Source organism: Glycine soja, chromosome 14, assembly GCF_004193775.1.
Source record: "Glycine soja cultivar W05 chromosome 14, ASM419377v2, whole genome shotgun sequence".
Classification (NCBI taxonomy): domain Eukaryota; kingdom Viridiplantae; phylum Streptophyta; class Magnoliopsida; order Fabales; family Fabaceae; genus Glycine; species Glycine soja.
In genome coordinates, this window is record NC_041015.1 from 45,026,895 (window position 1) to 45,098,983 (window position 72,089).

Sequence of the window (72,089 nt, forward strand, 5' to 3'; positions counted from 1 at the left end):
AGCCAGCCAACTTAATTTGACCACACTGCCTTGAAGTTCACCTTCCTGTGGTCTGACTCCCAATAATTCTTCACACAATTCAGCCCAATCAAGATTAGTCTGGCCAATTAATGGTGTCCCCTCAGTATGAAGACCTAACAAGACTGACACATCTTGAAGAGTAATCATAGCCTCTCCGCATCTCAAGTGAAACGTGTGTGTCTCGGGCCTCCATCTTTCAATCAAGGCTGTAATTAATGAAGAATTAATTTTTAGGTACCCCATTTTCATTATCCAATAAAATCCAGATTGGCGAAGCAGAGGAATAATTTCCTCTGGTATTTCTTCTTGTCCTTGATAGATGGGTACATCTCGTCTGATATGTAACTTCCTGTCTGGTTCCCCATTCCAAACATGTTCGGAAACATGTTTAGGTTGCAGCCATAAAACGTCTCCATCTATTGGACCAGACTTAATGTGTATACTAGATGAAAATGACGACGAAGATGCCATTGATACTGTAAAGTAAAATACAATACAAAAAATTCACAACAAAAATTGTACATTAAAAAAATTAACTACATTTACAAAAAATCAATTAAATATACATACCACATAATTAAAATCTGAATAAATAAAAAAATACATCAATTTTAACAAATAACAAAATTAAAAATAACAATACGTACACAAATTTAAATAAATGTTCTAAAATACTCTACAAATAACAAAATTATAAATTTAATAGTTACACAAATTTAAATAAATGACTAAATTAAAATACATAAATTTGTTACACGTACAAAAATTTAACACAAAAAAACTTAAAATACTACCTAAAATACTCTACAAATAACAAAATTAAAAATTACATACCTACACAAATTTAAATAAATTACCAAATTAAAATACATAACAAAATTAAAAATTTAAACACGTACATAAATTTTACACAAATAAACTTAAAATACTACCTAAAATAGTCTACAAATAACAAAATTAAAAATTAAATAACTACAAAAATTTAAATAAATGACCAAATTAAAATACATAACAAAATTAAAAATTTAAACATGTACATAAATTGTACACAAATAAACTTAAAATAATGCCTAAAATAGTGTACAAATAACAAAATTAAAAATTAAATAGCTACAAAAATTTAAATAAATAACCAAATTAAAATACATAATAAAATTAAAAATTGTTAGACGTACATAAATTTTACACAAAAAACTTAAAATACTACTTAAAATACTCTACAAATAACATAATTAAAAATTAACATAGCAACATAAATTGAAATAAATGACCAAATTAAAATATGTACTTAATAAAATTATAAAATAAAACACGTACATAAATTTAACACAACAAAACTTAATTTACTAACTAAAATACTCTATACATAACAAAATTAAATATTAAAATACCTACATTAATTTAATTAAATGACCATATTTTTTTTCCAATTATTAAAATTTAAATTATATAACAAATATTATACACAAAAAAATGGTATTAAATCAAAAAAATTTCATGGAATAAAAAATTTAAAGAACGTATATATAAAATTAATAAAGTATCATATATTTCAATAAAAACTATAATTCAATAAACTAAATAATATTCACATTCTAACTAAACCTAAAATACCATATATATAATACAAATAATATCATACAAACCTAATAAATCTAAACCAAATAATAATAATATAACAACTAAAATTAACGTACAAATAATTTTATCACAAATAATAACATACAAATTTTAAAAATCTTAACAAAATTATATTAATAAATCAACTATAACTAATGTACAAATAATAATATACCAACTAAATCATATTTAAACATACTACTTAAAATTTAAAAGTTTCACCTAACATCAACAAACTTAGCATATCTATATATAAAACAATTAATACTATACTAATTTACAAAATTTTAAAAAAATAATATTATCAAATTAACTAAAACTAACCTAACAATATATATATATATATATATATATATATATATATATATATATATATATATATATATAACTATATATAACAAACTAATAATATATAATTTAAAAAATCTAACTTAAATAATATTGACATATTAACTAAAATTACCAAGCCAAGTTAACAAACACTTACCAAATAGAAAAACCACGTAATAGCTTGCAGGAGAAGAAACCACGTAATAGTAACAGGAACAAGCACAGTCCTACAACAAGAACAACCACGTAAATAATTTTCACTAAAATTATGTTTCAAAATATATATATATAATACAACATATATTTACCAGTATAAAATACTTACCAGAAACAAAACAAGAAGAACAACAATGTAGTGCAGTAATATGAAGAACTGGAGTAATATGAAGAAGAAGAAGAAAACGTAGCAAGCGTAGCTGAGTTCTTGCTTTTATAATGGACAAGTTTGAAACAAAGAAAATCGCCAGCCAGCTTGGCGATTCCGGTGAAGCGCATCCCGCCATCCTCATTGGCGAATCCACCCTGCTGCAGCTGCAACCCTGCATGGCCTGTTGCATGGCCTATGCCACTGACGCCTAGCCCTGAGGCCTACATGCTGGGAACTCGCCAGTCAAACTGGTGGTTTCCCTTGTTGTCGCATGTCGCCACTTCGAATGGCGAGTTCCAGTCAAACATGTGCATATCGCCACTGTCATTGGCGAGTCCAGTCACCAGCAGCAAACCCGCCAGTCCCACTGGCGGTTTGCTTGCACCATGCATGCATTTACGTCGAAAACAGCCCCCTTGGGTAAATTGTTTCAAAACCACCCCATCTGGGGAAAAAGTTTTTAAAACAACCCCAAATGGGAAAATTTGCCGAATTATTTGTTGCTGACAATCCAAACACTTTCTCTCTCATTATCTTTGTTTGCCCTTCGTTGTCTCTTTCCTGCCTCCGACCTTGAATGTGCCTTTTTCTCTCTCTTGTCTCCTTCTCTCTCTCTTTTGGTATTCTCAGGTAAATTTTCATCCCCTTTGACGACTTCTTTGAGTTATTTTTTTTTATGCAGCCTCTACTTATCTCACCTTCTTTCCTGTCTATTCTATTGCTTCTAAGAATATTATCTGAATAACATTATTAAAATATTAATAGAAAATTAAAATTCAATAACATTATTAAAATATTATCTGAATTATATATATCTTTCAGGAAAGGCAACACTAAAGTTTGGCTCAAAAAATAAAAAACAAGTCTCTGATGATTTTCAGTGAGTTAGTTCATCTTGAAACAACTGTTGCTCAACATTATATTGTAATATGATTTTGCATTACTTGCTCCTATGCGATGAAAGTTTAGCAATTGGATGACATTGAAGTCTTAAGTTCGTATGTTTTTGTTAGGCTAAATTGCTCAGAATGTCCCTCAATTATTCTGGAGTTTTTTATTAGATCCCTCAACATTTTTTGTTTTCCAATTGGATTGTTGATCTTGTATTTGTTTTTTAATTGGTTTCCTGTGGTGTAGTTCCGTCTCACTACCATTTGTTTTGCTGTGGAATAATTAAGGTTAAATTTGTTTTTGTGTCCTCTAATTTATTTTTTAGATTCAGTTTGACCCTTTAGTTTTTTTTTGGGTTCAATTTGTCCTCTAATTTTCTAAGACAATTCAATTTGGTCCTTTGATCTAAATTGTAAGAAATCGCACTTGTGGTGGTTAAAAATCGTCACTAAGTAGTTTTAAACCGTCACAAAATACAATATTTCCCAAAAAAATGAATCGATTTTAAAAATTGGAGGATCAAATTGAACAAAAAAAATGAGGACCTAATTGGATAAAAAAAATTAGAGAACCAAATTGAACCTAAATATATTAGAGGACCAAAATAAAATGAGCAAATATAGAGCCTAACATGATCTTGTGATATGAGAAAAGTTGTACAAGTGTGAATACCATTTATTTTCTTCAACTCTCACCTCTTGCGTATTTTATTGAATGATACTCTCGCTCTCTAATAACATCCGTTACCATATTGATTACACATGACAACATACTTGTCACTCTTGTTCTCTGTCACATCAAAATTAAATGAATGCACAAAATGAAATTGTTTAATGGCATTCATAATTGCTTCTGTTGATTCAAATATCAAACTTCACAAAGGTCATTTGTACTCACACTCCCTTTGTTCTGATAAGGATTTGAGTACTCTTAATTTTCTGAAAATTGACTACTAATAGTTTCAAAATATGAAGATGACTCATTTTGATTTCTTGGTTCTTCATGTTTATGAACATCGTGTTGTTGCTCGTCATCAAAAGTCGCTAGCATTATCTCTTATTATGGGTTCTTCACTAGTCATCTTAAAAAATACAAAAATAACTTATTAGTAAAAATGTAAATAATTTAGTGCATCCAACGTTAAATATAAAAACCCCATACTAGGAAAAATTGAAAGAAAAAAAATCTTCTAGTAAAACTCCCCAATTTAGTGTATTTAACATTAAAGAAACAATATACCACAAAGACTATAAGAAAAATATGAAAATAAAAGACCTTTTTGTATTCTGAAAAATATATAAGATTGTTACTTTGTAAAATGCAGTGTGAACCATACCTTCCTTTTATAATAAACATAAATAATGAATAATGAATAGTGTAGCATAAGTCTGTATCAATGAAAATAATAGTATTTTTATACTAAGACTAAACCCTAAAATAATAATAACTTAAATATTATAATACTATAATATTATAACATATAATAACGTATAATATTTGTTAGTGCTTAGCTCTACTGAGTGTTTAAAAGATTGGCTAAGATTTTGTTAAAACATAAGCACTTAGACAATGAAGGAAAGCTGGAGTTGCTGCACATGATGTCCAACGTTATGTCAAGGAATCAGATCGGGCTGCACAATGCACAAGGCAAGATAAAATGTCAAATGAAGAATTGAAGCTGCAGGATCCACGATGTCGGATACAATGTCCAGGACATCCTGCCCGAAAATACTGGACACACAAATCTGTTATATCTTTAACAGAGTGTGCAGGATCCACGATGTCGGACACGATGTCCTGACATCCGGCCCGAAAATACTGGACACATAAATCTGTTATCTCTTTAACAGATTATTGTGCAGTTAGCAACATATTAGACGATCTATCTCTTGGAACGAATTAAAAGATAATTAAAGTTCGAATTACAAACTTGAATAGTTCGTTCAGGGATTAAAGATTAAAGATAAAAACTAAAAGATCAAACTTGATCTTTTAGATCTTTAAGTGCAGATTTTCAGGAAAATGATAGATCTCATCCAGCGCAAGATTGTTGCAGCCCAGATACGCACACTGCTATATAAACATGGAGGCTGCACGAGTTCTGTACCAAGTCCGGGATTGAAGAGTTATTTTGTGAGTTTTGGGACTTGAGTGTTTTGTGAGCCACCTTGATGTTATCCTAACATCAAGTGTTGGACCTGAGTGTGTAGAGTTGATCTCTATAGTGTGTAGAGTTGATCTCTATAGTTTGTGTGGAGTTGATCTCTATTGTTCAGAGAGCAATCTCTGGTGTGTATTTGATTTAATTGTAAACACGGGAGTGTGATTGAGAGGGAGTGAGAGGGGTTCTCATATCTAAGAGTGGCTCTTAGGTAGAGGTTGCACGGGTAGTGGTTAGGTGAGAAGGTTGTAAACAGTGGCTGTTAGATCTTCGAACTAACACTATTTTAGTGGATTTCCTCCCTGGCTTGGTAGCCCCCAGATGTAGGTGAGGTTGCACCGAACTGGGTTAACAATTCTCTTGTGTTATTTACTTGTTTAAACTGTTCACACTGTCAAATATAATCTGCATGTTCTGAAGCGTGATGTCGTGACATCCTGTACGACATCTGTCCCCAGTATCAGAATTTCAATATTTTAAAATTACAATACAACATTTGAAAAGCAAATAATGATGTCGTGACATTTCACAACTTTGAAGCCCTCCATCCACCATCCATCATCCATTTTGCATGAAATTGAATCCAAGTCGTAAGAATGTGTTTTCATGTGCTGCATTAAGGAATGTATTTATTTTCAAAGGTCAGGATACAGAGAACGTTTTTTTAAAAGGCTTCAATAAGCAGGGAGAGCATTTTTTATGTTATGGAGTACATATAGCAGTATTGTTATGCTGGGATTTATTGTTATATGAGGATTTTGAATTTCTGTATTTCACTTTTTTGGCTTGGCCTTTAGCATTACTTGTGCTGAATTGAGCATCATTAATAATACTATCTTAGCTTCTAAAAAAAAACTTTTGAATTAAAATGAGTGATAAATTATAATTTTTGAATTATTGACCATTACTTAGGTGGACCATCATCATTATCTATTTTGTACCACTATTGACAGTCAGTCATTAGATTAGTGTGTATATTTTTATTATGTACCATCTTCATCAAAATATTTTTATCTACAAATGGATTGCGAAGTCGTGTGAGCGACAACAAACCTATTGCAGAATGGAATAGAAAAAAAAGGATTGGAGAAAGAAGAAAAATCTAGTGCAGAGGGTGCAACAAAACAGTGTGTGGATGAGATGAATCCAACAGTGTTCAGAAAGGGTCCATATTAGACCATATGGGAGACTTGTCTATGCTAGAATTGGCCTTTATTACTTTCAACTTTCAAGTATTAAAGTTACACTTTGACCAAATTGTCTGTTTACCCAAATTAATAACCACTCATAACTTCAGCAAACGTGTCCTAGTGATTGTTTGGATAAATTATTTTAAAAGCACTTTTAAGATAATAAAATAATGAGATATGTTTTTTTATAAGTTAAAATATCTCTTCATCACTTAATCCTTAATTAATTTGTAATTTTTTTTCCATTTAATTTCTCTAAGAGATGGGCGAACATCTACAATTAACTAATGATTAATTAATGAAGAGTCCACCATTTTACTCATCTCATTATTTTTGTCTCCTAGAAGTATTCATAGAGAATCTTAACCAAACAAATTCTTACTTTTATTTTTTGTCCAGTGTAGTGTGTATTACTCATTCTTAACTCCTCACATCTCATAAGGGCCGTGGCTTACTCTGGTTTTTCTATGCCACTGCAGCTTATACTTCCTGCACCTCCCTTTTCGACCACCCAACATCACCGTTGACAACTCTAACCTAGGGAAGAAGGCGCGGACGGAGTTGAAGACAAAAGAGAAGTTAAGAATGCGATCATATTCCAGAAAAGCTTGTTCGGAAGTCACTAATCTAGTATTTGGATGTAAGTTTTTTTAGAAGTATTTAAAAAAAAAAAGAGCTTCTCTACTAATTTAAATGAGTTTTTCATTAATTAATTTATAGATGGCATCTCATCTTTTAAAAAAATTATATTAATAAACTTTTAAAAATTAATTCATAAAAAATTTATTTTTATTTATAAAAAATCTCATCTTATTTTTTTTTTTCATATTTTCTTTTTTATGAGTGATTCTAAAAAAACTTATCCACCTAATTCTTTTATACAAATAAAAAGTAAAAGTAAAATAAAATGGGTAAGTAAGGAGTGACCGACCGACTGACTAGTCATTCTGTGCATCTCACACGTGCCCACAAGAACGCCTCGCTGGCGCCTCCGAAACGCCGCCAGCTGGCACTGAACTTGAACGAAAGTTGGAATAAACAACTGACATCATCACCAATTCACAAATCGTGGATTCAGAGCTAGAAATGAAGCAGCACGGTGTTGTTCGATTTCATTTCGAAGATCCACTCAAGAGAACAAGAGAAAAAAAAAAAAAAGAGAGAGATAATTAATAATTAACAAATATTTAGTGTTGGTGTTAGTGAGAGTGGAGATGAAGGCGGAGACGGTGACGCTGTTGCTGGTGAACCTGGCGGGGATAATGGAGAGGGCCGACGAGTCGCTGCTTCCGGGAGTGTACAAGGAAGTTGGCACGGCGCTCCACACCGACCCCACCGGTTTGGGTTACCTCACTCTCTTCCGATCCATCGTACAGTCCTCCTGCTACCCCGTCGCCGCCTACCTCGCCGTGCGCCACAACCGCGCCCACGTCATCGCCGTCGGGGCCTTCCTCTGGGCCGCCGCCACCTTCCTCGTCGCGTTCTCCTCCACTTTCTTCCAGGTCACCGCCGTTTCTTACCGTATTATTCATTACTCTTTAATTGTGAGTGAATGTCTTTGTTTGCTTAACTATATAGCTATAGGATTGAGGAGAGTGTTTCTAAATTTCAAAACCTTATAGCTTTGCAATTTCTCTCGCATAGTGTGGTTTTTAATTAGGGATGGTGAGGGTAAAATTGGGTAATATAAGTCGTTGCACGTGTATAGCACATCATGAATGGATATGTTGAAATATCAACTGTTGCTTTTCTTATCACCAATTGTTATTACTTATTTCATAGGAGCCTAGTTTAGGTATGTGATTCTTGCGAATCGCGAAGTAGATTAATCCTGTTTGGATAAACTTGTGCATGAGGACTTATAGGAAAAGTGTGCAGGTAAGATGAATTGAGTTTCTTGTATAAGCTAGAATCAACTTATGCCATGACCATATATAAGAAAAGTAAATAGGAAGGTAAAATGAATTGAATTGAGTTATCGCATAAACTAAAATCAACTTATGCCATTAGCTAAGCACTTGTAGGAAAAGGAAGAGAAAATATGAAAGTAAATTGAACAGTTTCTTGAATAAGCAAAAATCAAATTATGTTGATAACTTTTTATTAGAAACTCTCTCATTTAACTTCTCCAAAAGATAGGTGATTCTGTGATTGTTTTATTCCACTAAAGTGTGCTTAAAAATGTATAAGAAATTAATGAAACTGTATTGGTTCATGATGAAGAAAGAAGAAGAAAGCTTTGCAGAGAAGAAAGTATACACATAGTTCAGAGAAGTGCTTGATCTTAGATTGATAAAATGCTTTCTAACAAAAAGGTGTTATTCCTTGCATGTATTTATAAAGCTAAAATAACTAACTAATTATAACTAAATGCAACTAACTAAACAATTAATGACAGCTCAGCTATAACTAACAAAACTAACACTCTAACTTATTCTGTCAACATCCCCCTGCAAGCTGAGGAATGGATATCAAACATTTCCAGCTTGGAATGAAAAGTCTGAAAAACACCAGGAGGGAGGGCTTTAGTGTAGATATCAGCAAGTTGATGAGTAGAGGAAATAGGTAGTAACTTCGAGAGGCCAGAATTAAGTTTCTCCCAAACAATGTGGCAATCAATCTCGATATGTTTCGTATGTTCTTGAAAAAATATTCATGTAATTAAGACCATCCATTTGCCCTTGTAATGTTCAATAGAACCACCAGCTTTGTGCTTAATTTTATACACCCAATGACAGCCAATAGCATTTTTATGCGAAGACTAGATCAGTTAAAACCCATGTATGATTCAGCTCTAAAGCAGTGAGCTCTTGTTGCATAGCTTTTACCCAACAATCATATTTGACAACCTTAGTATAAGATTTGGGTTCAACATTAGAGAAAATGGACACGACAAAACTATGATGTGATGAAGAAAGTCTATCATAAAAAATGACTGAAGAGAGAGGATAGCGAATACTTGAAGTATGAGTGGTAACAACAGATGTGAAAGTTGTATGAAAGTTATTGTACTTTGCTGGCCTTTGTTTCTGTTGATCAGAACAACAAGGAAGAGGTTCAGGGGATTGGGAAGGTGAACTTGAGGGAGAAATGGAAGTAGGTGAGTAATTGGTTTCTGATTCAGAAGTTGGGTCTGGTTGATGAATGCCATTTTGGCAAATATCTTCAGTAGATAAATCATCATATGTGGTTTTGGAAGATGGCAATATGGAGGAAGAAAAGGGTGAGGAATTAGCAGATTGTGTTTTTGAATAAGGAAAGCAATCCTCATAGAAGATCAAATTGCAAGAAACTTCTATGGCTTGAGTTTGAAGATTAGAATTAACATATCCTTTGGTATGAGGTTTAAACCCAAGAAAATGACAAGGAACAATTCTAGAATCAAGTTTCCTCTATGAGCAGTTAAAGTGCCTACATAACACAGACAACCATAAATTCTAAGATGAGAAATATCATAAGGTATATCATAGAGTTTTTGATATGGTAAAATGTTATTTAGAAAAGGAGTTGGCAAACAATTTATTAAATGTGAAGCATGCATTGCTGCAAAAGACTAGAATATGGGAGGCAAATGTGATTGAAATAACAAAGCATGAGTAACATTTAAAAGATGTTGATGCTTTCTTTCAGCAATCGCATTTTGTTGAGGTGTCTCAACACAAGATGGTTGGTGAATAATACCTATTTGAAGCATAAAATTCATGCATGAGAAACTCTGCACCATTGTCAGAACGAATGGTTTTTACTTTGGTATCAACTGTTTTTCAACTTGAGTAATACAACTTTTCAAAAGAGATTGCATTTCAGCTTTTGTTTTCCTGAGAAAGACCCAAACATATCTGGTGTGATCATCAACAACAGTTAAGAAATATCGATGACCACATTCATGGAAGGATTGGCACATGGTCCCCAAATATCAACATGTATCAAATCAAAAGAATGAACGGCATACTATTGGGAAAAGGTAACATTATATGCTTAGCACGAAGACATGTATCACATACAAATGATTTATCATTGAAGATAATGGGATAAGATTGTTTCATAACATGTAATCTATCATGAGATGCATGTCCTAAATGAAAATGCCATAAATCCATTGGCACTTTATTACAGAAAAATGTCATAGCAACATCATTGGTGGTTCTGGTTGTTATCATATCGAAGGCTGAAGGCATGACTAGCTTGTACAATCCATCATTCGCATCAACTGTACCAATCATCTTCAGGCTGCTGGCGTCCTTTATGTGAAATTTATTTGAGAGGAAAGTCAGTTTGTAATTCAGAGATGAAACCAACTTGGAAATAAAAATAAGATTAAAATAGAAACATGGTAGATAAAGAACATCAACAAGGGATAAGGACTCAGACAATTTTACTGTTCCTGAGTGTGTGGATAACACTTGTTGTCCTGTAGGTAATCTGACTATAATGGGTTTAATTTGTTTATATGTATTGTATGAAGACAAGGATGAAGAAACGTGATCTCGCTCCTGAATCCGATATCCAGGTTGCAAAATTTTCATTGTGTGTAGTGCAAATGAAAGGAAGAACATTCCCTACAGCAGATACATTGTGCTGTGGAAAAGTACCAATTTGGTTAACATGAGGTGTAGAGGATGAATCCCCAAGGTTAGATTGCTGAATTAGAGCCACCAAGGCCTTATAATGTTGCTGTGTAATTGTAAAACGAATATCACCATTTTCTTGTTTTAGCTGATCACTGTCATTATCGTTTTCTGCTTCTCCTGTTACAGTATTGTTCACTACAGCTTTGTTATTTTAAAACTTATGTCCTGGAGGTAACCATGCTTTTTGTAGCATTCCTCAACAGTGTGTCCACTTTTACCACAATGACTGCACATTTTGGTTCCTCTACCATATGAACCTCTACCTCTTTTACCTCCTCTGGAAAAAGGAAAGTCATGCTTTAGATAGCATACATGTACAATGTGCCCAACTCTGCCACAATAACTACATGTTGGTGCTGATCCTGAACTAGCAGCATTAATTGTGCTTCCTTTAACCTCAATTTCAGATTTCCAATTAAGATAGAATTAAGCACTTGTCGTTCTTGTTGAACAGCATATGAGAAAACTTTAGCTATTGGAGGTAGAGAATCCATCATCAAAATATTTGATCTAACATTACCATATTGATCATTCAGACCACTCAAAAGTTGCTTAACTTGATCCTGTGTTTTTCTTTCCATTACCACTAGCAAGTGCATCACATGAACATTTTATTGCACACGTGGAGATTGAATCTGGTCTATAACTTTCTAATTCATCCCAAATCATGCGTAATTTTGTAAAGTAATCAGTAATTGAAGAATCACCTTGTTTGATAGCTGGAACTTCTTGCTGCAGATCCGAAATGCACAATAAATCTCCTTGTGAATATCATGACTTCAAGTCTTTCCAAATGTCTATTGCTTTGTCCATCCATAAGATACTTTGTCTGATTGAAGCTGAAACTGAATGAACAAGCCATGAAATTACCATATTGTTGCATCTCTTCCATGCAAGATGTAGGGGATTGGTAATCAAAGGTTGCGGAAGGGTTCCATCACGAACTCAAGTGCAAATATAGGGGATCTACTCCATGAATTGTAATTTGTTGGATCGAGAACAGGTGAAACAAGTGCAATTGTTGGATTCTCACTTGGATGTAGATAATAGGAACTATGAACATTTAGGGATTGATCAATTTCAGAGATGGTGAATCAAGGTTTAGGAATATCAAAATCGAAGAGCAAAGAACAATGGATAAAGGAATCAGAGTAAAGCAGCAGAGCTCTTCTAATACCATAATGAAACTGTATTGATTCATGATGAAGAAAGAAGAAGAAAGCTTTGCAGAGAAGAAAGTATACACAGAGTTCAGAGAGGTGTTTGATCTTAGATTGATAAAATGCTTTCTTACAAAAGGTGTTATTCTTTACATGTATTTATAAAGCTAAAATATAACTAACTAATTATAATTAACTGTAACTAACTAAACAATTAATGACAGCTCAGCTATAACTAACAAAACTAACACTCTAACTGAAAACTATAACTGAAAAATGATTATTCTGTCAACAGAAATTAGTACTCAAGAGTTAAGACTACTCTAATTTCCAAAAGCATGTTTTTGTACGTTGGCTTTTTTCTTTTTGCACTAGGCAATAAGCACATATATGGGGTTCTTAAAGCCATGTCAGTATAACTGTTATACTATTGTAGATATTTGGCTGATTGTATTCACTTTGAACTTTGAAGTCATTGTATTATAGGTAGCTTTATCGCGAGCATTTAATGGGATTGGCCTTGCACTTGTAACACCTGCAATTCAGTCCCTTGTTGCCGACTCAACTGATGATAGCAATCGTGGCATGGCTTTTGGATGGCTTCAACTAACAGGAAATGTTGGATCAATTATTGGAGGCCTCTTCTCAGTGTTGATAGCTCCAATAACAGTCTTTGGTATCCCTGGTTGGAGAATTTCCTTTCATATTGTGGGATTAATAAGCATTATAGTAGGTGCTTTAGTATACCTCTTTGCCAATGATCCACACTTCTCAGATAATGGTACAAACAGTAGAAGGCAAGCTCCAAATAAAACATTTTGGTCTGAAGTGAAAGATCTGGTTCAGGAATCCAAGTCAGTTTTGAAGATTTCATCTTTTCAGATTATTGTTGCCCAGGGTGTCACTGGCTCCTTTCCCTGGTCTGCTTTATCATTTGCACCAATGTGGTTAGAGCTGACTGGCTTCTCCCATGAGAAAACTGCTTTCCTCATGGGTTTGTTTGTGGTTGCCAGTTCTATTGGGGGATTGTTTGGAGGAAAGATGGGAGATATCCTATCCAAGCGCTATCCAAATTCTGGGAGGATAATTCTGGCACAGATAAGCTCTGGATCAGCAATCCCCCTAGCAGCACTTCTTTTGATCGGTTTGCCAGATGATCCATCCACGATAATATCTCATGGTTTGGTTCTAATCATTATGGGGCTCTTGATATCTTGGAATGGTCCAGCTACGAATAAGTACATATCTCAAACTAACCATTTTTCCCTCGGTTTGCTTAATCATTTTTCCAATCAATTATCCTTATTTGGTACAGCATTTGCTACAAACATCCTAGTATTATCTTTCACACCATCCAACTTTGTTAAGATGATTAGTTAAGCTTATATGTTGTTCTATTATGTTACAATACATTGGTGATTGGTTAAACACATGTAGGTACCAATATAAAGTCCTCTCTGCTTTCTAGACCAGTGGCACTTCACTTGAACTTGAAATGTCTTCCATCTTAAACTTGCTTACAAAATGCAAAAGAGTTTAAGTTAGAGCAAACCAATTTGTAGTGTTTTAATAGGTACCTTAAATAAATTCATCTTTTTCGAATTTTCTTTTCAATTCACTTTCTAAATTATTATTAAATTCTTTTGGATTATGGATAAAAAAATTAAATTCTTTTGGTATTGTACATCTTTATTAGTAGTTTTTGTTTACTTTAGTGCAAACAATTCTGCATGTGCCCATGGCAGAGAAATAGAATGGTAAACATAGCATAATTTATTGCTTTTGTTGTGATCTAGATTCTAGAACTGAAAGACAGCTCTGTGTGATTGTAGAAAAGCTTGTTAAAGTTATATGTTTATTCATAGGTTAACTTGTCTGCTGCATGGACATTAGTCCAATTTTTGCAGAGATAGTTCCAGAGAGATCCCGCACAAGTGTATATGCCATGGACCGATCTTTTGAATCTATACTATCATCTTTTGCTCCCCCTGCAGTGGGGATTTTGGCCCAGCATGTTTATGGGTATAAGCCCATTCCTGAAGGGTCTAGTGAATCTCAAGAGATTTTAACAGACAGAGAGAATGCTGCATCATTGGCGAAGTCTCTTTACACTGCAATAGGAATTCCAATGGCTCTATGCTGTATAATCTACACATTTCTTTATAGGACCTATCCGAGAGACAGGGAACGTGCTAAGATGGAGGCTTTAATAGAATCAGAGATGCAGCTAATCGAATCAGGTGGTTTAGCTATGGATAGAGAGTTTGAGTCAGAGGAATTGTCTATTGTGGATTATGATGATGGTGATATTGATGATGATGAGAACACATTACTCTACAGGCAGTTGACACTTTCCAAAGAATAGTTAAAAAGACATCATAAAAATTTAGCAGGTCTGCATTGCGGCCAAATGAGTTTGTGTGTCCCAAGAGAGAGTTTTCAGGTATACTAAATGGTGGACGATTTTTCAGAACTATATTTTGATCAATTTTTGTGCATGAATCATACACGGACAGTTATAGATGAAATGAAACTGTATACGCCTTCATAGTTTTATTTTCCACTATTTTTAGGGAAGATTTTCCTTTTGTTGTATGCAATTTAACCGTGTACAAACTGCAATAGGTTGGAAAACTATGGATATAGAATTGTTTGCTTTGGCTAATGTAATTGACAGACACTCTAATTTCTTAAATGTCAAGTGTGGTGTGAATTCCCTTGGCAAGTCAAATACTGAGGCAAATGTTCTATATATCAACTTTAAATGTTTGGGCTTGTGTATATTGGCCTAATAATGGAAATTTATATGAGTTTAAATATGTTTTTAATCCTTTAAATTAGAGTTATTTTTTTAGTTCACCAAATTTATAATTTTTCTTTTTAGTTCTTAAAATTTGTAAAATGTAATTTTTAGTTATTATGCTAAATGTGAGTCAAACAAAGAATAAGATATTTGTAATTTGTGGTAATATTTTATCGTCAGAAATTTTTTATTTTATAGTTCTTCTAGCTATTTAACATTGTGAGAATCAAGATAATAAAAAAATCAAAATGGATTTTAAACCTATTAAATCAGTTTTTTAATTTGTTTACTAACTTGAATTTAAACAATTTTAACAGTCAAAAAATTATATTTTAAAATATGAAATAGAAAATTAATCTTTTGATTGTCAAAAGTTATAAATTATAAATTTTTTATTTCTTGTTTCACTTTAAAACAAATATTTTATGGATTTTAGGAATTAAAAAATTCTCTATGCCAGGCAAAAAAAAAATGTTTAGAGGATAAGAAATATAAAAATAAAAAAAGGACATGTATAGAGGACAGGGCAAACCGGCAGGGAGAACCAGAAATTAGGCTATTGTTTCCTGTGGTCCTTTTTTAGCTTTCGGATTAATCTGGAATGCAAAACTCTATTTTAGATTGATTGCAAATTTGACTTTCGGAATGATCAATTCGAAAGGTAAAAAAACATTTCGAAAAGGATGCAGGAAACATTTTGGAGGTGTAGAAAGCAACAGCCTAAAAATTTAACTCGGGGTTATAACAATGGTTATGGAAAAATCCAACAACCGACATTCCCACCATAGATATCTTAAAATTCCCATAATTCTTTAATTCAGATAGAATTATTAATATTGACTATCCCTGGCTAATTTTATGTTCAATTCCCTGACGCATGCTAATGAGACCTAAGTCTGTCAGATTTTTGTTCATTTTTTTCAATTTGTTTCGCCTCTTTCTCGGAGAAAGACGATCAAAAAATTCTCAATCATGGTCCTTACGGATCGGATCATTCATATAATATACAAAAAGAAACTTGAGATATTTGATATCTTTCTCTTTGAATGAGATCTCAATTCCAGCAATGGTTTCATTAGATATCTTACAACTAGAATCGCTCTTAATTTTGAAATCAATTCAATTTAGTCATATTATCTAAATTGAATCAACACTATTAAAAAGTTGTACTTTGTGGTGATTAAAAATTGTCGTTAAATAGTTTTAAATCACAATAAAATATATTCTTTAGCATCGTCAATTTAAGTTAAATAACATACTAAATTAAATTGATTCTAAAAATTAGAAAATTAAATTAAATAAAAGAATTAGAGAATGAAATTAAATCTAAATAATAAACTAAAGAGAAAATTGATTTAGCATATAAACAATTAACTTACATTATATTTTTTCATTTATTTTAAAAAAAGTTGTTTTAAAATTAAAGTTTAAAATGAGAATTTTGAATCTTACAATCCTTTTACCATATTGAAGTAGCTCTCAAGAACTTGCTTAGTCAACCCAGGGTATAAGTATCATCATGAGGGTGTGATTCACTTACTCAGAATTGCTGGTCAATATCGTGAACTATGGATTGGGGACCACGATAATCGAAGACGATGAGTTCTTATATGCACAGGTAATAAAATATCTAATTTGTCTTATAGATGATGAACAACAATATGTATCAGCTTCTTATTTGTCTTATAGATGATGAGCAACAATATGTATTAGGTTGTGTTTGGTTTGATAGATGAAAATAATATTGGAAGGATAAAAATAATATTTGGGAGTTTTGTGGACCTGATTGTATTATTTTTCTTCTTCTTATTTTTATTTTTTTATCATCTCTTTTCTATTTTTTTAAACCAAACAATTCAACTTGTTATTTTATTTTTTTTTTACCTATTTTAATTCTCTTTTTCTTATTTTCATCTATATTTTTTTTCTTTATTCCAAACACATTTTTAGTAAAAATAATTTCAGAGAAAAAAGTTAGAATATCTTTAATGAGAGATCTTGAGTTGAATTTTTGAGTTCAAAATTTTTTCTTTATTATATCTAGAGTAAATTTTTTCTCAAGAACTATCTCATTTCAATTTTTTATTTTGAATGTTTCTTTCATTAATAGATTGATAAAATATATTATGAAATCCACAAAAATAATTCAAGAACCCAAATGAAATCTTCCACTAAAATAAAACAAAAGAAAAAGTTTTTACATTTCATATGATATCATAAGAGAAAAAAAATGATTCAAGAATTTAAAATTGATTCTACTACTAAAAAATACTCTTAAAAATCACCTATGAATGTTTACTCTTTTACCAATCAAAAGTATTATATTTTTTCATTTATTTATTACAAATTATTAAAACGTATACAAAAAATTCAAATAAAAAAGAAAATATAAATACGTCAAATCAAGGTCATTTGAGATCAATGCCCTCTATCCATACGGATTAATAATTTAGCTAAGTGTGAACCTACGTTAAACTAATGAAATAGGGTATTTAAAATATACCTATAAGTGCCCGTCTAGCTCAGTTGGTAGAGCGCAAGGCCAATTTTAGATATTTTTTCTTTATAATACTTTAATACCAATGAAGAAAACAAAAGGAAAACTGAAGTTGTGTATTCGGAAAAATAATGCGAAATTAACACAGAAATTATATATCAGGCATGGACTGAATTTTAAAATGTTTGGTATACCTTAAAAAATATTTTAATAATTATAATAATTTATAAAATAAATTATTTTACGTAAAAAGAAGTTGTGAGTAATTGGTTTCTTTCAAATAATTTTTTTTAGCTTATAAAAAAATTATACAATTGATGTGATAGACTATGCACAAATTAATTAGTTTTTTTTAAGGCTATGCATAAATTAATTGGTTAACTACACAAGTTCATTGTGAAAGTTTTAAGTTGTTATGTATTCAGTTCGAGTTGTATTGCAAGCTTGTCTTGTGTATAAATAGAAATATGGTAATATCTCAGTGAATCAGAATCACATTTCAGTTTTAATAAACACTCTTGTTAATTTTCATTCCAATACTCCGTTTCCTATATCAAATTATCCCAGATGTTTTGATTTTAAATAGAGTTAGCTGAGTTAAGTTCAAAGATTCAATTATACCATGATAACCTATAACAATTATTTAATTACAATAAATATATCCATTATTTATATTATTATTTTAATTTTTTTTTATCTTTTTATACATTTAATTTTTTTTTATGAATATTTGGACAGAAAATGATTAAATAATAATATGTAAGAAAAATAATTAATCCGTCTAAAAGAAATTCTTATAAAAAAGAACAAGTAAATGTCTGAAAATGATCTTATTAACTATTAAATATTTACATAAACTGAATCTAACTTTTAAAAGAAAATTTGAAAACCCAAAATCTAACATGTTTCGTATCAACAAATCATTAGCATCATTTTCTTATTCATAAACATCTACCATTATTTGCTTGTAATTGACTTTTTGTTCAGACTAATTACAATTATTTCTCTTTCTGTAGTTTCTAACATACACCCCAACCCCATTAGTAGTATTCACTGTTCCATTGATTCCATATGATTGAACCATTTTTAAGTCAGAAAACAACAATAGCAGAACGTAACAAACAAAGAAAGAAACAAGCACAATATCTCTCGAATTGCACAAAAGAGAAGAAAGAAATTAAGAAAGAAGCAGCACCTGTTATGCTCCCTGCTACACCCACCCTGGTTTCAGAAAGTGGCCTTTTTTGCTGAAAAAAACGGTAACCCAAACCTCTTCTCTGTATTATCCCACAATTTCTCCCAAAATGTGGGAGAAATCCTCTCCCAACTGATTCAAACAGTTACCCTATCCAACCAACATTGCCATCTGTTCACAAAAACACTATCATTTCATTTCCCATTCTTTTCTATTCATATTCCTATGTTTCCACTTCTATCTATTCCCCTGTTTCTTCTCATTCAAAACCGTGTGGCTCAAATTTGAATCCTCTTTCTCTTCCTTCCTCTTTGTCTTTTTACTTCGTCCTTCTTTCTTCTTCTTCTTTTTTTTTTTTTTTTTGGGTTTGATCAAAATATATCCGAGAAAAACGCCATGAGAAATGAAGAACTAGGAACTTGGTTGAACGGGTTTTCTAACAACAACAGCATCCTTCACCGTGGCCACGTCACCTCACCACCACAACCTCAACCTTCTTCGAGTGTTTTCTCCATGATCCATGATGATGGTGTTGATATTGATGCGATGCTGTGTAGTGATTTTGCTAGAATGAGTGTTTTTCACGAACTAGGGAATGTTGGTGCCAAAACCAGAGGATATGGTGCTAATGTTATGGATTCATCATACCCACATGCATTCTTAAACTCACACTCACCTTGTTCTTTTGATGCACATGCACATGTTCATGAAGAAATGGGTACCCCATTACCTACTTGGGGTGTTTCAGTTCCTTCTGATGTGAAGGGACACACTTTTGGACCCCCAATGGAGTCTTCTTCTCATACCCAAAGGAGCAACACTTGCTATGGGCACGTTCCACTGCAAAACCCATTTCATGCTACAAGGCCTTTTGTAGTGGATTGTGATGTGAAAAAACCCATTGTGTTCTCTCAAAGTCAAACCATGATGCAACCAAAGATTGCTATGAATGTAAACACGCCATCATCACATTGTTTCCCTGCAGCAAAAGAAAGAGGAACAACAAGTGTAGCTGTAACCACCAATGGTGATTTTTCTCACTCTAGAGGGAACCCTTTGGGGTTTCAATTTGACGGTGGTTTTGTCCTACAAGAGAAGAATGTAAAATGCTATGCTGGTAGAGGGTGTCATTCTTTGTGGGGTTGCAAAGAGAGTTTACCTTTACTAGTTCAACAAGCAGTGGGAGAGGAACTTCCTCAACTCATTCCTCCTCGTGTTGCTCCCACTAGACATGAAAAGAATGGCATTCTCGCCAGCGATGTTTCGCTTTCTCTGCGGCCATTGTTGTACAATTTTAGTCCTTTGTCTAAGTTCCATGGCTACATTTACTACCTGGCTAAGCACCAGAACGGTTGCCGCTTCCTGCAGAGGATGATTGATGAGGGCACCTCTGAACATGTGCTAATAGTGTTCAATGGAGTCATAGATGATGTTGTTGAGCTTATGGTGGACCCTTTTGGCAACTACCTTGTGCAGAAGTTGCTTGATGTGGGCGGAGATGATGAAAGGTTGCAGGTTGTGTCAATGTTGACTAAAGAACCAGGGCAGCTAATCAAAACCTCTTTGAATATACACGGGTATATGCATCCTTCTGTTGAACTGAAAGATTGTTCTTTTTTTCTTTTTCTATATCATAATGAACATGTTTTCTTTTTCTTTTTGACATGCTGAATTTGATAGTGTTGCTGTATCAGGACTCGGGTGGTTCAGAAGCTGATCACGACTGTCGACTCTAGAAAACAAATTGCAATGCTTATGTCTGCTATTCAATCTGGTTTTCTTGCTCTTATTAAGGATCTAAATGGGAATCATGTCATACAGCGTTGCTTGCAATACTTTAGCTGTAAAGATAATGAGGTATAACACTTATCTCTTTTGCTTGCAATTTTATTGTAGGTTTATTTTCCCATTATTCACTAACTTCAACAGTACATAGCCATATAGTTATTCCATACTATTCAGTTAAATTTATAAGAGAACAAGAACAACCATTAGCTGTCCACTTTACAATTTTGTTCTAAGCTGTATGAAGGTATCATTACACATGATGACACAAAATGGTCTTTAGTCAACACTGCTTAGAGCAGAGGGCATTCCTGTTTTATTAATGTTTCATAAATTGGTTTATTCATGGTTTTGTGAAGCGTTGGCTTCTTATAGTGTGAGCTCTCCTGCCTCTTTTGGTCATTTGGTGTCAACCAGATGAAATATATTTCACAAAAGGGTCTTAAATCTTACACCTTGTTGAAACTTTTTTAATTGCATGGTAATCTCCCAGTCTATTTTATGCACACTACTTCAGAATATCCTGACTTTTCAAACTAATTTCATTATTCAGCAGTTTCTAAATTTGCTGGATACTTCATCTCTGGGATTTTCATATTTTCAAGCCTATGTTTATCTCTGGTCACTTCAGAAATTTCTAAAAGGTAAGCCAACTGTGGAAGGAACAAAATTCACCATCTATTGAGGGATACTATCTTATGACCATAATGGTGAAGCATTCTATATTTGGCCAGTTAGCCTGAATATGTTCCTTATTTTCTTTCCCAATTAGGAATTCTTAAAAGGCTAACTCTCTACTATATAAGAAGCAATGGAAATAAATGTTCTGGTTGAGAATGTAATGATTATTGACCATTGACATGGGACTGAAAAAGTTAGTAATAAATTCGGGTGATCCTTTTCATTTTGTGCCAGCCTCTAATAAATTAAATTATTTGACTCATTGCCACTAAAATTTCTCTGTTTCATTTATTACTTACCACGATAAATATTAAATATAACGTAGGTACTGCAGAGTGTGACTCCTTATGGTTTTTAGTTTTTAGGTGATGGTAGAGAACCAAACTTAATGTACTCTGAAATCCTCAATGATAAAGAATTTTGAGAAGATATTCTGAAATCTTTATCGAGTTCAAATGGATATAATTATCGTAGTCTTGCATATCTTGAATTTGGTAGCCTTCTGTACTCTGGGTAACAACCTTGTTAAAAGCTACAAACAGTGAGTTTTAACAATTTCTTTATGAATGAAATTGAGTGAAGTCATTTTCTTTGAAGTAGCTAAGTGAGATAGAAACATCATTGAAATTATACTGGTGAAAGTTAGAATGTAGAGAAAAATAGAGAATCTAAAGGAAATGTGTAGTTGCTAATTCAATTGATTCAAAGAGAGCATTTTGTTGTAAACTATTATGCTTATGGTTATGATCATGGTTATTTATAAATCATAATATAAATATTATTTAGATCTTTCTAGAAATGTTTTTAATGGTGGATTTCCAAATTTCACAAGCTTGTGGACGTGCATTAACATCTGATTCATCATTTGCTTTTCCTTGAACCTACTGATTTGATTGAAACTAATTATGAAGGTTTCTCCATACTTGTTTCCCTCTATCATTTATTGCAGTTTATTTTTTATGCTGCTACAAAGTTTTGTGTGGAGATAGCTACTCATCAACATGGGTGTTGTGTATTACAACGTTGCATTGATTATTCCACCGGAAAATACCAAGATAAACTGGTAAAGGAAATATGCAGACATGGGCTTCTACTTGCTCAAGATCCATTTGGGTAATTAGCCTTTGGAATATTTGGATTTCATAATTCTTTTTCACTGCTTAATCTGAGATAACACGTAGTACTTTTGAGCAGTATCTATAATTGTTTGGAAATATACATATAATTGTTTATTATATAATGCTTCTTTTACTTGTTTGTCATAGGATTTTTTTTTTTTTAAATTTATGTGAGGAAGAGATTTAGTGCATATCCTTAAATTGAATGTTTGTAGAAGTTTAATGGTGTGGGTTGGTTTGAGGTTAAAGTTAGGCTCCAAAGGAAAAGTATGTACGTGATTTGTTAAGGAGTAGGGACCTTTGGAAAGGTAGATAGGTCATGCCAGGCTTAGAATCAACTAAAAGATATAAGACTAAAATTTCTTCCGTAGATATCTCACTTCCAAAAAAGATGTAGATTAGCAGGGTTGTTTATTTTTATTTTCAAACCAAAAAATTATAAACTCGTGCAATTACATGTAGAGGTTCTTCAAATTTGTAGAACATAGGGGTACTTAAAAGCCAAGAGAGAGAGAGAGAGAGAGAGAGAATAAAAAGCCATGTGTGTGAGGAGAGACAGATCAACCAAAATATTTCGCTCATATGTATCAGTGAAACTAACAGAATTTTATTTGTTTCAGTGAAACTTTGCTAAAACATCCCTAAAAATCAAAATTAGAGAATATTCCACTCAAATGTGATACATCTTGGTTAATTAATTTTTAAAATGATTTGAGATTATTAAAATTGGAGTATATTGGATTTTTCCTTTGAAACATGCCAAAATGTTAAATTTTTTTGTTCTGCTATTTGGTGCTTAGACTAGTGTTTTTCCATAAATGATGTGTGGAATTAAATTCTTCCTGCTGATAAAGAGGTATTTCAGCTTCATTTCCTTTCCATTTGTATTCATCTGTGACAACACGAATCATACAAAAGACATTTGGAGGTTAACTCTAGTGTACAGATTCTGAACCAGGATTCTTGAAACACAGATTGCACTTGGTTATCTTTACATCTTGGGTTTATTGTTTATTTATCTCTAAAAATGTAACCTTTCAATCTCTCAATGCATTGCAGAAATTATGTTGTTCAGTATATTATAGAGATGGAGAACCCAACTGCCTCATTCAAACTGCATTCTCAGTTCAAAGGGAACTACACCAACCTCTCAATGCAAAAATATAGCAGTCATGTGGTTGAAAAATGCCTCGTGCATCTTGCAGAGATCAAGTCAAGGATAGTCCAAGAACTGTTATCTTTTCCTCACTTTGAGCAGTTGCTACAAGACCTATATGGCAACTATGTTGTTCAACGTGCTCTCGGAGTGACCAAGGTTTGAAACTAAATATACAATGAAATTCTTGCAATACATTATATAACATACTCTTTCCTAACACTCTATAATTTTTAGTTGAAAATTTATACGAGAATCACTACATAAAGAATTCTTGTATCTTTTTTTCTGATGCAGGGCTTTCTGCATGCATCTCTAGCTGAAGCAGTTCGCCCCTACAAAATGTTGCGCACCAGCCCTTATTGCAAAAGGGTTTTCTCGAGGAACCTGCTTAACAAGTGATGTGTGACTGGCAGCTAGCCAATAAATAAGATATGTTGTTGTGCTCACTTCATTTACTAACTACTTTTTTCCTAATTAAGAACCTCCTAGTTTTATACTTTAATGTCTTGGCCACGAGTATATGTTGTATGCATGCCTACTTGATTGTCCAAGAATCTGTGAGCCAATTCTACTAGAAACAAGTTTGTCCAAGCCTCTAATCATCCTCTGTGATCTAGGGGTCTAAAAGTTCCAATGCAAAGGCAAGTTCCAAAGCCAAATCTTGCATTATTTTGTTGATCTATGGATCTGTGATGCATGGTACATCCTAGATATGATATTACCTTTCTAGTTTCTGCATAGATATCATGTGAACATTTTCCTGCAAGTTCTATTTTGATAATATTTTGTTTCGAGTTTGGGTACTGCCTTGGAGATTTTATGGCCTTGTTGTTGGGACGAAGATGGTTTAAATTATGATTAATTTCTTCCTTTAAGTGCTGATAGTCCAAAACAAATTTATGACAATTAGATGTTTCAAATGAGAATTTTTTTTAAAATGAGAAATGAAACTATTAATAACAACCTTTAATTTAGATTACAGTTAAAAATAATAAACGGCTGATATTGCATATGGGTTAATAACAATTCAATTTTGCACCCCTATTTTTTCTTCACACCCTCCATTTTTTTAAAATTCTTCTGTCAAAATTATTCTACCCGAAAACTAATTTTGAAAAAATATTATTTTGACAGACAAATATTCTAAAAGTTGATAGATGTTCCGAAGATTAATTTCCGGAACTTATTTAACATGTTTCCATAAAATAAATTCCAAAAATATTAAATTCTAATACTTTCAAAATCTTAAGACTCATTTACTTTGAGAAAACACTTTATTTTCGTTTCCTGTTTTCACTTTTAACTACAAAATTGTCATATTTTTTTTTTCACTTTTTCAGTCTATTTCTTAATTTTAAAGATTTGTATAGAAAATAGAATAACATAATAGTCATATATTTTCCCGATCTTTGTGGGTTATGTCATATGTTTAAGAGCCAAACCAACCTTTTATATATATATATATATATATATATATATATATATATATATATATATATATATTTTATTTTTATTTTTATATTTGATTCTTAATAAATTTTTGTTTTGTATCGAGTCTTTAATAAAATAATAATTTTATTTTTAGTTATCGATATTTTTATTTTTTGATAAATTAATAAATTTTATATTTATTTCTGATGAATTGTTTTCATTTATAATTAGTCCGGATGAAAACAAAATTAACTAAGAACTAAAATAAAATATGAAAGATAAAAAATAACACTAAACTCACTAATGATTTTCAAATTCTGAACCACATATATATTGCAGGATTCCATGTATGTTTGGCACACAATCAATTCTAGGGGCTTCAACAACCCACCAAAGTGAGCCAAAGTGGTCCATTTTATTCAACATAAGAAGACAATAATTGCCAGAAAACACAACAACATTGAACCACAAAGCAGCACACTGCACACTATGTAGTACCTCTGCCACAAGTAGACACAGATACACTAAGGAATATGTCAAGCATCATCATGTCCTAAAAGCGCCACAAGCATTTTCTCATAGTCACCAGTTGTGTCCTTAACAATGGCACGTTCAAGAGGGACACTGTTCCTCATTTGATACTCATCTGCTATGATTTTCAAATCAACCTCAGCCCTTGTGGCCACCACTCTTGTAAGGGCTCCTTCATCGGTTCCTCGCTTGTTGATAGCTAACCGAACAACCTTCTCAAAGTACTTCTCCGGACGAATCAAGCACTTCACAGTTGCTCTTAGTAAAGACAGGAACTTGTCCTTTGGATCAGCCTTCAGGTTCTGCAACATTGGTTCAAAAATTGCAATTCAATCTTATCAGTTTCCATGAAACAAAGAGGGGTGGTGTCAAAACCCCAAGGCTATATACAATGTTTCATTTTGACATATTTGAAGTTTCCTAATGTAACTATTTGAAAGCGATATAAGGATGAATCATGAACTACATTACCTTGTTGATGTCTTTTCCAAATGCATCTTTGTAGTGGTTCAAAGTAGCATTAATCTGTGCTCTGCTCCTTGTGGCCAAGATCCTGATGAAGTCGTCATCATTATAAGCCTTGTTTGAAATCTTCTCATGTAGCAATTTTGCCTCAGTTTTTGCCAGGTTCAAGTTGACCTCGTCTCCTTCATAACGATAAGAACTAACCAGAGGTAGTATGAGCTAGAGAAAAAAAATGTTAGCTAACCATTTGAAGTGAGAAAAAAGAGAAAAACTAAGATAGACTAAAGAAAACCACAAATATAGTTAAAAAAAATTCTCCATGGTCTAAATACAAACTAAAATTTCAGTAATATTGAAAAATTATGATTCTAGATTCTACGTCTGGTCAGTTTTGTTTCTGACAGAAGGAAGATCTAAATTATTTGACCAACAAAAGGCTTAATTGTTCCAATGAAGTTGAGGCTATTCTGCAGCCCACAGTCATTGAGATACAATTTAGTTCTCATTAGTTCTGTTCAATCCTTAATTTTTCATTGCATCACTAACACAAACAGAAAATATACTTTCAAAAAACAAACAAACTGAACATAAAACTTTTATGTGAATTTTTGTAAAATTGTAATAATTTTAAAGATTTTTTTAAAAGACTTTTATGATTTAGATTTTAATGAATTTATAAAACAGGAATTCAAAAGATTTGGAAAAACTTTATGAATTTACAATATAAATTTTTAAAAAACATTCAAAATTACAAGAGTTTGTAAAAAAATAATTAATAATCTATATATTTTTCTTTTCCTCATAAAAATTCAACAAATCTTCCATTAAAAATAAATGAGTTATGCATACGTTCCTTCTTTTTGTATCATATTCAATTCAACTCGTGAGCACAGCAAATGTTATTCAATTGACAATTAAAACTAATAAATTAAGTTTTTGTTACTTACTACAAGTTTTTTCCCCTCACAAGAAATGATTGTATTTGTATTAATAAAGAAAAGTTGCATATGCCACAAGAAATATCATAAATAACCTTAGATAGAAAAGGATAGAATCCTCATGGATCAAAACATCTACATGACCACAATACATAGCAAATGTTTATATTTTAATAATAAAAAGTTGTTAAAAAAAAGAGAGAGAAACAACCCATAAGTTATTTGTGAGATTATTTGGTGTATATTTTTCATCGAAAAATTTCATGAAATCCATAATAAAAAAATAATTCATCCAAATATTTATATTTTTGAATACCAAAAACTTTTTTTAAGTGATAAATTTTTTTAATTAAATATCATTTAATTTTGTTATATTCCTTAAAAATTATAATAATCCTGATTACATACACCAATATTTATTTATTTTATTTAAAAGTTTTGATTCAATATCGTAATATTTTTTTATAATTTTTTTAAAAAATCTTTCAAAATCCTAATCTAATACACCTCCATAATTTTAAGGAACCGAAATCTTTCTTGGCTAAATATATTTTTGAATTTCTTTTTTTAAGAATAATTTTGAATTTCTAATACATTATTTTTTATTCATTCTGTATGTTCTATTGTAAATAGTTAATTAATGAATTGTTTGGAGAACTTGCTAAGAAAATTGAAAGTTTTTACGTTTGTGTCATTGACACGGATCAATATTCTCGAGAGTTCAAAGAATAACTCCATTTGGTGCAGTTTTCAATCTCACGTCTCAAGAAATTGTTGAAATAAATTCTTGTAATAAAACTGTAGAGACGAATATCCCTATCCTATTATTTTTTTTCTCTGAATTCCCTATCCTGTTGATAGCACAAGTTCTTCTTCCTCAATTTTTTAAATAAAATTATATAATTTATAAACTAGAAATTATTTAATTTTTCGTTAATTAGTAGTTTAATTTGACTTTTAACATCTATAAAAAAATGACTTTTAACAATTAAGTCTATCATTAAGACATTTACTTACTTTACTTTTTAAATTGATTTGTCTAAATTTATATCAACGTTTAATTACTTCATAATTGTAGATAATTTGTGAATTTGAGTAGAAGTATTTAAAGTAAAAAATACATACTATAATTTGGAGAAGGAAAAATAAAGCAACAATTTTCTCAACTACAAAAGTACAGTAAAGGGAATCCACACCCCCCCCCCCCCCAATCCTATTTATTAGATCATTTAATTGCCATGCACTATGAACTTCCTTACATATATAGGAGCTAACAACTATTTGGCAGTTTTTGGTAAACACTAAACAGAGAAAGAGAGACACCAAAATGGCCGTTGGGGGATTCTCCCTTGATGCTTCTTCAGCCAACAATGGCTTCGACGGCAAGATAACACTCTCAGTTGTCATCACATGCATCGTTGCTGCATCCAGTGGTCTAATTTTTGGATATGACATCGGAATTACAGGTATCTATTCTTATAAAATCATCTTCCTATATATTTATTTGTTTTTTACCAGATTTTTTTCACCTTTCATCATTTTTTTTTGTTAATAAAGCCTCCCTCTAAGGTGCAAAATTTGGATTTTTTAAAAATTGGTACCAATCCATTCCTGATTTACTTTATAAAACCAGTTCAGTAATTGAATCGTTTTTATAAAGTGGACCGAACCATTTATATAAATAGATGGATTTGGGTTTTTTTTCCCCTCAAACAATTTGGATCTCTTAAGTTTGATTCAATTTGATTATTCATTTTTTTTATTCATATATAAATGGATTATTCTAAAGAATTGAATTAGATTGAACCAAACTACTTATTAAAAATAATTTGGTTATCCACATCATTTTTACAAAATGATAAATGATTTGGTTCAACTTTTTCTTCAGAATAATGTTTTTTTTTTAAAGAGGTTTGATCGGTTTTAGATCAATTTGCACCCTACTCTAAAGCACCCTAAATCAAGAACAAAGGAGTAAAAAATAGGTTACAATGTTAATTGTTATTTTCTATGATTGAATTGCTACCCTGAAACTGAATGATAAACGGTAGTACTGATTAAGAGGAAAAGGGGGTGGGGATTTGGATTTTCAAAGCCTATAACCTTTAGCAACCACAGCAATTAATGGACCAACTCGTAACCCTAATCGTCAAGCAGTGGTAATCACGGTACCGGTAACTGGTAAGTTACACTTTAACTTTGAGACGATACATCATTGTTGGTAATCAAAGCTTTTTCAAGCATGTCACTACTTCACTGTTCAAGCAAAGCGTGCTGGTTCATACGTTTATTGTGAGTTACTTGTTACTTTGCATGACCGAATTCTTACTCCCAAAAGAGAAAGACAAACTATTAGAGGAAAAGGGGGTGGGGGATTTGCATTTTTCAGGATTTGCATATTTTCTTTCACGCGGTGAACCGTTTTTCCTATTTGTCATTCTTCATCTAGATGTCAACTCAAGTTAATTTTAGTTGAAAGTAATAATATTTCTATTTTCTATTTTTTCCATTGTGTTTTTAAAAAAAATAATGATGTATTTTCTATTTTTTGCAAATACGTCCCGGAACTAAAGTTTGGCTCCACCTAACTTTTCTTTTATTGAATTTAATTTACAATAAATATTTCGGACTGCAAGGAGTGAAGTGTATCTAGAATCGTGCATCAAAAAATAATCAGTACTATATAATAAGGTTCCGTAACTGAGGAAAATATATTTTTTTATTGCAATTAATTTTAATTTATCTAAACATTTAAACGAATGTTTGCACCTATTTTGTAAAAGTCTTGTAAAAATAACTGTTTTAAACAAGGTTTTTATTTATTTTTAATGAAAATGGTGATATGAAATAATTTCAGGTGGTGTCACTACGATGAAACCATTTCTTGAAAAATTCTTCCCAGCAATATTGAAAAAGGCTGCTAGCGCAAAAACAAACGTGTATTGTGTATATGACAATCAGTTGTTGACATTATTTACGTCTTCCCTTCACCTGGCGGGGCTAGTTTCGTCTCTCTTGGCCAGCCGCGTCACGACGGTGTTAGGTCGGAGAAACACCATGATTTTTGGTGGTTGCATCTTTTTTGCCGGTGGTGCCATTAATGGTGCTGCTGAAAATATTGCTATGTTAATCTTGGGTCGTATCTTGCTTGGTCTTGGAGTCGGTTTCACAAATCAAGTAAGTAATGTTCAATTTATAAATTATATGTTACAAGTATGTAGTAATTTTAATTTTCATTCACCACTTGGTCACTTGATCCATCTATTAAAATTTATCAGTAAGTTTTTTTTAAGGATGTATCAGTATGTTATACTACTACTGGTTATTCAATTTTAATTAAACATATATTATTCGTATTCTTATAAATGTAATCTTATTAACTAGTGGCGAGTGTTATTATAATTATTTATGTAAAACATCGAGTTGTTAATTTTAAATAACTAGATCAGATTATAAATTTAGTATTCATATAAAAGTTAAGTTTTTTTTTTTATATATATATATATATATAACTAATGTAGCCATATATGAAAAGATGAATCGATCGAAATTAAATTATATAAGCATCCAAAATTAACCTTGTTATCTAAGGAGATGATTAAGTCACATAATATATGCCATTGATGTTACTACACTTATTTGTTTGAGAGAAAAGATATAGTGTATCGAAAAAATGTGCTTATCTTGATTTATTATCTAAAACAAGGTAACAAGGTAGTGTAAGAATGGTATAGTGAAAGTGGGGTGAACATAGTAATATTGTTTGTTTTTATTACTGCTTAGGATAGCAATATGTAGGATGATAAAGACAAGAAAGGGCATCCAATGGTAATAGCTAGTTGGGACAGTAGAGTTCAATTCCCATAACATAAATGCTCTTCATTCTAAATTCTAGCTAATAATAGTAGCTATTCCCCTACCTTCCCTAATAATAATAGTGGTGCTATGGGGTATTTTACAATTCAGTTTTGCATCACTAATGCACATAATGTTCGTTTCAGTGTGTAATTATAGGAGCTAACCTCCATTCCCCCTTTTTCCCAATATAGATTCGCGCCACAAATGTACAAATTACATAATAATGTTGCTTTAGCTGTGCAATTAGAATACCCACCCTCTCCACTCCAGCCACATTTATCCAAAATCTTAACTGTATTTACATTCTCTTTCCTCTTTAATTACTGTGTAATCAAATAAAATCAATGGCTCATATGTTGACTGTACCAAATAGAGAGCAGAAGATAATAAAAAAATACCTCGTGCAATTGAATCCGGATCCTCTGCAACGTCTCCAAACACTTGTCCTCATGCATCACATTCTCTGCCTCCTCTCCAATTATTGTGTAATAACATGAAAGACATGAGATTGGCTGTACAATTAAAAAAAATAAAGAAAAAAAAGTTAGTAAGTTCGATCTTTATGATAAAAAATTAATTAATTAATAATATTTGCTAATAAGAAAAAAAAAATAAGATACAAATATCACATTATTTTAAATATTTCACTAACATCTTTAATTTCTTTCCATTTCTTTTTCTATCATCGTAAATTTTATCCTATTGTATTTTTTTTCTCTCATTCTAGGCTATGGATAGAGATTTGGGGTCTTCAATAACCTTTTTCCAAAAAAAATTGTGGAATAACATGTACAATATGTTCTAACAAATATATGTGATTTCTTGTGTTACAATTCACAAAGGCAACGCCGGTGTACCTATCCGAAATTGCTCCTCCCAAATGGCGAGGCGCATTTAGCACTGGGTTCCAATTCTTTGTCGGCATGGGTGTGGTGGCCGCAAACTGCATAAACTATGGCACCGCACGACATCCATGGGGGTGGCGTGTGTCCCTCGGCCTCGCCACGGTCCCCGCAACCATCATCACTATTGGAGCATTCCTAATCCCTGACACCCCAAGTAGCCTAGTGGAGCGCAACCAAATACCCCAAGCCAGAAACGCTCTCCGCAAAGTGCGTGGCCCCACTGCTGATGTTGAACTCGAATTGCAACACGTGATTCAATCGTCCCAGGTTTTTTTGTTTTTATTTTTACCCATAAATGTTAATAACTAGACTGCTATTGTCGTGTCATTTACATGTAAACATTTTTTTAAAAATATTTTTATAAAATAAATTCTAAATATATATTTTTAAAACTTTTCTAGTAAGAATTACTTATAATTTTTAGTTGTTGATTCTAATCATTTAGTTATTAGTTATTATTGTCTATCATTAATAATTGTGATATATAATAGACTTTTAAAAAATACAATGAGAGAAATAATATTTGGGTTGACCGATCGCACAATCGACTCAACCCTCGTTGTTGGCCTCGGCCTTCGCCTTGTCCATGTCAACCCCTGATAGTAGCACCGTGCACGAATCCAAAGCACCCAGACCCAGAAGAGAAATCATCACACCAAAGTACTTGCACGATTACGTAACCACATAACACGTGTAGTTAGTAGTTAGCAGAATAAAACGCACGTGCAGGATATTAGTGCTGTTAGGGAGTAGTTATTCTGTTAAGAAACAGTTAGCACGGTTACGGCCGTTATACATGTAATAACTCTGTGTATATAAGCCTGCTTGAGTATGAATAATACAAGAAGGAAAAAGCTTACTCCCGTAACTAGTCCCTAGGAGGTGCCTTATCCTTGAAACTAAGGCAATCATCCCTTTCTTTTACTCTCTCTCTCTCGCGTCCTCCTCTCCCCCACTCTTGAAGCCTAACATTTGGTCCGACCTGCCGCTGCCATTGCCATGGCTGATCACGCGATCAGGAAGACGACGACGGATAGACTGGAAGACGCCATTGCTCGTCTGTCCAATAGCCAAGCCTCCCTCACCGACAAGTACATTGAGCTCTCAGGGAAAGTTGATTCGATCCTGGATCATCTTCGTCTGTGAGACGCAAACCCTAGCCACTCCAGCCCAAATGCTCAGTTCAGCCAAAGGAATCACGTCAAGCTCGATATTCCTAGGTTTGATGGACGCGACCCGCTAGGATGGATCTTCAAAATCACTCAACTGTTTGACTACCAGAACACGCCGGAAGAAGAAAGGATCACGGTGGCTTGTTTTTATCTTGACGGTGCAGCCCTAAGCTGGTATCAATGGATGTTCCACAACGGATTCATCACTTCTTGGTCCGGGTTCCTATAGGCTCTCGAATCCAGGTTTGCACCATCATTTTATGAAGATCCAAAATGAGCACTTTTCAAATTGTCACAACGTGGAACAGTTAACGAATATCTAATTGAGTTTGAACGATTAGCCAATCGAGTAATAGGGTTGCCTTCGCCGTTCATGTTAAGCTGTTTCATCTCTGGATTGTCATCGGAGATACGTCGAGAGGTTTTAGCACTTCAACCCATCTCTCTTCCCCAGGCAACTGCGCTCGCAAAACTTCAAGAAGACAAGCTGAAAGATCGACGCCATTCTTCCAATCGTCCTAACAATTTTCCTCCTCCGCCAAACCACACTAATCATCCCAGCTCAAAACCAAAACCGCCATTTGTTCAACGAACCACAGAAGAAATCGCTTTTCGCAGAGAAAAGGGACTTTGTTATAACTGCGATGAGAAATGGAGTGCTACTCATCGTTGTAAGGGTTGAGTACTTATGTTCATCGCGGATAGCCCCTCATCAGAGATTGACGACCTAAGCCCAGAAACATCCACAACCCAGGAAGCAGAGCCCAACGACATCTCGGAGCCCATAACTGATAATACATATCCTCACATCAGTTTACACGCTCTATCAGGTTTTCCTTCATCTGAAACATTCCGTCTCTTTGGAGTAATCAACCTCGCATGCCTCACCATACTCATTGATAGTGGCAGCACACACAATTTCCTCCAGCCCCGCATAGCCCAATTCCTCCACCTTCCGGTACAGTCCACCCCACCACTACGTGTACTAGTTGGTAATGGCTCCGTCCTTGATTGCAACCAGCTTTGCCCAGATACCTCGCTATCACTCCAAGGTCATCATTCAATGTCACCTTCCATCTGCTTCCGATAAGTGGAGCTGATGCCATTTTGGGTATTGAGTGGCTAAAACAATTTGGGCCAGTGATAACTGATTACACCTCCTTTATTATGAAGTTTAATCATTTGGGCCAAGCAATAGAGCTTCACACGGACGTCATGAACGGGCTAGAACCAGTTTCAGCGCCTCAAGTTAAACATCTTATTCGGACTGGGTCTACATCAGCGTTATTCCACTTAAGCCTTTTACCCACAAACCACCCTGACCCACCACAACATCATCTTCCTCACCCAGTTCCCGCTATAGAAGCCTTACTCCACCATTACCAACATATATTCCAGACACCACCCACTCTTCCCCCTCTGAGAGAAGTAACCCATCGCATTAATCTCCTTCCTTCGACTTCCCCGGTAAACGTATGGCCCTACAGATACCTGCACTTCCAGAAAACTGAGATAGAAAGGCAGGTCTCCGATCTCCTTTCCGCTGGCCTGATACGACCAAGCACGAGCCTGTACTCCTCCCCAGTTCTTCTAGTAAAGAAGAAGGACGACACTTGGCGGATGTGCGTTGACTATCGCACACTAAATGCAGTTACCATACGCGACCATTTTCTGATACCTACCATTGACGAGTTGCTGGATGAACTCGGTCAGGCGTCATGGTTTTCGAAGCTCGACCTAAGGCAAGGATTCCATCAGATCCTTATGCATGAGCCCGATATCGAGAAAACAACCTTTAGAACGCATCAAGGGCACTATGAGTATTGTGTTATGCCCTTCGGCTTGAGTAACGCGCCCTCCACCTTTCAAGCCGCCATGAACAACTTGCTTACACCATTCCTGTGACGCTTTGCCACGGTATTTTTCGATGATATTTTGGTATATAGCAAGTCCTTATCATCCCACATTCAACATCTATAAATGATCTTTCAAGCACTGTTACAAGGGCAGTTTTACCTAAAGCACACAAAGTGTATCTTCGCATGAAATCAGGTAGAATATTTGGGACACGTGGTTTCCGGCAGAGGAGTCGAACCAGAACCCTCCAAAGTTTAGGCCATGGTACAATGGCCTACACCAACCTCAGTTAAGGATCTCAGGGGTTTTTTGGGCCTTACTGGATTATATCGTAAGTTTATAAGAAACTATGCCTCCATAGCAACACCTCTTACTACACTATTGTGTAAAGATGCGTTCGAATGGACTGAAGATTCTCAGGCAGCTTTCGACCAACTGAAAATGGCAATGACTTGTGCACCCGTTCTCGCTCTTCCCAACTTCTCAGAACCATTTGTCGTCGAGACAGACGCATCACGAACCACCATGGGAGCTGTTTTGATGCAGAAGGGTCATCCAATAGCATTCTTCAGCAAAGTCTTTGGCCCTCGGTTGACTCATGCTTCAACATACATAAGAGAACTCTATGCCATCGTGGTCGTAGTGCGAAAATGGCGTCTATATCTCCTAGGGCGATCTTTCACCATATTGATAGATCACAAGAGCCTCCAGGAACTCATGACGCAAGTGATTCAAACCCCCGAGCAACACTATTACCTCTCTAAGTTACTTGGATTCGATTACACCATTCATTACAAGGCCGGCGTGTCTAATATCATCGCAGACGCACTATCTCGATTGCCTTCTACCTTAGGCCAGCTGCTCCTACTTTTAGTTCCCCACTTGGAATTCATCGAGGATCTCCAACGAATGTTACATGCTGAACCCGAATTCCAGGCTCTACTGTCCAAGGTTCAAGCCAACCCTTCATCCCATACTGACTATTAAATCCACAATGAGTTATTATTCTTTCAAGGGCGCATCTGGATACATAAGACTAATCCCTACATTCCCACTATCTTGCTCGAGAATCATGCTACACCGTTGGGCGGCCACACGGGTGTCGCAAAGACTACTCATTGACTTGAGTCGAGCTTCTTCTGGCACGGCCTCAAGGATGATGTTAAACGCTTCATTCGAGAATGCAAGGTTTGTCAACAAATAAAATCAAGCACTCGCCATCCGACAGGTCTTCTGCAGCCGTTACCAATTCCGACAGGGATATGGGAAGATATATCCATGGATTTTGTCACCAATTTGCCACCATCTCATGGATTCACCGTCATTCTCGTTATTGTTGATCGTTACTCAAAAGGTGTTCACTTGGGCGCACTACCCACGCACTTCTCCGCATTCAAGGTTGCAACTTTATTTCTGGACTTGGTCTGCAAACATCATGGCTTCCCTCGCAGCATCGTCTCCGATAGGGACCCCGTATTCTTAAGCTCATTCTGGCGAGAGCTTTTTCGACTCAGTGACACCCTCCTCTGCATGAGTACGGCCTACCATCCGTAGACCGATGACCAAACTGAGGTTATGAACCACGTTCTAGAACAATACCTACGTTCTTTCATTCATTCTCAACCGACAAATTGGTTTCGATACCTAGCCTTAGCAGAATGGTCATATAACACGTCGCTCCACACCAGTTCAGGATTCACTCCTTTTGAAGTGATTTACAGCAAACCGTCGCCGGCGTTACCACACTATATCCCTGGGACGACCAACAACGAGGCGGTTGAAACTCTGGTAAGCTCCAGCCAGGAGATCCACACCAAGCTTCAGCAAAGATTGATGAAAGCCCAGGCTGCCATGAAACAATAAGCAGACGCTAAGCGCGACGATATAACCTATGCAGCGGGACAATGGGTTTATGTCAAACTCAGGCCCTTCCGTCAACGATCAGTAGCAGGAACCACCCATCCAAAGCTTTCGAAGCGTTTCTTCAAACCTTTCCAAATCACGGCTCGCATAGGCCAAGTCGCGTATCGCCTTCAACTACCAGACAATGCACGTATCCATCCAGTCTTCCATTGTTCGCTTTTACGTGCTCACCACGACCCTCCACCTTTGTCATTGGATACTTGGCCTTTACACGTTGTCGGTCACAAGCCAGTACCACGACCCCTTTGCTTTCTGGACTCCAAAATTGATAACTCTACCTCCCCTCCAACTCGTTTGGTCCTTACTCAATGGGTGGGACAACCACTAGATGATACTACTTGGGAACCCTGGCCGGAATTACGCGACGCCTACCACCTTGAGGACAAGGTGGTGTTCGGGGATGGGAGTAATGATAGCAGCATCGTGCACAAATCTGAAGCACCCAGACCCAGAAGAGAAATCATCACACCAAAGTACTTGCACAATTACGTAACCACATAACACATGTAGTTAGTAGTTAGTAGAATAAAACGCACGTGCAAGATATTAGTGTTGTCAGGGAGTAGTTATTCTGTTAAGAAACAGTCAGCACGGTTACGACCGTTATACATGTAATAACTTTGTGTATATAAGCCTGCTTGAGTACGAATAATACAAGAAGGAAAAATCTTACTCCCGTAACTAGTCCCTAGGAGGTGCCTTATCCTCGAAACTAAGGCAATCATCCCTCTCTTTTACTCTCTCTCTCTCTCTCTCTCTCTCTCTCTCTCTCTCGCGTCCTCCTCTCCCCCACTCTCAAAGCCTAACAACCCCTCGTGCGCCGAGGAGATTGTGAACACTGTCATGGCGCTCTTCCTCGGCCTCCTACGCCACATGCACACACCTCCTCAACCCCTCCCCCCCCCCCCCCCATCGGCGGTGACCTCACCTTCGTCATCTTGTCAGACGACGACACCATTGGCAACACCTTGGAGTAAGAAGGTTGGGTCGTTATAGTATCCATGGAGCAGAAGGATTTCGTGGAGAACGTGGTGAAGACAATGTGGTGGGTGGTTGCGGTGCGAAAAATAGGCTCATGGAGCGGTGGTTGCGGCAACTCTTGACATCAGCAAAGGAAAGGAGGTGAAAAGGGGGAGAAGAAGAGAGTGAGGGACAAGGAGAAAGGGAGATGAGGAAGGAGAAGGTAAAGAATTTACTGACGAGAAAATGATTAGGCTTTCATGACTTGACACTTCGTCCGTCATATTATCATTTAACAGAATGAGACTAACGAAAAGTACTACAGTAAAACATAAAAAAAATGTCAAGTATGTAGATGAACAAAAGTGAATTTTAGGTAGTAAATTAAAAATGACCTATTTTTCATGCATGAAAAACATATTTAAGCTATATGTTTTTACTTACTAAATTACAATGAATTAGGGGATATCCATGTGATTTCTAATCCAAGGAAAAAAAATATAAACTAATATTTTACCACACTTAATAGAATTATGTATTTTACATAAAAAAATAGAATTATATATTTAACATATAAATCAATCAAATATAAATTATTATTTTTTGTTAATTTATCATCCAAATAAAAGATATTTTTATTTGTTTCTAAATTTTAAAATTTTATTCTATCGATATCAACTTCTTTTACTCAATTTAGGTATCAACTTATTTAATTATTGATTCGTATTATTTCTTCAGATTGAATTATCTTTGAAGATCCTTTATCATTTTTTATTTTCTTGACTATCTTTCATTCTCCAACTCTATTTGAATTAAAAAATATAGATATTAGATACTAATAATTTTCATTATTACATATAATGATTGTGAAATTATGCTCAATCAAAAGATACTATAAAGTTTAATTTTTTATCTCTGAATGTCATAATTGTCTTAAAATTTTTTTGTATGCAAATAATTGTGCACAAATTATTATGTGTGGAAATAAGTGTGAGACCAACACATAAACAAAAAATATTGGAGAACACCAAAGAATGTTATTATTTAGAATTAACAAAGATATTTATTCAAAAAGCTTAAATGAAATTTTGGTCACCCTATTTTGCTCAATCCATAATTTTGGTTCATACATTTTAAAATAGAAATATTTGTCCGCCTGTTTTAAAAAGATCTGTGATTTTAATTTTTTATTTTAAAATAAAGATATTTGGTCATTTTATTTTAATAAATTTAAAGTTTTAATCAAATCTTTAATTTTGCCTACGATTTATTTCTTTTATTTTGATACAGATAACATATTCATTTAAGGTATTAGAAAATGATTTAATTAATTATAATGTAAGAAATAAAAGAAATAAAACATAGATAAAATTGAAGATTAAACCAAAATTTAGATTTTTAAAAATATAAGAATCAAAATTATGAATTTTCTAAAATAGAAGATCAAATGTCTCTATTTTGAAATATGTGAACTAAAATTATTAATCTTTTTAAAATAAAGGAACTAAATGTCAATTTTAAAATTGAAAAACCAAAATTAGATAAAGAAAAATAAAAAAACCAAAAATTGCATTTATACCTATTTAGAATTGTGCATAAATATTTTAGTGATTTCAAATTCATTACTGACAATTACGTTTTTTATTACTTATATCTGTTAATAACCAATTAATTTAATAATAATAATAATAATAATAATAATAATAAGTATGCAGGAAAAAAATATAGCATGTATAATTATCATAAATAATCACTAATCATTTTCATTGTTATAATTATAATTTAAAAAAAAATATGATTGTAATTAATTATTATAATTTCATTACAATTATTATATAATTTAAAATGAATTTTCTTTTAAAAAAATCAAATAAATTTATTAATTAAAGCTCTTGAGAATGTCATATTTAAAAATTCTTATTAAAAATATTTTCTTATGTATTACTATAGATATATTACATTATAATTATCATATAATTTAAAATAAATTCTGTTAAAAATCAAATGAATTTATCACTTAAAGTTGTCGAAAATGTATGTGTAAACATTCGTATCGAATAATATTTTTGTATGTATTATTATAGATTAATATTATCTCTGGGGAAGGATACATATGAAACTCCAACTTTTATGTTTCTCCTAAATGGTGGCAGATTTCAAAAGCCGTGAAAGGGGGAGGTTTTGGGACCATTTTTGAGGAGCAGTATCGGCCTGAGTTGGTGATGGTGTTCGCGATTCCGTTGTCTCAGCAGCTGACGGGGATCAACATTGTTGCCTTTTATGCGCCAAATCTGTTTCAGTCTGTGGGATTTGGCAGTGACTCGGCTTTACTTTCGGCTGTTATATTGGGGCTTGTCAACCTTGGTTCCATTCTTGTCTCAACTGCTGTTGTTGATCGCTTTGGTCGAAGGTTCTTGTTCATTGCAGGTGGCATTCAAATGCTTCTTTGCATGGTAATTCAATTATTTAATTAAGTTTTATTGCACATACACTTGCATGTACATACATAGCTAGAGTTGAGATTGCTAAGCAGTAAGCACGTTCATTAGCTAGGTTTCTCTCTTTTTTCCTTATAAAATAAGTGAAATTATTTTTCTTATTTTAAATTAATAATTATTACGAAAAAACATACATGCTTTTCTTGAATGAACACACAAAATTTGAAATGTACTTTTGTAATGTTTGGATCAATTCTTATTTTTAAATTAAGTGTAAATCGGTAGGTGCATTGGAAGTTTAAAAAGTTTTTTTTACCTTTTCATATATATATATATATAGTTTATTAACATTTACAACATAATTACAATCAATATAATTTTTAAAATAATTATTATAAAAATCAATAAAGTTATTGTACATCAATAATATAAAAATATATCCATTGAGTATAGATTATTTTCTATACATAATAATTGTCTAAAAAGTAATCACGATTGTGCTTTCAAATTGGTTGGACTGTTGGAGTATTAAAACTTTTTAGACATGAATAAAAATTAAACTGTAAAATAAGTTATGAAAAAATATTTTTATAATAAAGGGTGTTGAAAATCAAATTAATTGATATTATATCCATGATACATAAATTACTATATGTTAGAGGGATCGCTAATGTTGAAATTGATTGCATATGTTGTGAACTATTTGGTCTAGTGCTGATATATTTGAACATTGTCTGAAGATTGCTGTGGCTGTTGTGCTAGCAGTGGTGAGTGGTGTTCATGGTACAGAACACATTTCAAAGGGCAAAGCCATATTAGTACTGGTGTTATTTTGCTTCTACGCTGCAGGTTTTGGTTGGTCGTGGGGCCCTCTTTGCTGGCTAATTCCAAGTGAGATAATTCCAATGAAAATCAGATCCACTGGACAAAGCATAGCTGTGGCTGTGCAGTTCTTAACAGTATTTGTTTTATCCCAAACATTCTTGACAATGCTATGCCACTTTAAGTTTGGAGCTTTTCTCTTCTACGCGGGTTGGATTGCACTCATCACCATCTTTGTTATACTGTTCTTGCCCGAGACCAAAGGTATTCCTTTGGATTTAATGTGTGCAATATGGGGCAAACACTGGTATTGGAGCCGGTTTACTGTTAGAGGACAAGTTAACCAAGATAATTGATCTTTTAATGAATTAGTATATACTTTATAGTACATATATATGTTTGTAGGCAAAAAAGAATATTATTTACTTCTTTTATTGTGGCTTCATGTATTATATATATATATATATATATATATATATATATATTATCGAATGCAATAAATTCTACTACAATAAACACTCATCTAATTATAAAGTATGTTTAATTTGCATGGCTGCAGTACTAGGAAATTATATATATATATATATAAAAGAGATCAGCGAACAAATAGAAAATAAGAACGAACGAGATATGAATACAGTATGTAGTATTAAGGATACAAAAGAAAACAGTAAACAAAATAAATTAAAACAGAAACGAAATCATAAAACAAATAGAAATGGCGACAGAGTCGCACAGGATCTGTGAAACACACAAATAAAAGAAACCAAGAGCCCGCACAGATCAGTCAAGAGAAAGAAGAGATGTGAAAAGAAATTTTAAATTTATTCAAATTTAAAGAAGAACTTACAAAAAAAATTTCTATGTAGAGCATCTCTCTTTGAAACCCTAAAAAAAAAAAAAATATATATATATATATATATATATATATATATATATATATATATATATATATATATATATATATATTCATCTGGTTTTCCTCACGATAAAAGAAGAACTTGTAGCTCAATGTTGACTAAATTAATATAAAAACTGTTCTTAAGTTTTTCATCACTTGCTTACATATATATTTGAAAATCTGGCTTTTGATATTGTGCAACGCTGCTTACGAAAACCTCTTTGGATGATAGTCTTAAAAAGTTTTGCAAAATTATTTTCAAAAAAACTTTTTTAAGTTTTTTTTTTAAATTAACATACTATTTAACCCATGTGTTCTAATTATTTGAGGACCTTTCTTGAAGTAGGTTTGGTGTTGAGCTAATTATTATATCTTGCGTTTTGAAGCTATATGCTCCAATTAATTATTGATTAATGCTATTGTGTGTGATATTTAACTTCCAATTAGATACAACTTTTGGTTTGAGCACTTATAAGTACATCTAATTATATATAACTTTTGGTTTGAGCTCTTGTTTGCATACGACTGGTTTTGTCTATTATTTAACGGAAAAGGAGAAATCTTTTTCTTTCTCTACTTATTCTGGATATAAATTCAAAATTTAAAATAATAGTTTAATTTCCCGTTTGACAAACAACACGGACATGGACATTTTATAAAATATAGGAACTAAAAAAAAATAATTTAGAGGTCTAAAAACAAAAATACCCAAATTTAGGAAATAAAAAATATATTTAATCCATTTTAAAGCAAGAAACCCCTGTCCAGTAGGTATAAACGTTCAAGTAATAATTTTAAAAATATAATAGTATTAATTATTCACTAAAAAACACTACGAATAATATAATAATTAAATAACTATAAAATTTAAAATAGTAATAATATAGGTAAAGATTTTATATAGGTAAAGATATAAATAATAATTATTATTATTATAAAATTATTAATTTTCATATTATTTTAGAAAAAAAAGCCTAAAAATTAATATATTATAAAAGATGTATTGTTTGGATAGATAGAAAAAAAAATTATTTATGCTTACTTCGATGAGTACAAACAAAAGTGAAAACAAATAAATTACATAAAAAATATTTTATACTAATTAAATAAATTGAATTTTTATTCTATTATGTTTTTCTTAATATTAAATTTTTTTATTTTTAAGAAATTTAAAGAAAATAAAAGAAAGATATTGTTTTCCCTCATGTCTTACTCCCTTCGTTTTATCCGTTTTATTATAATTGTCATAAGAGAATTTCTTTCGCATCGTCATTTTAATTTTTTAATAAAGTATTAATTATTTTTTGCAGTTATACCCTTAATATTTTTTAAAATATTACTATTGTCTTGCATCGTATTCAGTAAAACAAGTTAATTCCCTTAAAAATACACAATTGAAGTTAATTCCCTTTCACACCACTCCACTACTGTTGAATGCTTATTGCAGCGTTCCAAATCCCCACACTCCACTCCACTACTCCATTTATATTTCACGTAAAGCATTAGGAGTGATAAATGATGATTCACATAGAAACCAAGAGAGAGTATTTATCAGCAGAAATTAGGATTAAGGTTAATTTGATAAATTTGTTACTCTGTTTCATCTATTAAATGAGTTTTCTTGGTCTGTGGTACGGAGAGAGTATCTTATAATTTGAGAAAAGAGACTATTTCCTGATAGCCTCTACAAAAATATTTCTATTTCCAATAAATTAAGCAATTTATTACTTTTCTTTTCATTTTATTTCGATCCAAATATATCATTTATTTGCAAGAAAAAGAGAAAAGATTATTATCACATCTTTGCATCTGCTATATTAGTATTGATATATTTTCACAGAGATCTTAATCTCCATCTTTGTATGATGATATATTAACTTTTTAAATAAAAGCTAGCAAGCAAAAGTATCATTGCAGATCGAGGCTAAGATTCCAACCACGTTGACACTTGTACCTAAGACACTATCCATCATTTGTAGCATGCCAAGATATTATTAAAAAAAAATGCGCGTACAAGGAAAGAGTCAAAAGCCATCTCACCAATTAAGTAAAGCTCAGCGAAGTAATAGCGAAGTTAGCTAGTTTATCTGCGTAATAGTTGCGTTCTCTAAAGATATATATGTGAAGTGACAATTAAACTCGATCCATAGCTCTTGTAAGTTGAATACAACTATTCCAACGGTTAATTACCCAATTGCTAGGGGACAATGTGGATGGATTGAAAAGATGCTACCACCATAGAAGAGTCACATTCTAACCAAAGCTTCCTCCATCCTCTATTGAAGGTTGTCTCAATCGCAATCATGGCTTTATTGATCTCCACATATGCAAAGAGAAGGATATGCCTAAGTGCTGAGCAAAACAACTAAGTGCCACCCATCTAATCTCTAAAGACACCTCCACAGGAAACAACTCTAGGTGAACCCTTGGCAGGCCCATTAATATTGCATTTGACCTAGCCACAAAGGGGAGGGTGTCAGGTAATGAACTTGAATATATGATTTTAATTAGGTGCTTTGCTTACATGACCTACAACTGAAAGCAATTTTAATTTAGAATATTAAAGTCAGAAATACTGCTAGAGTTGCCACCAATTGACAGATCCAGATTTCCTGAGAATAATAAAAAGGATACAATCAAGGAGATAATGCTTTGGTTGTGCAATCACTTATCCTAGATTGATGTTTCTACCGTGCCAAATTCACCAGACAATATTAACTTATATATATATATATATATATATATATATATATATATATATATATATATATATATATATATATATATATATATATATATATATATATATATATATATATATATATATATAATGTGGCAAAATGCAAAAAAAAATTAACAATTTTCCAAAATTCATCGAAACAAAAACTTTAAATAGTTTCTCCATGTATAGAAACTAATAATTATAGTAAAAAAATAAAAGCTATAAATTTTATATATTAAAAGAATTATATTAATGTGAAATTTCTATTACAATATTATTCATAATAATTTAAATATGAATGTTCTTTTTAGTACCAAAAAATTTAATGTTGTTTAATTCATTTTTCTATTAATTTTAATTATATAGTCTTAACAAAATTTGACAGCAACATCTTCATTGTAAGTATAATTTAACAGTTGAATCAATGGATATTAGTGTATTATTATTTTTATATATATATTTTATTAGTATTATTATTTATATTCATTATCAGTGTTATTTTTAATTACTTTACATTTTTTAAGATTAATATATAAAATAAGGCCAATGTCCATTCTTCCGTAATTTTTTACGATTAACAATTTGCAAAAGATCATCAAGCACATAGAATAATTCGTGGGAAGTTATTTTAACTTAACTAATGATTAGAATATATTTGAAAGGAAAAAATTGTAATTTGTAATGATCTTACCCAAATAAAATTATCTAAAAGATGCATGTAGTCCCTAAAAGAACAATTTGCAGAAGAACAAAAAGAAATTAAACTCAAGAGTCTAGCTGATCAGTTATTTAAACAATGGAAATGAATTATTGTAAAAAAAAGTATACTAATATTTGATTTTTACAGATAAAGAAAATCGCCACAAGTCCCTGAGTCTATTTATCAACTCATTTAGTGTCACAATCTTTTTATTTTTTGGTATGCAAGAATCAAACACAAATAGTTTATTATAATTTAGGCATCACAATCTTATTATTATTTTTTTGGTATGTAAGAATCAAAGACAAATAATTTATAAAAATTTAGACATTCTACTATACCAATTGAATCATAGTCTTGTTTGTCACAATTTTATTATCAACATCCTTATATAGGAAGCTAATTAGCGACTATATATTTAGCAATTTTTGGTAAACAGAAAGAGCAAAGCCACCAAAATGGCCATTGAGGGATTCGCCGTTGATGCTTCTTCAGCCAATGGCTTCAACGGCAAGATAACACTCTCAGTTGTCATCACTTGCATCGTCGCAGCATCCAGTGGTCTAATTTTTGGATATGACCTCGGAATTACAGGTATTTTTTTTTAAAAAAAAAATCCTATTCATTTGTTTTAATTAGAATCTATTTAGATAAGCTTTTTATATTTATTAATCTCTCTAAAGCATATATACAAGCATAATACATTTTTCTTGGGTAAACTGGGCATTATAATTTGCTTTGGTAATAAGGGTATGTTTTTAATCCCTAAATCAAAAGCAACAAAGGAAAAGATTAACAAACTAGGTTTGCATATTCATATGTTTGTTGTGAGTTTCTTGTTAATTGTTATGAATTGCTAGACCCAAAAGAGAATGATAAACTATAAGAGGAAACGGTGGTGGGGGATTTGCATTTTCCAAGCCTTATAAGTTATAACCTTTGGTGTTTGGTAACCTCAAGTTCACAACAATTGGACCAACTGGTAAACCTCTTTTTATTTTCAATCAGTAATCATCTAAACATCAAACAGTGGTAATGATGGCAATTAGATCGCTTCTTTTCTTTCACATGCTGAAGCGTTTTTCTTGTTTGTCATTCTTCATCTAGCTAAACGTCAACTCAAGTTTTGTTTTTTCTGAATAACGTCAACTCAAATTAATTTTAGACGCAAGCAATATTTATATTTTGTTTTATATTTCCTGTTTTGGAAAATAAAGAAAAAAACACGTAAGAATAATTTTTTTTATTTTTATTTTATAAAAATGATGTATATATTTATTATTGTTGTTTCTCAACTCTCAATTCACTAATATTTCTATACGATAAAAATAATCCAATTAGTTTCCAAAAATAAAAATTAAATTATAGCAATTTTCAGTTTAATTTTCATATATTGATAGATACTTTCTACCATAAAAATAAATACATACTAAATGTTTTTAATATAAAATAAGTTACAGTAGTATAAAATAATTTATCTACTACAAAAATTATCTAATCATTCACCACCCAAATACTTGCAAAAAAAAATATGGTAAAAATATAAGATTCATATGATGATTAGGAAAGAGACTTAATAATAAAAGGGGAAAAAGAAAGGAGAGGAAGCGATGATGAGTTTAAATATCTTTCATTAACATATTTAACAGATTAATTTTAGACGCAAGCAATATTTATATTTTCTATTTTGGAAAATAAAGAAAAAACAACACGTTAGAATAATGCATTTTTATTGTTTAAAAAAATGATATATATATATATATATATATATATATATATATATATATATATATATATTATTGTTTCTCAAGTCTCAATTCACTAATATTTATATACGATGAAAATAATCCAATTAGTTTCCAGAAATAAAAATTAAATTATAACAATTTTCAGTTTAATTTTCATATATTGCTTGATACTTTCTATCATAAAACTAAATTAAATACATACTAAATATTTTTAATATAAAATAAGTTAGAAATAAAATTAAGTAGTATAAAATAATTTATGTACTACAAAACTATCTAATCATTCACCACCCAAATATTTGTCAAAATATATAATTAAAATAAAAGATTGATCTAATGATTTCCAATGATTAGGAAAGAGACCTAAGAATGAAGAAGGAAAAGAAAGGAATGGTTAGTTTAAATATCTCTGATTAACAATTTTAATAAATTAATATTTGTTGATAAGAAGAAAAAGTAGATTCTCCTCCGAAAAACTCGTCAACCAAAAATGCTTCCGTATTTGCAGCCATCGAATTTAATCTGGATGGTGAAGCTTTTTCTTGTTTGTCGTTATGGGTGTGTAGACTCAAGTGAGAAGTTATTTCCACGTATTAATCTTTATAGAAATTAATTAAAATAAAGTAAAAAGGATATTTTTAAGAAAAAAAAGTGTAATTAAAAATGTACATGCAAAAATTTCTCACCATGAACGCTTAAATAAAACATTTTCCTTTTACTGTTTTCCTCCCATGTTTCCTGACAAAAGAAACTCAATTTGGGTGAAATTTTAAAAAATTGATTTTGTAAGAAATTAATTTTATAAAATCATTTTTGAAAGAAAGTAATTAATACTTTCTTATCTTTATCCTAAATGTAATATATTTTTAACTTAATGTAAAGAATATTTTTAGTCACTTATAATCAAACCAAAATTTAGAAGCAAAATCAAATTTACGTATAAAAAACCAAAGATCTATAATTAGTTTGTTTGCTTTGGCACTGCGTCGCGGATCTACATTATTTTTTAATTAGATGTCTTCTATTTTAGCTTCTACGTCGTTTTAGCTTATCTGACGTGAACAAGTGCATATATGTGCGTTGCTAGAATATATCTAGACATGTAAAACCGCTATTATATTTGGGTAAATGTTATAAGCTCTAGAATTCCGTTTACAGAAGGAACTCGCCTCTTACTTAATTCTTAGTGCATAAAAACATAAGTTTCAGAGTACTTTGGAACGCATGTTGCAATCAGTTTGGCCGGCTATCCAAACATATACTATATCTCTTACAAAAATAATGTTTGACAAGAGACAAAACTAATTTTAATACTTCTCACTATAAAACCAAGCATACACGGTTTCCCTTGACTTTAATATGTATTTTTTTAGTCATCATAATATTGGTATTGACCAACTTTAATGATAACTTATCTTTGTTGAAAAATTTAATCATCATCTTAAATGAATTATTTTTTTTTAATTATATTTTTTATATATAAGATTTAGATATATATGAGATCTTATTCGTCAAAGAGATCTTATCCACTATTGTTTAAGTATTAGACAAACAATGTCTTGGTCCTTGTATATTATAATTATACAATTATGATTCCAGCAACTAAAGTTCGCCTCCACCTTTACAATAAATATTTCTGATATTGCAAGGAGTGTATGGAATCCTGCATATGTGCAGTTAGTACTACGTAATAGTAATAATTAATAAGGCCCCCTTTCTGTTACGAGTCACTGATATAATTTATTGCAATTAATTTTATTGAAACAATTAACCAAATGTTATCACTTATTTTTTGTAAAAAAAAAAATGCTTTAAAAAGGTTGTCTTTTTTTAATGAAAATTTGGATATGCAATTTCAGGAGGCGTGACTACGATGAAACCATTTCTTGAAAAATTCTTCCCAGCGATATTGAAAAAGGCTGCTAGCGCAAAAACAAACATGTATTGTGTGTATGACGATCAGTTGTTGACATTATTTACGTCCTCCCTTTTTCTCGCGGGGCTTGTTTCATCTCTCTTGGCCAGCCACATCACGACGGCGTTGGGTCGGAGAAACACCATGATCTTCGGTGGCTGCATCTTTTTTGCCGGTGGTGCCATTAATGCTGCTGCTGTAAATATTGCTATGCTCATATTGGGTCGTATCTTGCTTGGCATTGGGGTTGGTTTCACTAATCAAGTAAGTAACTGGATTATAATGGATACCAAAATTAGAAACTTATAATTAGACATGGCAAAGAAATTAAACTCGGATATGTGAATACCCGTCCGAATTCGTTTCGACTTTGATGGGTAATATCTGAGTTGATCGAGTTTGGATTTTCTCTGATAACTAAAAGTCGGGTAAAGACACAAGTATGAAATGATTATATCGGCCCTGATCCCGGACCCGCCCCACCACTTAAAATTTTTAGAATTTTTGCATAATTTAATCAAAAGGTTTAGAATTTTTATTACTAGTTCATTTTATTTTAAATTTTTTATATAATTTAATATTCTTTTCTTAACGATTTTTATAGACACATGCGTTATAATAAATTTATTGATATACAAGTAGTTAAAAATAAATGTTTAACAATCAATTTATTTTTTCTAAAATCAAATTTTTAATATTTTCTTTACAAAAAAATTATTTTTCTAATTTAAATAAGGTACGGGACGGGGATACCCAATAAATAAAATTTTTCTAACTTTGACGGGTAATACCCGAGTTGATCGGGTATGAGTTTGGATTTTCTCCGATAATCAAAAGTCGGGTACAGATACGGGTATGAAATTATTACATCCGCCCCGATCCCGGACCTGTCCCACCACTTAAACTTTGTAGAATTTTTAATACTAGTTAATTTTATTTTAAAATTTTTACATAATTTAATATTCTTTTCTTAAAGATTTTTGTAGACACATGCGTTATAATAAATTTATTGATATACAAGTAGTTAAAAATAAATGTTTAACAATCAATTCATTTTTTCTGAAATCAAATTTTTAATATTTTCTTTAAAAAAAATTATTTTTCTAAGTTGAATCAGATACGGGACGGGGATACCTGATACCCAACAAATATCGGGATGAGATAATTAATTTTAACCCATCACGTATCAGGTACAAGTATGAAACATGTTGGAGAGTCGGAATCGGAAACTATGAGAGATAATACTTATTCCTGCCCCGCTTCATTGTCATGTCTACTTATAATGGATCGGAGTGAAAAAAAGAAAAATAGGTGCAAGTGTGCAACTGCATTATAATAATTTTGTATGTTTATTCTTTTTAAGAAAAAATAAAAGAGAAAAGAAAAAAGGGTGAACTGCTACTTTAATTTCAGAAAGTGTAATTTATTATAACTTATATATATATTCTTGATAGTATAAAAATGTAATTTAAGTCCTTCAAAATATAATTTGTTTTTCAAGTATAATTTGTTTTTTACTTATTGTTAATTTTTTTTTGTTAAAATTAATGTTTCCTATATGTAAGTTTACATGATAGTTGATATGTATAAGTGAATGACATGTGACAATGAAATTATTTTCATTTTGACCTTAATTTATTATTACCCGTTGTCATGTATGCATAAAATTATGAGTGTTATTTACATATACTAATTTAGATCGTATTTATAAGACATATATTTAAAATGATATTTAATTTTTTTTATAAAATTTAATTCATATTATATCTTGTATTAATTATTTTGAATCTAATATATCCTTAATTAAATGAGAGGTTCTAAAGATAAACAATAAGAAAAATATTACTAAAAATGATAATTTAAAAAAATAAAAAATGAAAATATATCTACTCATATTAACTAAATTAATTACTTTACAGAATTCAGATTAATTAAGTAATTACATTGGATCTTAGGAGGATGAAATGTAGTGGGTTCTAACAAAATTTTGATGTCTTTGTCTCAATGAACACAGGCCACGCCGGTATATCTTTCTGAAATAGCCCCACCCAAATGGCGAGGTGCGTTCAACACAGGCTTCCAATTGTTCAACAACATTGGTGTGGTGGCGGCCAATTGCGTAAACTACGGCACTGCGCGGCTGCCATGGGGGTGGCGCGTGTCCCTCGGTCTTGCCATGGTCCCCGCAACCATCATGACAATGGGTGCCCTCCTAATCCCGGACACTCCAAGCAGCTTAGTAGAGCGCAACCACATAGATCAAGCCAGAAACGCCTTGCGCAAAGTGCGGGGCCCCACTGCTGATGTGGAACCCGAATTGCAACAATTGATTGAATCCTCACAGGTTTCTTTTGTATTTCTTTTTAAGATTAATTAAGTTTTTAAGACTCCTGCTTATGAAAATTTGAATTTTGGTCTCAAAATTAACTTTTTTTAAATTTAATTTTTAAAGAATTTATTGTTATTAAAAATAGTTTTTATTATTAATATTTGTTGTTAAATGATGGAAATTCATCAGATGATAAAATAAATGACACGTATATATTATATACATATATATGTCACATTTAAATTTTATTATATTTAAATAAATAATTAAAAATAATATATTATTAAAATGTATGGCGCTCAAGAATTCATCAACAGCAATCACCAATAAAAATATCTACAATATGGATTAACAATTGATTCTTCTCATTTAAAATCATTTATCATTTATTTATGATAATATTCGTAAGTAAACAATTCATTTAAACATATTTATAATAACTTTTTTTAAATGATCATTATAACTTAAAAACATTTTTATAATAAAAAAAATCTTTAAGGATGAAATTTAAAAAAAAAATTTAAAAACTAAAAATTCAAAATTTCTATAATCTGAAAACTAAAAACTTAATTAATTATTTTTTATGTTGTTTTTGTCAACTGTAGAATTCAATCCCATTATTTCTTTCTTTCCTTCACTACTAAATTAATCTCCTGACCCTGAATCGTCACAGGTTTCGAAAGCCATGGAACGGGAAAGTTTTGCAGTCATTTTTGAGCACCAGTATCGGCCCCAGTTGGTGATGGCGTTTGCGATTCCGTTGTCTCAGCAACTTTCGGGGATCAACACTGTCGCCTTTTATGCGCCAAACCTGTTTCAGTCTGTGGTAATCGGCAATAACTCGGCGTTGCTTTCGGCTGTTATACTGGGACTCGTCAACCTTGCTTCCACTCTTGTCTCAACTGCTGTTGTTGATCGATTTGGTCGAAGGCTCTTATTCATTGTGGGTGGCATTCAAATGCTACTTTGCATGGTAATTCAATTATTAATTTAATTAAGCTTTTACATTTTTTTTAAACTACTCGTCCACGTATATGTATATAGCTAGAGTAAGTTGAGATTATTAAGCACGTTCATTTAAGTGTTTTTTCTTTAAAAATAATGTTATTTTTTTTTCTTAAATTCTTTAGAAATTTAATTAATTATTTTTCTAAAAAAGCTTAAATCACTTTTTTAAATACACATAATTACTACTAGACATTTTTCAAACAATTTTTAATTTGAAACTCTATTTAGAAAGAAAAAACCATAGCACTCTATTTTCTTAGGAATGCTTAAAATATACTCTCAATCACACACTCTCTTATAGTCTAATATAATCTTTTTAATACACCCTTAATTATTGGTTAATATTAATTGAAAACTATAAAATTATAAAAGAAATTCATTAAATAAAAAGTGATAATTACAAAATTTTAAGATTCTTAATAAATTTTAATCAATAAAAGTATGTCTAAAAAAGTATGTTATTAGTATTTATCTTAAAGTATGTTACATTTTAGTTAATTTTTAAATTTTTTATTACCTTTTAGATAAATGTAATTTTTTCTCTCCAAATTCTAGCGGTTTTTGAGACTCTAGAATACTATTTTTCAAAATGCTAACTTTTGACTTTTTATATATATTTCTTTTTTTATTCTTGAACATGTTTTAGATTTAGTTTATAATCTTTTCTATATAAGATGAAATTTTATTATCCTTACCCCATTTTTTTTTTACATATATGATAGAGTTTTCTGATTTTTACATTTTTATTTTATATGATATTAACAGTGATATATAATAAATTTATATAGTTTTTGTGGATATTTTATAACTAAAAAGTTAGAGGTGTTTAAAATTAATTTAACACTAAAAATTATAAATACTACAAAATATACTTTTATTAAGAAAATCAAATTAAAATTTATATAAAAACATTACATAAATATGTCTATTTCTATACTTTTGTAATTTTTAATTAACAGATAATTTTATTAAATACTTATTATTATATGAGATAATTTTTCAAGCTAGCAGTTAATATTTTTATTTTTAATTAATTTTTTGGCTAATTTTACTAAATATAACCTTAATATAAAAAAATCCAAATGAACTTTTGCTATATTTATATGTTTGGAATGGTTATATCATTATTAAGAAAAATTATTAGATAGTTTACATGTCCATGGCCGGTCTTGGCTAATATTTATGCAATCATGTGTCTTACATAGATTAGTTAAAAACTTAAAAGACAAAAGTCAAATGTTAATCATTAATTGCTGGTTAAGAAACTTAAAATAACTTTTTTATTAAAATACAAAAAATCTTTTTTGTACTTATAATTTTATAATAAATTTATTTTTTTAATTCCTTAATCTGTTTTAGCAAGACCCAAACTTCAAATATTCATGACATATAGCTTATGTAGTAATTTCTCCGTTACACAAGTGGGATTACTTACAATATATTTGGCCATAATTAAGGTTGAAATTGATTGCATCAGTTATGTACTTGGTCATTACTAATTATAGATTTGATCATTGTGAAGATTTCGGTGGCTGTTGTGTTGGCAGTGGGGAGTGGTGTTCATGGTACAGACCAAATTTCAAAGGGCAACTCCATTGCTGTGCTGGTGCTATTGTGCTTCTACGCCGCAGGTTTTGCTTGGTCGTTGGGCCCTCTTTGCTGGCTGATTCCAAGTGAGATATTCCCAATGAAGATCAGATCCACGGGACAAAGCATAGCCATTGCTGTGCAGTTCTTGACAACATTTGTTTTATCCCAGACATTCTTGACAATGCTATGCCACTTCAAGTTTGGAGCTTTTCTCTTCTACGCTGGTTGGCTTGTACTCATCACCATCTTTGTTATACTGTTCTTGCCCGAGACCAGAGGCATTTCTTTGGATTCCATGTATGCAATATGGGGCAAACACTGGTATTGGCGCCGGTTTGTTGTTGAAGGACAAGTTATACAACCAAGATAATCTTTCAATGAACTAATTAGTAGTACATGTATATAGGGTTGGTCTTGTTTGTAAGCATGAAAAGAAAATTATCTGCATGAATTCTATCGATGCAAGAAATTCTACTAGATAAACGCTTATCTAATTGTAAAGGGCTTAAATATCTAATTGTAAAGTATGTACAATGTATTGCATGGCTGCACTATTCCAGTCAGGGAATTGCATGTCTATTTTGTAAAGTACAAGGCTAAGTAAATTTTATCATTTTAAATTATCTTAGAATTTTTTTTAGGGATTTTGTTATCTTAGTATGTTTAAGTTTGCACTATGTTTTGAATAAGATGTTAATATGCAATGTATTACAATATTTCTATTAATTGAAATTCATTCTATATATGAATACATTGAAAAAGTATAATTTGTATCATGAACATATATCCTGTTCATCCTATAAGTTAATATAGTCTTATACTATATTATTATCATTATCATCATTGAGAAGTCTTAAAAATTACCACCAACTATACTAGTTACATGGAAATTGAATCATTTGATATCATGAATTTAATTTTTATTTAAAATCTTCAACATGGAAGATGGTTGTTATATTTTGTCAACTAAAATACACAACAAATATACAGCTCCATTGTATATTTTATCAATGAAATCATATTTTTTGTTGTGTAATTTTTTTGTGCATCCTCTTATTCAATGAAAACATATTTTCTTTGTGTATTTTTTATGATTTTAAAATTAATTAGATATATAATTTATTTTCTTATAAAATAAACAAATTAATTGTGATATAAATATATATTTTTAATTCAAATTAAATTAATTAAGATATAATTTACCATTTTTAACAATAGTTAGTATCATATAGATTGCCAGTTTTAATTAAAATTAAATTAAATAGATAGAAGTTACTATTTATTTATAAAGATAAGCGAATTAATTATGGTATCAATTATCTTTATTAATAATAATTGAATTATTTATGATATTAATTTGTATCATAATTCATTTTATGACAATTAAAAATGGTAACTTGTGTTATCATTAATTTAAATTTAAATAAAAAAGTAATTTATATCACAATTAATTGTGTGTTGTCATTAAGATAATTTGAATCATAATTAATGAAGAATAATTAAGGTAATGGTAAAAAAAAGTAACTTATATCTACAATTAATTATAATTTTTCCATAAAAAATTAACAAAATAGAAATACATTTTATTTTGTTGTGTGAGAGGGAGTGCAAAACATTTACCCAACGTTTTCACTGTATATTTTATTTCTTTGCACTTCTCTTTATACAAAATATGATTTTGTTGAATATTTTGTCAATGAGATCGTAATTTTGTGAAAAGAATAATTTTGGATAAACAAAATTTGAAGCACACGTGGCGGTATAAATAGAAAATACGGGGATAAGAATAACAGCTCTTAAGGTACTTTAACACGTTAGAAGGTGAATGAAAATAAATAAATAAAATTGTGTACTGTGTACTTGTTGAATTTGAATGTGCGTGATTTATTTATATGCTCAAATGTACAGAGTTGTCAATTCTAGGGCTAAAACTTGCTGCAGTGTCACTATTGTTTGATTGTTTTGTGTACTTTTTATTACATTCTCAAGTTTATTCTAAAATTAGTTGATAACTCATGCATATGCATGGGTCATTTGTAATATATTCTGAATGAATTTTAATTTATTTTATAAAACAGAATAAAAATGAACACAAATATATGTAATATTAATAATAATTAGATCGTTTGCATTTTTTTAAAAAGCTAGATTTCTCATTTACAAAGATAATGTTAGTAAATAAAAGAAATAACCTAAACTTAATTTCGTCATTATCACTATCATAATTATTCCAATCCTTTTGTCTTCTAATAATAATTTTCCAAATTTATTCATGATGCCTGTAGTAGAATGAGATTTCATCACCATGAAACTGGCTGCAAGGAATTTATACCAAGGTTGTAGAACATATGTTTCGTCAATTCCAATACCAAGAACAATAACATTCCACTGTAATGGAGGTCCTAATTTTCTAATGATTGTCATGTGATTATCGCAGACATTTAGATGTCTAGTTACACAACTTGGAAGATTCTGCAAAAGAGGATAAATAATAATAATATTTAATTTTGTATTTATATGAGTCATAATAATTTTTTTTTTATCATTACCAAAGGCTGCGGTGTGTCAATCATTGATTGTGTTATTTCAAGTGTCCAAATATGCTGCCTGGATATCATCCAAGGTCTTCCGGAAGTTTGGTGTTCCAGTGGTGGACTGAAATGAAGATCGAATATTGAGATGTGGTCGATTGCAAAGAAATGGATGATGGTAGATTCATAAATGGCCAATTCTTTTCTAAACTCTTTCAGTCCTTCAACAAAGAAGATTTTTCCCTTATGGAGTATGAGTTGGATTTGATATATAAGTCCATTATATTTGAAACAGACATATTCGGAATATTCTGGTGCCCACTGAATGTGGTAAAAAAACGGGACTTTTATGATGTCTTGCAAGAAAATATTGAATGTAAAATTATAATAAATAAGCCGGGAAAAAAACCAAAAAGAAATGAGTTTTAATCCAATATTACCCTGTCATTATGGAATGTGGCTCTAAACTGCATGATTGCTGGTTTTCTAATAAATGGAAGTTTTACCTAGAATGAGATTGGACATAAAAACCAACATAGTTGTATTATTCAGATAGATGATAATCAAAGATGTGGAGTTAGGAAGAAGAAAAAGAATAAAGTTTAATCTATGAAGCTGGTACAGAAAGTGTAACTATGGTTAGTCATTTTAGAGGAGTAAAATTGTCGAACAATATATTAGGTTCTGGTATTGCTGATCAGACATGGAGGAAGTTAAACAACAAATGATAGAAAAATGGTGCCTATCCATGTTTTTGGTCTCTGCTGTCATTTAATTGAAACAAAGTATAAAAGCTATTCGAGAATAAAACAACTGATGGTCGCATCAATATAGTTTCATCTTAGATATTTCGTGCTGCAATCATTTCATATTTATTTGTTGCCTATTTGACTGCTTATGTTTTACAGACCATGTTATGTTAAGCTTGATTAGCATCACAGATTAGCCATCTTGCTGTACTAGTTTTTTCACATTTAATTCAATTATATTAACAATTTTGTTAGATACTTAACTCAATTCTAATCTTTTGTCCATGTGTAATTCTAGATTAGGGCATTTAGATGGATATAATAACCTTGTACAATTACTGATCAAACATACAGGGAATTAAAGAAAATTAAAGTTTAATGGAATGCTTTAAAGATATATGTAAGAAAAAGAAATCTTGAGCTGGAGCATTTTCATTGTTATGCTGATAGAATGATGAACAACAAAATTTAATGGGGGAGGTTAACATGCACAAATAAACACGATATGAAAACAACAGTTGAAATAATCAGTATAGTTGATAGTCTAAAATTATTTAATATGGTTTCATGAGCTAGGAAATTCAGTTAAGATCTAAGTTGTGATATGGCAGTTTTAGGAATGGGCGATCAGAGTAAGCAAGAACAGGAATGAAATCTAAAAAGCAAGAAAGGTTGAAGTTAAAGCAAAGCCATAACAAAATGGAAGGTGTGAGCAGGTGATGCAACATCCCATTTTTCGTTAAGCTAATTTAAAAAAAAAAAGAATTGTTATTTATAAACAAATAGAGTTTTAGAAAATATGACGAGGTTTTATAATTAAATAAATAAGGGAAATTAACTTTATTAATTAAACTAATGGTTTGAGAGAAAATAAAAAGAGTATTTTATTATTCATTTGATGGAGAATAAAATAGAGTTTTTTTTATAAAATAATAAAAATAAGTAAATAGAGTAAATAATAGGTCGTGAATATCCCTAACTATAAATAGAAAAATGTTAGGTCAGATTTCAGACCCTCAGCCGCATCCTTCGCCTCTCAATTTCGTTTTCCCTTCTCAACCTCTCTTTTCCCGTAGACCACCAAACATGTCTCAGAAAAACGACAATCTCGGACTTATTCACCGTTGGATCGTTGTGAAATTTTAGCACCAAGTTCGCAACCTAATTCCAAGCATTCTCACCGTCGGGAATTTCAAAATCTTGTCTGAGCTTAGAGGAAATCCCTTCGCATTGTAGCCTTTTATTTTCCCGCAGAAACCCAAAACTATCTCGGTAAAAATATGATCTTGGATTCGTTAACCGTTGGATTGTAGTAAAATTTGGATATGTTGTTTGAAATTCAGTTGCTCACACTTTCACCGTTGGGATTTTTGAGATTATATGTTTTGAGGGAGAAAAATGAATCGCATGAAGATAGTACAAATGGAAGCTTCAATCCCTTCTTATTCTCTCTAATGTTTGAGAACCCTATCAGAGCAACCAGAGGAATATCAGGAACTTGTTAGAGATGTCTCTATCGCTTTCAGAAGACACATGAGTCCTCTTAGAGGTAAGAGATGAGTTATTCACAATTGGGGGATTAGTGAGAACATGTGTAGGGATCCTTAGAAGATTAAATTGTGGTTTTATTTTGGGATGTGTATTAAATTGCAATTTTTCCTTTATAATTATAAATAAAATATTGATGTTCTGATGAGAATTGCTTGATAAATTGTGCTTTTGATATTTGTATATTTTGACCTATGATTTTGATAGAATTGTGTAATATTATTTGAGGGGTTTTAGTCCCCAGGTTGTGATAGTCTTTTGTATAAATTGTTATATTGAGGATATGAAATGATGATTCAAATTATGAGTATGTGGTGAATTAAACATGTGATGAATGACAGAATACATGTATATTGAGATGTGTATTGTGTTGTGAGCTATGAATTGTGCAATTACACAACTGTAAGACCATTTAAGGGCGACGAGCTTTGCGCGATGAGTATTATGATAGGACCCATTGTGGGAACCTGACGAGTTTAATCACAAGCGCGACGAGTTAAAATGATTTTGAAAACAATTGAGTAGTTGTGTATATTGCATAGTTCATAGGTAAAGTGAATATGATTCATGAGGTGTGATAACATGCTATTTTGAGATTATACCATTGTGATTGAGATCGAGTGTATGGAATAAATTATGTATGTATATGATTGAGATGTTGTGTGCATTGAGTATGAACTATGAATTGCACAATCACACGACTATAAGTCCCTTTAAGGGCGACGAGTTAATGCTAAGTCCCTTTAAGGGCGACGAGTTAATGTTAAGTCCCTTTAAGGGCGACGAGTTAATGTTAAGTCCCTTTGAGGGCGACGAGTTAATGTTAAGTCCCTTTTAGGGCGACGAGTTAAAACTATTTTGAGAATAATTGAGGAGTCGTGTGTTTTGTACAGTTCATAGATAGAGTCTGTGTGCTAAAATGTTTTCTGGGTTGGACCTGAATTAGGAGGGAGTAGCCCTGACGGACTCTTCGGAGTGTAGGCCTTAGGGGTCACACGGTTTGAGTGCTCCTTTAAGCCTATGTTGATCCCATATGGTTGGAGCATTCTCGCAAAACACTGTGACCCTGACTGGTCTCCCTATAATATTACCTAGTGAGAGTGACTTGACTTGCTAGTGTGTGGTTTGTCTTGTCATGTACTCCTAGGCGCCCGACGAGGTTTTTCACTGACATGGTACCACATTGCATATAGGATTGAGTCTTAGCATAACTGTTGCATACGCTTGCTAATTATTTATTATGAAATTTATGTGTTATTATATCTTGATCGAAGTGTGGGATTCTTGTGTAATGTGATTGATGATTGAAAAGTGAATTTTGAATGATGAAGTGGTGAAATTACGTGAGCTATGTTTAAGCAAGTGGTATTTCATTTATATAATATGTATATTTAACTGTTTTGTTTCTCTATTAGCTAGGAATGTGATAACTCACTCCCTGTGTGTTGTTGTGTTTGGATCTTGTGATGATCTTGAACTTTTGTTCGGGGGAGCAGATGAATAGGTGGATGATTATGAAGAACCTCATGCTAGAGGACACGGGAACACAACGCTCTAATAGGATGTGACATTAGGATATAGGTTCTATATTAATTGTATGAAGCTTAGACGACCTTGTTTGAGTCGAGATTACTTTATTATTTATTTGGACAAGTTTGAATATGATGTAGAAGAAAGTGGATGTAAGCATTTTCCCCCTTTGAAAGGCTTGTATTTAAAAATGTTTTAAAAATAATTTTAATTAATTTTTGAATTTTTATTTCTTTATTAGTATATATGTGAGGGGTAGAGGGTGTCACAGGTGAAAAAATCGAGTGGAAGTGATGAAGATACAAAAATGATCAACAAACTGAGAAAAAACCAGAACAAAGGAAGTAGGGTTAGAATAGTTGAAGCAATGCTCGAGAATGCATCCCAACATGCATGAAACAAAAAGTAAATTTCCAAAGCAGACAAACTGAAGGTGATATGGAAACAACAGTCCAAATAATTGATATAGTTCCTAATGTAGAATAATTTTAGACATGTCGAATGGATGTCAACTATAAAACATAAATTATATGGGTGCATGCATTGAAAAGATTAACTGAGAGAGAAGAAAAAGTCGGTAAGGATTTTGCAACCAAGAGAGAAAATTTGAAATGTAGATAATAAATTTCATCATAGAATCAGAAATAGAAGTCAAAATCGGATAGAAGAGTCAAGAATTTTACTTTGTTTGAAGCAGTTGATGAGTCTGAACTCATAGTCGGAGCCCAGTTGCTATTGTTTTTTAGCAAAGTTGAAAGAGGTGAATTTTTTGTAAGGAAATGGTGTTTGTGGAATAAATTAGTCAGTAAAGTGCTGGTTAGGCAACAGGTGTGACGTGAGACGTGGCAAGTAAATTGGAAATTGTGGAATATTGAATGCTGGTCCAGTAGATTGGACATGTAGGAGCAGTTGAATCATTGCGAATATTGTTGTGGTTCTAGTTTGTGCTTGAATGTCATGAGCAATATATATATCTTCAAAAATGTAGGGAAGAAAAATTGTTGTTTGTACAAATGCTGATGATTAAATGGAAAACGTGAAATATGCTGTAATTGATAAGTATTAGATGATATTTGTAAGAAATAAGTGTTTGTAAAAAAAAAAAAAATTAATTGTTTATTTTCATGCAAAGAATTTCAAGATTAAGTATTTTTTTTAGTTTTTTGTTAAAACGTATTTATAGTATTTCATAGTAAATTTGGTATTCCAGAAATGGCTAAATAAGTAAAGATGAGTATTAAATAGTTGACCATATAGTTTGTTTTCCTAAAATCATGTTAATTAAATAATGTGATTTAAGTTATCTATGTATTTGCTGGACAGTAGCAATTATCGAATGATTCAACTCGCTCTGGATGATTGTTAATATTGAATGCCGACTTTCTATGTTACGCATATATATATATATATATATATATATATATATATATATATATATATATATATATATATATATATATATATATATATATATATATATATTGTTGTTGGATTGCTAGACAGTACCAATTATTGAATGAAATATCAGGAAAATAGATTTGCCTTAGACATTTGCATTCTCTGTTAACGTTAATTCAAAGAGTTTTACGATGCCAATGGTTTCAGAATTTGGTGCAGTTATTGCAGGTGATATTGATGCAAATTCGAAGACAGATATCATTCTTACTGCAAAATCATGTGGTTGATGGTTCATGTGGAATTTTGAGGCTTCTATGTCCGTGTATGAAGAAGGGAAATATGAGAAGTCAAGAAATGGTGATGGGACAATAACCAACAAATGGATTACAATTGATGACAGATATATTGAACTCTATGATTCAGAATTGAAAAAAATACAGGAAACATATTTAAATATTGAATGGTGTAAGCAAAATACTTGTATCAAATATTTATTCAAGTACATGAATGAAGAATATGGTTTTGCCTATATCTTGAACTTCTTGCTTGAGCTCCTTTTTTGCTGGATTATTTTGTAAGTTTGCAGCAAAAATGGAGCTATCATATGTAGGAACTAGAATTGATGTGTCGAAAGCTGACAACTATAATTTTGTATCTAACTGCATGTTAGAGAATGAATAAGCAACTATCGAATATTATAGCATACAAACTAATCATTGAGAATATATATGAAATGCATTAACCTTTTAAGATTTTCAAAGACCTCTTTGAAGACAACATTGGTTGTAGAATTTGAATTTTTTTGTCTTTGTCATGTATTAAAACTTTAAGGCCTTTTTTTTATTTTACCCTTGACAATGCCACATATAATTGTCCATGTGAGAAGACAGGTTTAGGTAAATAAAGGCCCACTAAGGATAGTGATTGACCTTGGGACTTGTTAATTGTCATTGCATAAGAAAGCATTATTGGGAACTGTCTTCTCAAAAGCTTAAAAGGACATGGTGATTGTGAAGGAGACATAGACATTCTTGGAATATAAACATTCTAACCAATATTTTTTCCAGAAATTATATCAGCTGCAATCACATGTTTAGCTAAGTTTGTAACAATTAATCTAGTGCCTTTACATAATCCTTGAGTTTGGTCTAAGTTTCTTAACAACATGATAGGTGATCCAATTTTGATTTTGATGTTATGATTCGGTAGACTGGATGTTGTTAATGAATTAAGGAATTCTGTTGTTAGTGATCGAAAATGAGAACTCTCTAGTGTTTCTGATTTTTCCACATAATCAGCACTTAGATATTCCATTTGGTCACTTGTGATTTTTTGTCAGGTTATCATATCAGAAAAAGAATAAAAAGAGTAAAAAATTAGAAGATCAGTATGGAGATAAAATATTTAATAGATTTGATTAGTAATTCTGCAGAATGTTTGATAAGAATGACATAGAGTCCAAATTTATATATAATAAGAATTGGATCAAGTATGTTATAATCACCTGGTATCAATGATAGTATATAATCATTAACTTCTTGTACGGTTTCATTTGTGGAAGCTAATATGGCTCTGGTTTGAAAGTATTCAGGATTGGTATGATGGTGAGATAAATTTGGAAATGTAGAATTAACTATTGCATAGAGTGGGTCATCATATTCTGTGATTAACAGATCTTTTGGAATTTCAATTGAACCATAGCCATCATTTTGCTGGCCAGCAATTCCATCACCAATATTAAGGATCCACTTGGCAAAAACTGTAGTTTCTTCTGTGTCTGTTGCATCTGTATTGGCTTCTAAACACATGTTTTTCGACAGTGTCAAAACATGGCAATGATTCCATAGATAAGATGAATTAATAGTTGAATTAACAATATCAGAGCAGCTACCCCTAGGAATGACTGGCAGAATCTGTCGGAAATCTCCACCAAATACCATAACTTTGCCACCAAAGATTTTATCAGGACTTGATTTTGCCTTAATAACATCTCTTAGACTTCGATCAAGTGCTTCAAAACAGAATTTGTGAGCCGTGGGGGCTTCATCCCAAATGATAAGACTTGCTTCATTCAATAATTCAGCCAATTGTGTTCCTTGATGAATATTGCATGTCGAGTCTTCAAATATCGGAACAAGAATTTTTAATTTTGAATGTGCTGTTTTTCCTCCAGGCAATAACAAAGAAGCTATGCCGCTAGAAGCAACCATTATAACAATTTTATTGTCAGCTCTCAATGAGGCTGCAAGTGTCTTCCAAATAAATGTTTTTCCTGTTCCTCCATATCCATATAATAAAAACATTCCACCTTCATTTTTATTGACCGCCTGAATAATTTGGTTATAAATTTTTGCTTGTTGGTCTGTAGGCATAAAGATTGTTCTGGTTTTAATAACAGGTTGAAATTCCAGAGTGAAACACAAGGGAGGAAAAAAAGCAAGGCAAGTTAGTTCAATAAATAAACCTGTCATTTGAGAAAAAAGGTTAAGGAATTTGGATCTAAGTTCTTCATTGTTGAAATTCAGCTCAAACAAAATGAGGTTGTTGTCTGCATGTGTTAGTAAATTTGCATTCTCAGGATATGGCATGGAAGGATAGTCTTTAAGTGATCTTTGATTGGCTTGTAACAGCTTTTCAACTTCAAGCAATACCAGATTCATCAGATTGGAGTCATCAATATGTAATCCTAAGACATTTGAAAAGGAAGTTAGATAATGTTTATGATTAAAGTTTTCTGTGTCAAGCTATATGTAAGCCAACCTGGAGTGTTTGATGATCTGCGATGACTATATACAATATCATCACTTAACCAATGCCAAGTTTTTTCCCACACTTCTTCAGGTTTGTTCATGGTACCTGTCAAAAGTAATAATACAAAAAGATTCCTTAGATAAGGTGTTGAGCCCCAGTCTTTTGCTTCCTAGATTGCAGCAATGAATTCTCTATCATCTTGTAAAAAACCCATAGCTAAACATGCTTCTCTATATGTAGAATATTCAACACCATTAACTGTTCTGATATCTTCAAATGAGATTGGTCCTCTACAGACGGTCAGCATCATCCTCAAATAAAATAATTCCCATGTAGTTGGAGGAACCCATTGAAGTCTGCCAATAGTATAACCCTTTTTTCCTAAGTTGCCAACATCTCCGTTTCTGGTTATACACGAACTTAGTCACAAATTCAGAATAAGTCAGGTTTTGACTTTCAACAAAAACTTGGTTTGTATTCATCCAAGCTATAAATTTTGATTCAGAAATGCTTGGGTTAGAGAGTAGATCATCAATATCAATATGGTCTTGGTAGAGAACGCTATGTTGGGCTGGAAGATGGAACTGTAGCCTCTCTACAAAAGGTTTTCTACCATGTATTGGAAAACCAAAGATCCTCCAAGTAGATTCACATTGAGAAATGTATCTGTAATAAAAAAAATATATTTTAAATACAATCATAAGATGATTTACATATTAAACTTGGTTCATACCTGCAATCCAGATATTCCTTGATTTCATCATTTGAAGTGTTTGCATGCGGAACTGTTTCATTGTCATCATGTACCATGACAGCGGTAACTCATCGTATCCTTTATTGATGTACTTGAATAAATGTTTGATAGAAGTGCTTTGGTTACATCATTCAATATTTATATGTGCTTGGTATTTTTTCAGCAATTTTGGATTGTAGGGTACAATACATCTATTATCAATTATAATATCATTCTTGGTTATTGTCCAACCAATATTTCTTCTACGATACACTGGATAACCATCTCCATCTATAAGAGTTGTGGCCTGAAACTTTTTTGGATAAAATCAACTGCATTTTCCTTCCTTCATGCATGGAGATGCAGGCCTCAAAATTCCACATGGACCATGAACCATGTGATTTTGCACTAATTTATAGAGTTTTGGATCATCTTTCTGTGAATGTATTTCTGCTGATATAATATGATCAATATCATTTGGAGATGAATATTTGTTGTTGGCGTGTAAAAATAACAATAAATGGACATGAGGAAGCCCTCATTTTTGGAATTCCACTGTGTACATGTCTATAGTTGTAACCAAATATAATTAATAGAAAGGTATTAAAGAAAAGATAATTTACAATAAGTTGCTTATCTATTTGTAGCACAAATAGGAATTAGCATCAACTTACATGCGACGACTTTGCCTAGCAGGTGATTCTTTGTAAGGTCTGATAACATCTGCTCATATTTAAGCTTGAAAATGTGCGAGAATATTTATGGCCTATCTATTGCTGTCAAATTCAAAGGTGTCAGTAGCCTATGAATTTCAGGCCAATTTGGATTGCAGGTAAAAGTAATAAAAAGATTTCAGAAGCCTACGTGATTGCATATAGCTATGCCATCAAAATAAAGTTGATCCATGTAACGTGGGCTGCCAACAAAGGTTGAAGGTAAGATGATCCTCTTGCCTTGGCTTAAACCTTCTGTATTTCCAGCTTCAGATGACTACTGTAAGCTACAGAACTTGTTAACTCTGAGTTTCTTTTGGTTGTTTCTAACATAGGAGAGTCCTTCGGATTCAATCATTGTGTATCCTTCAGCAACAAATTGCTGGAATAGTTTTCTTGAATGCAGCAGAGTTTGACCTTCATTGGGTTTGCATTGTTGTCTATAAGCAAACCAGTCTCTCATTATAAGACGATTCCTTTTTCTTTTTTTCCCACTTAATGTATCACGATGTAGAATGTCAGGCCTATATCCATCTTCTCCATAAGGAAACAATAGAGGATATTGTAGAGCTAGATAACCACAATGTAATTCATGTATCCTCTGTAATTGCCCATTTTGAGTTTCAACAATAATATCTCTGTTTGAATTTGCATCAATATCACCTGCAATAAGTGCAGCAACTTCTGGAACACTTGGTACATTATATGTACGACCATCTTTTTCTCGACTAGCAATCAATTTGAGTCTGACATTATGCACTTGGGTGTCTGTCAATCTATCCCTTGTCATCCTGAAACTTTTTGCATGAGCATTGTTTTCATCTAGCATTTTTTGCAAATTTGAGACAATATGTGTCTTTATTTCATTATAGTGGCTGAAAATCCAGATATTCAAATATATAAAAAATTAAGAGGATGTTAATGTAAAATAAACAATGGACATCAATCTAAATCAAGGATCTTATATTGGCATTATGTTGTTAACTACCTCATGGTGTTAATTCTATTTTGAACTTCACTTTCTGTTTCATAGATATATAATTGTGCAAATTTAGGTTCTTTTCTAGGCATTGGTAATAGACTTCCAATTTTGTGACAGGGTTGACCCTGAATTCTAATTGTAGGAGGACCTCTCAAATGACTAATTGTTTTGTCAAATTTAATACCAACAGAAGTAAATGCGAACATCATGTTATAAGTTCTTATGTTCTGTTGATAATTTTTTGCATGAGCTGTATTTTGCTCAAATAGAAGTTGTTGCAGAAATTTAGGTGGATTCTGTAACAATGGAAGTTCAATCTTGCCATCTCCACAACATAGGTTGAATCGTGGGCTTGAGCCATTTGAATGTTTTGATATGTTTTCATTATACCACATTTTAGCATTACAATGTCTACATTGTATAAGCTGGTCACCAAGATCAAAATATTCTGGAATAATAAGATTAGATATTAGACCATAACCATAAATATCGATATTGGACATTAAGGTAGTATTGTCCAAATACTGATACTTTAGTTATCGTCCAGAGCCTTTCTACTCGTGTTTTATGCTTGTATCTCATAGAGACAGACAAACCTGTAGTTTAAGCATGAAAGGTTAACACATAAAATTTATACTTTTTTAACATCAAAATCTTAGAGATTTAATTGTTTGGTATAGTCCAATATGACTTGGACACAACCAGACTTAACAATCTCCTCGATTTTTACGATGACAAATAGTATAAATTTTGATACCAAAAGGATAAGATGAAGAGATTAAGATCAAGGTACCACAAGTGTTTAAAATGTACGATTGCACACCACTTACTCTTGTTTTTGTATTTGAAGAATGTAAATTTGAAATATAACAAACTTGGTAAGCATTAGAGCATAAAGAGATCTTTTGATCAAAGACATAATTAGAGCAATATGTTATTAGAATGCATGAGTAGATTATGTTGAGATAAGCGAGACTCTCCTTGAGTTCATTATCTAATGCATGTATAAGAGAATATGTAGTAATCACAACATGTTTGTTATAGATATCAGAGCATATGTGTAGAAGAATTTAAAAAGCATGAAAACACACATATGTGACCACGAGAATGTGACACTTTCTACCCCGACATATATAAAAATAAAATATATAAAAATATATTGGTAAACAAAATCACATGGGTAAAAGGTCCACATTCACTTCAATTACCAAATAAAACTTATTAAAAACATATTCGGCTCAAAATAAGACCGTCAAAATTTACAAAAATATTTTGTTAAATCAGCGAGATAAAATAAAATAGACTAACATCATAAAATTAATATAAAAATTTATGTCTCAATGTCACATCTTATCAGAGCGTTGTGTCCTAACGTCCTTCAGCACAATATTCCTTAAAGCAGTTTACCTAGTCATTTGCTCCCTCGAACACAAAGTTCAAGATCATTATAGGATCCAAACACAAAGAGCAAACCGGGAGTGAGTTATCACATTCCTAACTACTAGAGAGAAACAAGACGACTAGATATACATATCATATAAACAAAATAAAACTTAAATATAACTCACATAATTCCACCACTTTGTCATTCAAAATTCACCTTTCAATCATCGATCACATTACACAAGAATCACACACTCTGATCAAGACATAATAACATATCAATTTCATAATAAACAATTAGCAAGTGTATGCAACAGTTATGCTAAGACTCAATCCTATATGCAATGTGGTACCACGTTAGTGAAAAACCACCCTGGGGTGCTTAGGAGTACATAACAAGACACGCCACACAATGGGTTTGTCAGGTCACTCTCACTAAGTAAGATTATAGGGAGACCAGTCAGGGTCACGATGTTTTGCGAGAATGCTCCAACCATATGGGATCAGCATAGGTTTAAAGGAGCACTCAAACCCGGTGACCCCCAAGGCCTACACTCCGAAGAGTCCGTCAGGGCTCTCCCTCCTGATTCAGGTCCAACCCCTAAAATAATTTTCGTATGCAGACACTGCTCATGAATTATACAATACCCATGACCTCACACTCGTATTTTAAACACGTTCAACACAATTGCGTTACGATTTAACCCTGGTTCCTAAATAGGAAACCTACACTTTCTCTTTAACACTGCGTATCAACGCTTTTCTCAAGATAACACTGGTTGGGTTATTGTACAATTCATAGCTTACAACATAAGTAATGTCACATCAAGTGTTAACTACACACTTATCTACAACCAAAACTCATTCACAATTTTACATCTCATAGTGTCACAATCCACCATCACATGTTTACACGTATCTCACAAATTAACACATGTTTAACTTTACACTTATACTCAATTTCAATAACAATATTATAATCTCAAAGCAACATGTTATTCCACAATTCATCACATATTCCATTTATAAACATTGCTCATGAATTACACAATACCACGACCTCACACTCATGTTTCAAACACGTTTAACACATTGCGCTACAATTTAACACTAGTTCCTAACTAGGAACCTACACTTTCTCTTTAACACTACACATAAACACTGGTCGGGTTATTGTATAATTCACAGCTCACAATACCATTATTGTAACATCAAGTGTTAAACACATCCACTTATTCACAACCAAATATCACACCCACAATTTAACATCTCATAACATTCTTAATGATATTCATAAGGTACAACATATACATGTTCATCAAATCTAACCATAATATTTTCAAACTCCAACACTTAATAATTTTTAGAATCATACTATAACAACTCTACAATATTATTTACATAAAATATTAATATAATTAAATATATAACTAATTATATATATATAAACTAGCATACATCATATTGGATCACGAATTTCAAAGTAAGCTTTCAATGCACAAATTCTAAATAATTATATGAACACTTTGGTCAATTTCAATTATGATATTAATTTTAAACTATATAAAAAAACCTAAGAAAAACATGAAAAAGAGAAAATACAAAATCAATATCTCACTCTAAATTTCTCCTTACTTTATTTCATCAATTCATGCTAATTAGAAAATGCTCGATTTATAGGATTCACACTCAACACAATAGCATATCAATTTCACAACAATTGGTTTGTCACACATATATAATTCACAATTATAATTATAAGGATAGAATAAAAAATGACGGAAACACCCCAAAACCCATTCCAATTGATACTCTAAGGATCCCTACACATTTTCTCACTAATCCCCAATTTTGAATAACTCATCCCTTACCTCTAAGCGGACTCACCTGTCTTTCGAAAGCGATAGCAGCATCTCTAGCAAGTTCTTAAGATTTCTCAATTTTTTCCTCTGGTTGCTCTGATAGGGTTCCCAAACGTTAGAAAGAATGAGAAGAGATTGAAGCCTCCATTTGTACTGTCTTCGTGCGATTCCTTTTTCTCCCTTCATGTATATTATTTAGCAAATCCCAACGGTGAAGGTGTGAGAAATTTCATTTCGAACAACATATCAAAATTTCATGACAATCCAACGGTTAACGAAACCGAGATCATAGTTTTACTGAAACAGTTCTGGGTTTCTATGGGAAAGGAAAATGCTACAATGCGAAGACTATTTCTCTTAGTTAAGATATGATATCGAAATTTCCAACGGTGAAAATGCTCGGAATTGGGTTTCTAACATGATGTTTAAGTTTTACGACAATCCAACGGTAAATGAGTCCGAGATCGTCATTTTTTGGAGACAAATTTGGTGGTCTGCGGGAAAAAGAGGATTTTGGGAGAAGAAGAGAGAAAAACGAAAATGAGAGAAAGATGAAGCATCATCAGTCTGAAAACTGACCTAACATCGCTATTTATACCTAGGATACACACAACTTATTATTACTCTATTTTTTTTAATATTTTATAAAAAAGAACTCTATTTTATTCCTTATCAAATGAATAAATCAAATCTTTTTTTTTTCTTCAAATCATTATTTCTCATTATTTATTTATTTATGAAAACCTGATCATTTTTCTAAAACTCTATTTATTTAGAAATAAAAATTCTTTTTAAATTGACTTACGAAAAATGGGATGTTACAGAGAACACTTGTTTTGTTAAAAAGACGGGTAAGTGCAAATGTTTACAAATCAAAACTCATATTCTATTTTCTCCCTTCTTGTCAATATAAAAAAATATGGGTTCGAAGAGAAAAAGGAAATGACTTGGTCATCACTGTTAACCTTCACTGGGCGGGGGTTGAGGGATGGGAGGTGGTGACTTTGGTGGTGAAGGTGGAGGCACATGCACATGATCAATAGATATAGTAGCCTATGAGGCAGGAACCTCGGGATGAGGTTGTACAACAATAGATATAGTAGTTCTCTTTTTTTTTCATTCCTTCTCCCTCTTGCCAAAAGAATTCAAAGAACTAATCGTCTGAGAATTCTGTGTAAGAAGCGGATAACTTCTTGGTTGTAATAGTGAACACAAGGGACGGTACATTCTTTGTGGTTCACTTCAAGTAGAGGGTACATATACTTAATTGTTCAAAGAGAACAAAGGAGGGTACATTCTTTGTGGATCTTTGCTTGTAAAGGATTTGACAAGGTTATTGGAAATCTCAAGAACTGTGGGTTGCATGAGAACTGGACATAGGTACGGGTTATGGCCGAACCAGTATAAATCTTGTGTTTGCTTTCTTCTTCCCTACACTCTTTACTTTTTCGCTGTGTACTTTATATTTTCACTTTACTTTTGTCTAAGTTATTGTTTCTATTCTTTACTTTCTCATAACTTAGTAGTAAAGCCTAATTGAATCTAGTAATATTAAGAAGGATAAATTTTTAATTAGTCAAGATACGTTCATAATTAATTCAACCCTCTTTCTTAATTATTCCGAGGCCACTTGATCCAATAGAGGTAGCCTTTGTTGCATTAGTAAATTCATGCTGAAGAGAACATAATAATTGAAGGATTTAACAATGACTCAAAAGTGTTCTTTATCAACAAGTTGGTCTTCATGCATTCTGCAAGGAATCTTCTTTCCATGGTCTCTTTTAGGTTGGCCTGTTGAAGACGCAAAAGTTATTGAATCCTCTCTCCAAGCATACTAATTGAAGCAAAGGGTGTCAAAGAAGTTATCTCACGGGGAGTACTAGAAGTGCTAACAATTGCTAAAGGCAACTTTAGCAATTCGTGGAGGTTTTAAAGTAACTTCAGTTAGTGGAGGTTCAACAACATCGACCTAAGGTCCAAGATATGTATAAAGATTGTTGAACAACTCTTCAGATTCTAGCTTCTCCTACTGTTGTTTGGCTTCATCCTCTTTTTGCATCTCCATCAAGTGGTGCTTCAACTTGTCT

At 32.0% G+C, this 72,089-nt stretch overlaps 6 protein-coding genes across 8 annotated transcripts; 5 read left to right on the top strand and 1 right to left on the bottom strand.

Annotated features, from left to right (window-relative positions):
- The first annotated feature begins 7,633 nt into the window (after positions 1-7,633).
- Positions 7,634-15,150, top strand: LOC114384916. Of its 2 annotated transcripts, none has more exons than XM_028344756.1 (3): positions 7,634-8,082; positions 12,858-13,609; positions 14,265-15,150. In XM_028344756.1, the coding sequence occupies exons 1-3, from the start codon at positions 7,795-7,797 to the stop codon at positions 14,734-14,736; spliced, it is 1,512 nt and encodes a 503-aa protein (XP_028200557.1). In that variant the 5' UTR covers positions 7,634-7,794; the 3' UTR covers positions 14,737-15,150. The 2 variants fall into 2 exon arrangements, with proteins under 2 accessions (XP_028200557.1, XP_028200558.1); XM_028344757.1 differs by having other exon boundaries at positions 7,952-8,082; positions 12,844-13,609.
- A 3,832-nt stretch (positions 15,151-18,982) lies between these two features.
- On the top strand, positions 18,983-24,375 carry LOC114383233 (putative pumilio homolog 8, chloroplastic). Its single transcript, XM_028342857.1, has 5 exons — positions 18,983-20,443; positions 20,561-20,723; positions 22,282-22,445; positions 23,510-23,765; positions 23,904-24,375. The coding sequence occupies exons 1-5, from the start codon at positions 19,263-19,265 to the stop codon at positions 24,006-24,008; spliced, it is 1,869 nt and encodes a 622-aa protein (XP_028198658.1). The 5' UTR covers positions 18,983-19,262; the 3' UTR covers positions 24,009-24,375.
- Positions 24,376-25,332: 957 nt separating this feature from the next.
- On the bottom strand, positions 25,333-26,542 carry LOC114384113 (annexin D1-like). The gene is made up of 3 exons (XM_028343784.1): positions 26,468-26,542; positions 26,043-26,255; positions 25,333-25,873 (listed from the first exon to the last, which is right to left on the bottom strand). The coding sequence occupies exons 1-3, from the start codon at positions 26,540-26,542 to the stop codon at positions 25,577-25,579; spliced, it is 585 nt and encodes a 194-aa protein (XP_028199585.1). The 3' UTR covers positions 25,333-25,576.
- A 1,674-nt stretch (positions 26,543-28,216) lies between these two features.
- On the top strand, positions 28,217-41,341 carry LOC114383314 (sugar transport protein 5-like). 2 transcript variants are annotated; one of them, XM_028342963.1, is made up of 5 exons: positions 28,217-28,440; positions 29,832-30,151; positions 31,675-32,004; positions 39,803-40,102; positions 40,828-41,341. In XM_028342963.1, exons 1-5 carry the CDS (start codon positions 28,302-28,304, stop codon positions 41,263-41,265), a joined length of 1,527 nt encoding a protein of 508 aa, XP_028198764.1. In that variant the 5' UTR covers positions 28,217-28,301; the 3' UTR covers positions 41,266-41,341. The 2 variants fall into 2 exon arrangements, with proteins under 2 accessions (XP_028198764.1, XP_028198765.1); XM_028342964.1 differs by having other exon boundaries at positions 31,675-31,986.
- Positions 41,342-45,690: 4,349 nt separating this feature from the next.
- Positions 45,691-51,272, top strand: LOC114384115 (sugar transport protein 5-like). Its single transcript, XM_028343785.1, has 3 exons — positions 45,691-45,826; positions 48,840-49,159; positions 50,910-51,272. Exons 1-3 carry the CDS (start codon positions 45,691-45,693, stop codon positions 51,270-51,272), a joined length of 819 nt encoding a protein of 272 aa, XP_028199586.1.
- Positions 51,273-51,909: 637 nt separating this feature from the next.
- LOC114384116 (sugar transport protein 5-like) lies at positions 51,910-54,381 on the top strand. The gene is made up of 2 exons (XM_028343786.1): positions 51,910-52,197; positions 53,755-54,381. The coding sequence occupies exons 1-2, from the start codon at positions 51,910-51,912 to the stop codon at positions 54,190-54,192; spliced, it is 726 nt and encodes a 241-aa protein (XP_028199587.1). The 3' UTR covers positions 54,193-54,381.
- The last annotated feature ends 17,708 nt before the right edge of the window (positions 54,382-72,089 follow it).

What these genes read in the sequence shown, in the direction of transcription:
- LOC114383314 (XM_028342963.1), top strand. Translation starts at nt 28,302, where the DNA reads ATGGCCGTTGGGGGATTCTCCCTTGATGCTTCTTCAGCCAACAATGGC. An exon ending in ACGTGATTCAATCGTCCCAG is followed by an intron (nt 32,005 to 39,802) that starts GTTTTTTTGTTT and finishes AAATGGTGGCAG; the next exon opens with ATTTCAAAAGCCGTGAAAGG. An exon ending in TTCAAATGCTTCTTTGCATG is followed by an intron (nt 40,103 to 40,827) that starts GTAATTCAATTA and finishes CATTGTCTGAAG; the next exon opens with ATTGCTGTGGCTGTTGTGCT.
- LOC114384916 (XM_028344756.1), top strand. Translation starts at nt 7,795, where the DNA reads ATGAAGGCGGAGACGGTGACGCTGTTGCTGGTGAACCTGGCGGGGATA. An exon ending in TCTCCTCCACTTTCTTCCAG is followed by an intron (nt 8,083 to 12,857) that starts GTCACCGCCGTT and finishes ATTGTATTATAG; the next exon opens with GTAGCTTTATCGCGAGCATT. An exon ending in AATGGTCCAGCTACGAATAA is followed by an intron (nt 13,610 to 14,264) that starts GTACATATCTCA and finishes CATGGACATTAG; the next exon opens with TCCAATTTTTGCAGAGATAG.
- LOC114384113 (XM_028343784.1), bottom strand. Translation starts at nt 26,542, where the DNA reads ATGAGAACTAAATTGTATCTCAATGACTGTGGGCTGCAGAATAGCCTC. An exon ending in TTGGAACAATTAAGCCTTTT is followed by an intron (nt 26,256 to 26,467) that starts GTTGGTCAAATA and finishes TTTTTTCTCTAG; the next exon opens with CTCATACTACCTCTGGTTAG. An exon ending in TTGGAAAAGACATCAACAAG is followed by an intron (nt 25,874 to 26,042) that starts GTAATGTAGTTC and finishes CCAATGTTGCAG; the next exon opens with AACCTGAAGGCTGATCCAAA.
- LOC114384115 (XM_028343785.1), top strand. Translation starts at nt 45,691, where the DNA reads ATGGCCATTGAGGGATTCGCCGTTGATGCTTCTTCAGCCAATGGCTTC. An exon ending in ATATGACCTCGGAATTACAG is followed by an intron (nt 45,827 to 48,839) that starts GTATTTTTTTTT and finishes ATGCAATTTCAG; the next exon opens with GAGGCGTGACTACGATGAAA. An exon ending in GGGTTGGTTTCACTAATCAA is followed by an intron (nt 49,160 to 50,909) that starts GTAAGTAACTGG and finishes CAATGAACACAG; the next exon opens with GCCACGCCGGTATATCTTTC.
- LOC114383233 (XM_028342857.1), top strand. Translation starts at nt 19,263, where the DNA reads ATGAGAAATGAAGAACTAGGAACTTGGTTGAACGGGTTTTCTAACAAC. An exon ending in ACCTCTTTGAATATACACGG is followed by an intron (nt 20,444 to 20,560) that starts GTATATGCATCC and finishes TTGCTGTATCAG; the next exon opens with GACTCGGGTGGTTCAGAAGC. An exon ending in CTTGCTCAAGATCCATTTGG is followed by an intron (nt 22,446 to 23,509) that starts GTAATTAGCCTT and finishes AATGCATTGCAG; the next exon opens with AAATTATGTTGTTCAGTATA.
- LOC114384116 (XM_028343786.1), top strand. Translation starts at nt 51,910, where the DNA reads ATGGAACGGGAAAGTTTTGCAGTCATTTTTGAGCACCAGTATCGGCCC. An exon ending in TTCAAATGCTACTTTGCATG is followed by an intron (nt 52,198 to 53,754) that starts GTAATTCAATTA and finishes ATCATTGTGAAG; the next exon opens with ATTTCGGTGGCTGTTGTGTT.